The 72089-nt window shown below is 27.2% G+C and overlaps 1 protein-coding gene and 1 long non-coding RNA gene across 2 annotated transcripts; both read right to left on the reverse strand.

Annotated features, from left to right (window-relative positions):
• Positions 1-1501: 1501 nt before the first annotated feature.
• On the reverse strand, positions 1502-2920 carry LOC149520507 (uncharacterized). Its single transcript, XR_016343264.1, has 4 exons — positions 2842-2920; positions 2564-2686; positions 2392-2454; positions 1502-2311 (listed from the first exon to the last, which is right to left on the reverse strand). It is a non-coding gene; the product is annotated as an uncharacterized LOC149520507 (long non-coding RNA).
• A 927-nt stretch (positions 2921-3847) lies between these two features.
• On the reverse strand, positions 3848-9046 carry LOC111312208 (transcription factor VIP1-like). Its single transcript, XM_022912273.2, has 4 exons — positions 8317-9046; positions 7787-7919; positions 4867-4951; positions 3848-4446 (listed from the first exon to the last, which is right to left on the reverse strand). Exons 1-4 carry the CDS (start codon positions 8856-8858, stop codon positions 4199-4201), a joined length of 1008 nt encoding a protein of 335 aa, XP_022768008.1. The 5' UTR covers positions 8859-9046; the 3' UTR covers positions 3848-4198.
• Positions 9047-72089: the final 63043 nt, after the last annotated feature.

The raw sequence follows: 72089 nt of genomic DNA on the forward strand, positions 1-72089 counted from the left end.
TGGTGGTATAACACATCATTCCATAGTGCCATTTGTATGACGCATTTGAAGCTGTTTAGGGTTTTTCACTTTTTACAATTGCTTCATATATTGTTGGTAGCTCTAATATAGCTTCATTTGATGACAGCCTAAGTAAGAGATAGAATTTGTTATCCAGGTTACAAACAAACCTAGAACATGCTCGAAACTCTATGAAAATGCAAGCTAGTCGTAATATAGCTAAACGTGTATTTAAGGAACGGGATGGAGTGTTTGTCAAACTGCAACCTTATTGACAGTGCTTTGTGGTTTGTAGGCTTCATCAGAAACTGGCAAAGAAATATTTTGGTCCATTCCAAATTATCAGAAAGATTGGCCAAGTAGCTTATGAAGTGAAACTTCCACAGTCTACAAAGATACATCATGTTTTTCATCTTTTTTTCCTTAAAGCATTCCATAAATAGCCTCAACTTATTTCTGTTAAGAATAATGACTCAAATCTCATAATAGATTTATTTGGGATTGGTTAGATATTGCTTGATGGATAATAAGACTTGCAGAAAAAGAATTCTAAGAGAAAAAAGATTCTCAAAATGTAAGTTTGACTTGCAGAAGAAGAATTCTAAGAGAAAAATGATTTTTAATAGGCAAGTTTGTATGCTTATAAATAGGTGAAGTCTCTATAGGATTAGGTATGAAAAAAAGATGTAAGAGAGTTGTGGAGTTTTATGGGATAGACACCCCATAAGACTACTAGAGATTTACATCTTATACGTGTGTATGTTTGTATGGTGCATATGAGTGGACTAGAGGAGACTAAGAAGGTCCACATAGGTATGATGAATGGGTACATATGGGTATATGTTTGTTTGCGTTGAAAGAGTGCACGTGGGATGTATTTGTTTAGATTGAAAATATTCCATAGGACTAAAGGAGATTGAGAGAGTCTATGGGTATTAGTTACGAGTGTTTGATTTGATATTTGTTTATAATCTTCTACAACTAATAGATATTGTTTCTCATCTATAGACATAAGTCGATTAGACCGAACCATCTTAAATTGTTATCACTTATGTGTTTAATTCATTGTTTGATTATACTTCCGCTGATATGAATTAGATTGGGGCTTTTGGCCTAACAATTTCATGCCCTTTACCAGAGGATGCGATTAATGATCAACCAGTTCTTGAACTTGATAGGATTATCCAAACCAGACAAGTTCAACACAATGATCAATTTCTTAAACAGCTCGTACAGTGAAAAAATCTACCACCTGATGAAGCCTTCTGGGAGTGGGAACAGGACATTGCCTTGCAATGTCCTCACTTCAACGTTAAGGACAAGGTTGCTGCCGAAGAAGGGAGCAATGATAGAAATCCAAGTCTGAATAATGGGAGTCAGCTGCCAGCCAAGGATCATGGCCCAAGTCGTGTCAGAAAAGCCCCTAGCTGGACCAAGGATTTTATAATGGGATGAGAATAGATTTTGTTAGTATGCATGTAATTCCTATACTAGCTGGTGAAATATTACAAAACAGTTATTGTATACCTGGCAGTAAATATATAAGCTGTTCTGAATGGAAGAAAAATACAGAAAAGTTTTCAATCATTCTTTCTTACTATTTTTTTTCTCTCTCTTTCTCTCTCTCCTTTTCTCTGATCTTTTCCCAAATTTTGTTGGCGCGTATCAGTATCATAACTATATTTCTGCAGGAAATATCAGAAATTGCTGTTAATTTGATACAGTAAAGCTAATAAACCATCAATCTCAAATCCTGGGCATCTTTTCTTGAAAACCATGGCAAAATTGCGGCCTTAGGAGAGTTTCACTAATTACCTGAATTTGTTGTGTGAAAGTATTAGTCCACAGTGAGCCTCCAATATATGCATTAATAATATATATTATATAAGCAAATAAATTTGAGGTTGCTGCTCGCTTTGGTAGTGTAAGGCAAGTTATTAACTTCCAACCATGTACGATAGTTTGATCCTTTTTCTATTTGCTTGAATTTACAGGTGTTCCTCTGCAAAGCCACTCCAGATTCTAGTTTTAAAATGTCAAGTGGAAGAAACTAGAATTAGCTTGAACAACATCAAGCAAACATTACTCTGAGCTGTTCTAGAACTGTTGGATTTTCTCCCAGGAATTTGATGAGCCATGTAAGAGCTGCAGTCCCATGACCTGCAACTAGCGTGAAAGCTGTTCCCGGGATTTTAAAGGTCAAGGAAGCAAATGAAGAATAAATGAGTTTGAAATTGACCCTAAACTTTTCCTGCTCATCACCGCTGGGTTCTATGCTCATTATCATGTTGCCTATTACTTTGAGAGTGAACTGTAAAACGGAAATGATTCAGTCCACTTTCCAGATAAAAATTAACCAGGAAATTTGCTTTACCATATTGAAAACTCAACTGAAGAAGCATCTTCAAGGACTAATACTGTTGACCCAGGCCATTGGTCTAGTGTTTCAATTGCCTGACGGTTGATAAAGTATAAGTATTTTTTCAAACCATCAATAAAATGGGGTTTAGCTATCAGGCGTCTAAATCAGAACATAAAGAATGTTTCATTTGGTTACGCATACCAAAAGCAAATTGTATTTGCCAGAGGAGTTTGAACAACTTTTCGCCTATTATAGGCCAACCCTAGCTACCAGGGATCCCCTCCATTGCTTTTGGTGACAGCCATATATGCATTAAGCGGAAAGCTGAGAATACAAATAGGAACACGAGAATGTACTCTGTCAGCCGAATAAGGAAAAAGGAAAGGTCAGAAAAATAGGAAGAAAACAAATGCTAACTCTCTGTATACAGATTAAAGTTGGGTCAAAACAAGATCATGATAGCTAGAAAAACTACGTACTTGCATAAATAGCCGTTGGCTTAGACATCAACCCGGTTTTGTTTTCTGGTATAAAAGAGAATGCATAAACTGGTCTTTGATTATAATCTGAAAGCAAACATAATTTAAATCATTGAAGACATAATCGGAATAATCTGAAGGAAACTTCAGAAATAAAACTGTTTTCCTTTGTGGTTAGTAAACATTTACTTGCAAATACTCGATGGTTGTATAATTTTGAGCTTTTGACTGTGACATGTATGTTTTTTTATCAGTGGATGGACGAGACTTTAAACAAATTGAAACGCTTTGCTGCGTAATAATAATATAACATGCTGAAAATAACTAACAAAATGTTTCTTCTATCATAGAAAATATACATTCCTTGTTGAGGATCAGATGATCAGGAATCTTTGAAGACGTGTTCCCAGACATAGAGCGTTTTCCAAGGTATGCTCTTCATCTTGAAGATATCATCATATTCCAAGAATTCTTCTCAAGTATCTTGGTCACCGGATTAGGTTTTTTTTTTTTCTTTTCATATAAAAAAAACTCCTGACATCATTTCCATTGCCAGTCCAGCCTGTTCCAGATTTGTTTTAAAACTGTATTATACCAAAAAGATTTTCAATTAAACTCCAGAGTTACATCAGTATGGATAGTCTTGCTCATATAAAAGGGCCTGCTGAATATGAATTCTTAAACTATTAACTATCATACTAATGTAATGTTATACCAATATTTGTATGCAACAATCAGCCAGCCACGCAATTGAATGAATAAAAAAGATAAAATAAAACAAAGGGGCACAGTAACAAAAAAAAAAAAAAAACCGCTGATCCGAGGAAAGTGATTATGGTTAAGGAAAAGAATCTAATTGAAAACTTTACAAGCGCAAATATAATCTAACAAGATTTGCACGCTGGGATACAATTCTTTGATTTTATGTTTGAAGTCGGGACAGTGATTAATTCAAATTCTTTCCCCCTTAGCCTCGGGTCTGCTAATATACCAAAAACACTTGCTGTGCAAAAACCATTAGGGGTTTCCTTTCCTTGGAATACATATTCATACATCAAAGTTATATACCATCTCCAGTGGATAATTATTCTATAGAAATAAAGATTAGTTACAACATCATTTAGCTATCAATTATGCAATAAAATTAGACCCTAATCTCCCTAAACAACACATTGAAATACATTTCTACTCCAATGGTGATAAAGCCATACGTGAAGTGACACTGACACAAAGGGACTGATCCGACTGACACTCTTTCACAACCTTAACCTGCAAGGCATACACATACTTACATGTACAAGATGCTATCTTGAACGAATTTTCTTATGTTTTCCAAGCATTAGCTTCAAACTAGAAACTAAGCCCTCTGGTTAAAATCCAAGTGACGCTGTCCATTGAGAGTTTGGTTGTTGGTGGATGACTGAGGCATCTGTAGCTGCTGCTGCTGTTGGATGGTCTGCTGGACAGCAAAGTGATGTGGAGTGGGTTGGTGGGGTAAAAATTGAGGAGGTAGTCCTCTATTGAAAGGATTTCTATTCATAGCCGACATTTGACCAGCTTGTATCTTAAGCCGTTGCACTTCTTCCCTCAATGCTTCATTCAGAGCTGCAAACCATAGAAAAATCAACACTAAATATCTATAGGAATTGGTTATGCTATAATGACAACATCTATTTGTTAACTCCATGGACCTGATTGATGACCTACTAGGATTGGTTATGGTATTATTATGACAATGTCTATCGGGCAGCTGAAAACCATATGGAAACAAAAATGTGACATTTTTTTACATGCCATATTAACTAAGTCCTTTTCTTTACACTTCTAAATTTATGATTTATTTCATTAAATTATGAAATGCACTGGACCCACATGATGCAATAATGGCAGAGTTTCGATGGTTTTATCAACTCCATCATAACTGATGATGGACTACAAAAATGCAATCACTTTCATTTATGATGCTCCCAGCCACCACCAGTATAATTGCAGTATGTAGTGCAAAAGTGCGAAAAGCATGCATACCATCTCTTAGCTGTGCTTCTTGCTCCATAGCCTGTAGCCGTAGTTTGAGTTCCTTATTCTCAGTGGTCAACCCAGTAGTGTCTCTCTGCATCATAGGAGAAATATATTAGAATTGGTACCCATCCTTCATGTGGGTGCATTAAACAAATATTTGAGCCTCAACGATGCAAGGCAGGTGCTTTCAAGGTTAGCAACTTCAGCAGAAATTAGCGGATAGGACTCTACAAATACAGTCATATCATTAGGTGCATGATAACTAAGCAGTCCCCGTGAGAACCACATCAGGTAAATAGTGCAAACTAGACAAAGCAAATAAGTAAACAGAAATTTAGGCAAGGAATCTGCAGGAGCAACCAGCAAACCGATCATCAATCAACAATTTAGGCAGACATGACTATTGACACGTCAACCAAAGGAAGCCATGTAAAGTACACATGTATGCTATTCCTTCTTCAAAAAGCACATTGATTAGATTAATACTTTATGAATTTACAACTGGATAACTAACAAAGGAGGGCTAAAAATAAGATGATTGAAAAAACAAACTTCTAAGGATTTTATAGTATTACTAGAATTATATTTTATATGATCAACGATAATATTTATATTCAGCATATTTTAAATTGTTTAGGTTATTTTAGACTGATTACCAGGTACTTATCTCATTTCAGTTTCCAGGAGCTTAGGTTCATTGAGAAATTATGAAATGAGATTTTTCACTAGCTATCTCTTTTCCTTCCATTGTTTCTAGATTTCTAGCAGAGTTTCCTCTATTTCTTTCTATCATTTTCCCCCTCTGATTTCCCTCTATTTACTTCTTTCTTCCTCTTTCCTAATCCAGTGCTACATCTGTAACTGATCATCTATGGAATCTTATAAGAAACCACACTGATATGCTTGATAATAACCAGTAATATGTGGAAAATAAAGCGGAAATTTTCAAGTACATGCTTGTAAGAAAATTTAAAGGTTAAAATACCTGTAGCTAGAAAATATCAAAGTAATATCTCTTTGCACTAAATTCATTTAAAGACAACACTAGGTTCCTGAACTAACTATGAGGTTGAAATACTAATAGGGAGGCAGATCAGAAGGAAGATCTGCAAAGGGAAATAGTGTTGTTTTGTTTTAGGAAGCATTTGGATGAACGGTGAAATTAATTTCGGTGAGATTGAAAACAACGATTAAATAAAAGTGAAATTAATTAATGTAATAGTGAGATTGGTTACTATAACAATGAAATTAAAATCAGTAATAAGATATATATTTGGATAGCAAAACAAATGTAGGGGTGAGGTTAAGTCTCATAATTAGAGAAAATGACTATTAAGGATATTATATCAAAGTTTGTATATAATGGAATTTTTACACATTTATAAAGTTAATAAATAATTAAAAATTACTAAATTTTTTATTTTAAATAATAATTTGGTAACAAATAATTGAAAATTAATAAAAATAATTATTTTAAAAAAAGAATGATAGTAATATATTTCATAAATTAATATTCAATTATTTATTTTTTCTTATTTTTCTATATATTTTTAATTTTATTTACATTTTAAAATCTTAAAAATTTTTAGTCACTCAAAATATTGATACATATTATTTCATTTTAAAAATGATCATATATTTTATGATAATTTATTCAATTATTTTTTACTTATTTATGAATTTATTTATATTGTTAGAACTTAAATATAATAGTAGGGTCATTTCCTATCAGCTTAAGCTTTTGAGATAATTGGTTATCCAATTTAACATGGTATTAGAGCTCTTGAATTAGGATCTTAGAAAACAAAACCCTTTTAATATTTCTTCACCTAGTGTTTTGTTGCCCATTGGAGTGGGCAATGCTTCTTTAATTTTTCTTCAATTGGTTACCCAATTTAACATGGTATTAGAGCTCTTGAATTAGGACTTTAGGAAACACAACCCTTTTAATATTTATTCACCTAGTGTTTTGTTGCCTATTGGAGTGTGCCATGCTTCTTTGATCTTTCTTCAGCTAGAAATTTTTTCAATACTTGCGTTCTAGGGCAATCCACACGCACCCTTTTAGAGATGTATGGGGCTGAAGTTAAATCCCAGTCCAACCTACACAGGCATACCCACTTTAATACCAAAAGTGGTGGATATATAGAAATGTACAAATTTAAGCATGGAAAATTACTCCTACTGAATGCAGATAGAAAAGGTACACAACTATTTCACATGCATTTCGATTTTTTCCCCATCTTATTCAAGGATTCATCAATGATTTTTATATAAGGTAACTAAGTGTATCAGAAATAGAATTTGTAAAATAAAATACACAATGGAACTTCTCAAAAGGTGCAAAGTAGCTAGAGATACTGGCAGCATTAATTAGATTAGATGGAAGCAATACAAAGCCTTAATTACATTCCACCCTAGTTCCAATGAAGAGAATTCTATGCATATATACGACAAAGAAGTATCTTGGAAGTTGATTTTTCCCCTTAAATTCAAGTTGGTTTGAGAGGAAGAAATTAAAACTACAACTTATTAGCAGTCAAATAAATAAAGTCCCCAATGAGAAGGATAAGGTCTCCAACAATAATTATGATTATCACATATGCGATCTGACCTATAAATGAATCTGCAAGCATGCGTCTCATGCATATAATAATATTTATATAAAACTTCGAACCGGTGGCTATGCCAAGGTCTAATTAAGATAAAATCAGCGAAGAGCAGACTTTAACAGTGGAAATTGGAAAACCATGTCTAAATGATTGAGGTATTATTGTATTATAACAAGTAAAATAACCAAAAAAAAAAAAAAGTGAACATTTGAATACATGAACCCGGAAAGTTCAAATTCTAGAAAGGAGCAAAAGATAAGATTTTGGAGGTGTGAACTGTAAAGCTAAACCAAAAAGGCATAAGGTGCATTTACCTGTAACATTGTGACCTGTGCGGAGAGATTGGTAGCTTCTGTCTGAAGAGTCTGAACCTTCTTCTCCAGCTCATTCGTGTATCGAATCTTCCTCTCCTTTGAACGCGCAGCCGATTGCCTGTTAGCCAGAATTCTACAACACAAAACAAACTTCATTACATTCATAAGACAACATATTTTCTACTACTGATTTTTTAATTTAAGGAAAGTAATTACTATACTATATTAAAAACAAAAGACAAAAAAAACAAAAAAAAACTGAAAATTAAAAGAAATAAGAAACTAGGGGGAGGATTGACCAAAGAGGCAAAACACAAACTTGACTTCGGTGAATAACAAATCAAAACTCAAAGAGAAAAACAAAATTAAGGAAACAAGAAGAAGAAGAAAAACCATATAATTACCTTTCTTTTTTTAATCAACTAATAATGAATTGTTGAAAAAATTCGACATAATTTAATTTAACTTAAAAGAGAAAAAAAATAGTAGCAAAAAAAAAAAAGAAAAAGACTATCATGGGAAAATTGCACCTTTTAGCTCTCTTGGGATCAATAAGGGCAAGCTCAGCGAGTCTATCAGGAGCCATAGCCTTCTTTACACCATCAACGGTCATCAAAGACTCAACCTCAAACGACGCCGTAGTCGACCCATCCATCGAGTTACTATGTCTATGGTGAACTCTCTTCTCTCCCACCCCTCCTTTCCCGCCAAATTTCTCATCTCCAGCTCCTGCGGAAATAGCGGGTCCAGTCAACCCGAATCCGTCGAAGAAATCAGAGTCAACAGAAAGACTACGGAGGTGGGAAGAGTTATGCCTAGGGTTACTGTGGGAGGAGCGAGGGGGGTGGCCGTTGGACGAGGAGTCGTCGGAGGAATCGGCGGGAACGGGGGTAACGGGTAGCGGAGTGGGATTGGAGGAGGAAGGTGGGAGGTCAAGGGAGGAAAGATCGAGGTCGGAAGGGTCGAAGAGGATAAGATCGTCGAAACGGAAAGTTGTGTCAGAGTGCGCCCGCCTGTGGTGAGCTCCACGTGGAGGCATTTGGTCTATCTCTACACGCAGTTTTTTCTCCATCTTTTTTGAGTAGAAATAGGCGGAAGATACGGCGGCAGCTGTGGTCCGGAGGAGTAGATTAATTTTTTAGTATCAATTATTATTTGAGTTGAAAAGTGCTGAGAAATATAAGCGAGTTGAGAGCATGGGGCGGAGGATAAAGGGTTGTTAGTTGAAAAAAGAGATATACGTACCAACAGGGTTGAACTAATTTAATAATAATAATAATAAGAAAACTTTCTATTTTATTTATTTATTGGAATCTTTTTTCTCTCTCATTTTTCTTTTTTATAAGTGTATTTTGACCTTCATTTAAATTTTTTTTATTTTTAATTTTTTTTAGGACTACTTAACAAAATACTATTAGTATTTTTTAAGAAAAACTCCATTATCGAAAAAAGAAATTTTCATTTTTTTGAGAAAAAATTTATTAAAAAATCAAGGTGCATGCTTATAAAGTAATTATATTTATGTATTCAATTTTTACAAATAAAATTAAGAAAAACTTGAATATACATATAAAATAAATTTTGAGATTTTGAATTCAGAAAGAATTTAAAAAATTTTTAAAAAAAAATTTGTTAATAAAACTCTAAATTTGCAATAAAGATAAATTGGAGAGGTTGCATCCGATAATTAGGGATTTTTGGAGCTCTAAAAGTTTTCGACAAAAACAAGACTACAGAAATAAAGGTGAGATGGAAAGGCAGACTGACATGATGGGTCTACAGAAGTTATGCTCCTTGGACTTTTGTACATTTTTTTTCTTGTCATTGCTCTGAAATTTCTTTCTTTCCCTAACTCTATAGTTTACAGCACAAAGATTCTAAAGATATTGATTTTTGACCAAAACAAACAAAAAATCATAGTAAATTGATTAATATATAATTTAGGTATAATGATTGAGATTAGTAGTATAAAATATGTTAACGTTTGCTTGGGTGCAAAATGGAAGTTAAAGTGAAACAGCAGCGTGTGGGCAGTTGGCCTCTGGCTTACGTTATTCATCCTTACATTGGTAAATGGCCACCGTGTTGTGCACGAGCACCAGCAACAGAGTATCAACTTTGTTTTTTCTTTTCTATAATCGCAAAAAAGCATGGCACGTTAGGATTTAGGAATACATTGCAAAAAAGTGGAAATTGGTTTTTATTTTTCTTTTGTAAAGGTTATTAATGGCATAGATTAAAATCGAAACCGGATAATTGATCAAATCGTTCGAAGCAGTAATTCGGTGTTAGAATCGATCTGATTTTAGTATTGGATTGATTTTATAATTGATTCATGGAGAACCGTCTGGAGTTATCGATTTAATTAAAAAATAAATGAACCAAATATTTTTATTAAATCGGATAAATTTGAAATATGCTTATAAAATTATTTTAAAATTATAATTAAAATTAGTTTTTCAATAAAATGTATAGTTAACTTATTATTTAATTATTTATTAAAAATAACTTATTTTAAATTTTAACAAGTCAAAATTAAAGATAAATTACAAGTTACAAACTTACAAAATACAATTTATTTTCAAATCAAATATTCACAGTGTTCTGAGGGTATATTTTCTTTTTCAATGTTAATTTCTTTTTGCTTATATTATGTCTTATATTTTAATTTTTTAAATATCAAACTATTTGAAATATGATTTTTTTCATTTATCATATTATTGGTTAATCTATTTAAAGTACTTATATTTTTAAAATATTTTTATTGATTTGATAATTAATCTAAATGATCTAACAATAAAATGAATGATATAGTGATTTGGTATCTTAAAGTACGGATCATCGTTGTGTTAAATTCTAATAAATATTTGATGAGTTTTTAGAATCTTATAATACCATAAAAAAAGTGAGTTTTTAATTTCGAGATTTTGAGTATTATTGAGAATTTAACATTTTTCTCCTTAATCAAATTACTTTGAACCAAACATGAGAATCAAATACCCATCATCAAGATTCTGGAGGAAAATTTATAGATTTTTCTAAACCAAATGCACTCTAAAGGTTTTTTTAGTTGCAAATTCTTTTAGTTGGCATTGATCAAATTAACATGAAAACAATTCTACCACTTACCTAAAAAAAAATATTGCTAAAAAAACAATTAAGAAAAATTTGTATTTGCAATAGTCAATAGATCTTGCTTTTAGTTTTGAAGATTGATAAGAATGCAACCTGTCATAACATTAGGTAAGCAAGCAAGACCTACTTCTTAGGCAAAAATGTTAACATAAGCCTACAACCTTATTTGCCTCACCAAACATCTAATTTATCAAAAGATTTGAAATTGCTTAAAATGTAATGCTATATAATATAAACAAAAAATTACAACATGATTTTGGCCAAGAATTCACAAAATTAGTAATGTTGTAACCAAGTTGCCATAGTAAACAGCATTAGAAAATCATAGTGCTTAGCATGATACTAATTTTTCTTCAATTTTGTGAACATAAATATGAGTTAAAATGATGTCAAAAGGTTTTAGAAATCATAAATACAATGTAATTACATTTATCTTAATTTTTAAAATACTTTTGCTTAGCCTTATAGCATTTTTATCTTTCTTTTCGATATTATTATTGTTACCTTTTATACACATAAAAGTAGATTTAACTTAACCAATTATTTAAGGGTTTTTCCTTTTGTGTCGTTTATTTCCATACGTGCTAGAGACATAATGGTGAAAACCATTTAGTTGTCTAAGTAATTAAATAGCCATAAAATTTTCTTAGAAAACCAACCATCAGTAACATTGGCAAGATTGTTTTATTGTAATTAAACTTTTTATTTGTACATAAACAAAATTCATACTCATCTTTTTTTTTTTCCTTAGAAAGTTAGAAAAGAAAACTTATTAATGCTGGAGATGTTTGCTAAATTTGTCTTCAAAATGTTAAAGATTTGTAGAATTTTATTTTTAATATGTATAAAGAAAGTTGCTACATATTTCGACACTCTATCCCTCAATGCAATTCTTCTATAGATGGGGGAGTACATGTTTTAGGTCAAATAAAAATGTGTGACTGAGAGTTACCTTTCTATATATATTGAAAAATCTACCAAAATCCCTCTGAAAGGTAAGTATAGCGGTGCCATAAAAGATAATTCAAATATATATGAATTTTGAAATATTATGCTATTTAGTTTAAAGCTAACATCAGAATCCATTAAGGTAAAATATTATTGATTGCTTAAACTAGTTTATAGACTATCTTCTTTTTCTTCATTACCACCAATCATCTTCTTTCAATTCCAAAATATTATTAAACAAAAAAACTAACCCATATCTTGGGCCTTTTCATCTTATAATCTTTTTTTCATTTTTATACAATACGAGAATTATTGATTTAGATACGAATTAAGCTTTTGTTTTTTAATCTCTTCCATATTGAGAAAATTACTCTCATGTAGATAATTGGCTTTTTTTTTTCATTGCATATAAATAATCACTTGTATTTTAATTTGGAGTTTAGTTCAATTGGTTCATGTAACTACTCTTAAGAGATGACATTTAGCAAGTTTGAAATTCAAATCATAGCACCTACAATCCCTTTTTCTATGCTAAATTACTACCTCTTTTGTAAAAAAGAAATAACCACTTATATTTTACTAAAGTAGTTAGATGGAGTCTATAGCTTATTGATTTAATTGTTAAGAAATCTTAAAAATATATGGAAGATGAAAGTTTGAACCTTATCATCCCAATCCCATATCATGTGGATAAAAAAATAAAAATAGTTAGATGGATGATGGATTGAATATAAATTTTTATACTAGAATTGTTGATCTTTCTATGTTAGAAAAAAAAAATTGTTGGTGAATTCAACCATTTGAAAGTTAAGGTGCATGAACAATAACAAGATTTGTCACTCTCATAACCTAATTAAACAGTTGATTAAGTGATAAACACATACTTACCAAACAATAAAAATTTTAGGAGTTCTTTGGCATTACCTTTATATAATCCATTTATTCTATACAAAGTTGCACTTTCAATCTTTAGCTAGATAATGAGTATATATTTATGTGGTTTTTATTCACTTTTCAAATTATAATTTTAAAATTAAAGCATAAATAAATAGAACTCTTAAAAAAAATTTTCATTTATGAATGATTAAATAATAACACTAGATAAAAATTTAGAGCACCTCAAATTTTCTTAAGATACAAGTAAATTTCAATGTGGTATTTTGATTCAAGAGACTAAGAATTAATTAAGTATTTTATTTTTTAAACCATAGCAATTGAAGTACTTAAAAAGTATGATGAGAATACCAGATAATATGGATAAACTTCATCATTTTATCTGATATTCTCATCAAAGTAAAATGAAATTAGTAATTTTGTTTGTATTTAAAAGTTTAGGTGATAGAAGGCTATCTCATTCCAAGGTCAAATCATGTTGCAAGATTTAGCAAGGATTTACAAATTATCCATTAATAGAAATTACTAACAACAAAAATTATACTTAGATATTATAAGCGAAGTATATGATTTTTACCAATTCAACCAATTTGTTAGAAAAATTAGTAATTTATAATAAAGTATTAATAGTACTAAATGTCAAGTTGTTTGATTATTAACTTGTTTTTTAGTTTGGTAAATTAATTTAAAAGGTTTTTGGGTGAATATAAATAAATTGTTATGTTTTGGGTTATGTGTGTGGTTGAGTTGTTATTTTAGATAGTTGCAAGACATCTTGAAAGAGTTTATGAGAGAGTTATTAGGTGTAATGGGTTTTGGCATTATATAAGATAGTAAAAGAAAAAAGAATTGGTGATTGTAATCTTGAAAGTTTATTAATGAGATTTGTGGAATCTATTTATAAGATCTATGTATTCTTTTGTTTATTTATTTACTTTTACTTTGGTAATTGGTATTTATCATAAAAGTGGAACCAGAGCTCGAATGAAGACAAATGGGGATAAGATACCATAATAATTTGTATCAAAACTTAGTTCAACACATATATGATAATTTGGTGAAGATAAAGATGAAGACACATAAAATAATATCAAACTTTTATTGCAAGTGGAGTCAAATATGTTTAAAAATTGATGATTTAATAAAATTTGAATTAAGATGAAAATTATTGTGAATCATGACTTGAATCCCAAATATTTAGTAAAAGATATTTTAGAGATATTTTTGGATTCATTGGTAATATTGTTTGATGATTAAGTTTTTTTTTATTGGTAAATGTATGCTTATAAATAGAAAGAGTCTTTATAGGATGAGGTATGTGATATAAGATGTAATGAGGGTTATAAGATTTTATGAGATTAAATGTGTAGACATTCCATGTGACTAAAAGAGAATGAAAGTGCCTGTAGATATAATTTTTTTTATTGTTTTAGGTTTGAGTTGAGATTATTTATGTTTATAAGTTGAGGTTGATTTGTTTGTTAGTTTGAGAATGAACTATAAGTTGATTGTTTGAATGAATTGTTGATTTATTTGATATTTTATTTGATATAATTATAATTCTCTATAACTAGTAATTTTTTTTTTATTCATGAATGTAGTTTAGTTGAATATGGAATTAAGGCCTCATTTGGTTTTAACTCGACCTTTAGTATGTTGTGTTTAACTCATTTTTCCCAATCTCACCATTATTCATATTTAAGTAACATCAATTGTGTTGCATTTGAGTGTATGGATCGCACCAACACTAGTTGAAATTTAGATCTTTAGGGGTTAATGGATAATTGGTATCCTAGTAGATTTTTTTATCTCTTTTTTTTTTTATTCTATCATGCCTTTAAATGAGTTTTTATTTAAAAAAAAAAAACTAAAATTTGTTTCTTTTCTTCACTTTTTTTTTCTTTCTTCCTATTTTCTATCACTATCCCAAATTCCTAGCCCTAAATTGGATCATTATCCATATTGTTACCTCTTTTTCTTGTCACTTATTCTATTTTATTGTCTCCTTCAACTTTTGTTGAAGCTGTCGATACTTTGAAGCTATTCAATGAATAGGGTTTTAATCATTTAAAGGTATGATTCTTTTATTTTTTTTATCCAAAATAAAGATTGCTTTAGATTTTTCTATTTTATTCTTATTTGATTTATTTAAAAGTTAAGGTTTAAATGCAAAATACTAATAGTAACTTGGTATTTTTTATTAATATCATAGATTAACAAGTATCAATCTAGTGGGTGGATGTTTAATTGTTCAAGGATTATCTCTTTCAAAAAATTGAAAATCATGAAATTGAGCAAAATTTAAATATAATGAGGTAAGACTTGATGATTTTTACACGATTATAGATGTTGTATTTAGATTGGGTTGTGTTGGTAGTTGAATTGGCTTGTAAGTGATGCATTCTTTCTTTTCATAGAGATGGTCTTGAAAAATGTTCATTTAATTTACAGTAATTATTTAAGTTTTATTGCTAAAGAGTTGTGTTGAAGTTTTATTATGGCCTTTAGCTTTTTAAATGTATGATTTTGTAGACATGTGATCTAGTGTTTTGTAAGAAGAAATGGTGTAACCTTTTTAGTGTTTAGTCTTTTTAGTATCCTTTAGGTGGTGTTTTATTAGTTTTGTTTTGAACTTGCATAGAACTATGTTATTTGCTTTGCTAGCTTTTAGCTAATTTTGTAATCTTTTAGTTAATTAATAAACTTTTTTGACTTAGGGAAAAAAAAAAAAAAAAACAAAAGACCATACCATGTATACTACTAATTTTTAACATAGTGACACCATGGATGGCGATAATAGGTTTTAGCTAAAGCCTAATTTTTTTTTTCATTATTTTTGGTGAAAATGAAATTAATGGTGGAATGTAAACCACATTGGTGTTCCATGAACTGGTGGTTTTGTTAAATTCTAATAACCATTGGATTCTGTTATACAATTAAACATATTTTCTATCAAAGAAAAATGTCTCTTTTATTTATGTATATCATCACCATAACATTCATAACAAATCATGATAATTGGTGCGATAGACAATCATTTCACAGCACAATTTTCTCATCTGTTTTATGGTCCATTTTCCATATTATCTTTATTATATTTAGATTCATGTTTACTATGCAAAAAATTAATAAATAGCTATCAAATAAAGAAAACCTTTAAAAACTTATCACTTTAGTCAAATTTCAATTGGATAAATTGATTGAATTCAAAGGGTTATCTACCAATTGAACTATAAAGAGATTTTTCAATAAATTAAGTTGGATCACCCCAGGGTGAATTAGAATGAACCTATATTTATGAATTATTTCTTTAGTACTTATAAGGAGATTAGAAATTTGGAGACACTAGTTATGTTCTATTATCGAAGCACAATCTAACATGAAGATAGGCCACATTATTTTCTCTATCAAGTTTCATAATTCAAAGTTCTCCTTATGTTGCCTTCGTTTCTATGAATGCATTAAAGAATATTCTCTTACTTAATGAATGTAAACCATTTTATTCCTTGTATGTTACTTTTATCTTTTTTTGTTGAATTATAATATTAGTTTATTTCCTACTAATATGTTATGTTTGAAATAATTTGATAAGTAGTTTATTAAATTTGAAATAATAATAGTTGGTGAAAACAAAAAATACTGTTGAGGGTGATACTACCTTAGCAACCAAATCTACTTGAGATGACAAGCTCATAATGATATTTTGTGAACTTTGTATGAATGAAGTGAATGTTGATAATAAACCGAAAACTCATATGATTTCAAAAGAGTGAAAAAATGTTATTTCCCTTTTTAAAGCTAGGACCAAAGAAGCTATGAAAAATTTCAATTGAAAAATAAATAGGACACATTAAAAAAAGAGTGGAAATTATGGACTGAGTTACTTATGAATTCTATAGATTTATGGTGGTGTTCTTTTAAGAAGACAGTTGATGCAACTAAGGAATGATAAGCTAAAAAAATACTGATTAGTGTTACTTACATCAATGTTATAATATGTTAAGTTAGTTAAAATCCATATTGATAGTCATCTTTGGAATCTTGAAGATAACATTTAGTCATTGAAAATTATGTAGGAAAATAATGATTATAAAGTATTTAAGAAGAAAAAAATTGAGCTACAATTGAATGAGTTATTGTGACAAATGTTTAATGACATTGTGGCGATTAAAAAGCATACATGGGCACATTCATCAAGTGTTCTTTCAAGTAGAGTTTCTAGGGCGGATGCTACACCTATTGAGAGGTCTGGGGATCTAGATGAACATGATAATGAGAATGAGGTTGCACCAAAAGATGAAAATATATGTAAATACCTTTTTGGAGGCATCTAATTGAAGCCAATAGGTTATTGAAATAGTACAAAATAAAGATAAAAAAACCAACTCCAATGAAAAGACTATTAGAAAAGAAATTGATCACTCAAATTGAAAAATTATGTGATGGTATTACTAACTAAAGGAGATTAATAAATGAAATTGTGTTTCTTTGCTCCCTATATTCTATTTCAAATAAAATGGATGCATTGCATATTATGGGAAATGAAATTCCAAGAAAGAGTTATCCGTATTTTTTTACCATCAAATATTTCAAAGTTCTAGTAAAGTGAGAAGTATTCTTGAATTTAAATCTGGATCTTAGGGCTTAGTGGCTTCAGTGTGAGTATGATGAACAAAATGCTACTACATACTTTTTTTCCTTATTAGCAATACCTTCATGTGACTTTAAACCATTCTAACAAACACCTCTACCACCACCTCTATCAGATCCTTGTGGGTCATTGATGTGAGATAAAAGCAAGTAATTATATATTTTGGTTTAAGAACTATCAAAATATGGTATTAAGATATTTTGAATTGTTGTGAATATATATATGTATAGGTATGTTGTATGTTTCTTTTGATGTATGGTTATTTTAACTTGAACCCAAATGAAATGTTGTATTATGCTTTTATTAAGGTACCTTATATTATATCTTAGTGTATATATGTAATGTTATTGGTAATTTATGATGCAATGTCATAAAATGTGAATATGTGTTTTTATTTTTTGTTTAACTTGTCTTTTTTTTTTTTTAACTTATGGATGACTTTAATAATTTGCGTGAAAATTTTGTGATAAATAATGATAATGTTGAATTAAATGAAGATGGTTAATAGAGAATAGCCACAATTGTTGCATAAGTTGAGCATAATAATTATTATGATGTAGAAGATAATGCAATTAGTAGTATAATGGTGTACCATAAAACTTATTTTACTAAACAAGTATGTAGGAATTCAAATTATACTGGAGAAAAGTTGGTGCGAGAGACAATAAATGGGCATGATAGTGAATAGTTTTAGGATACCAAAGAATATGATTTATTGTTTGTTGCATGATTTGCAAATAAGTTATTATTTAAAACATAGGAATGTATCTATATTGGAGAAATTAACATTATCATTGTACAATTTTGGACATAGGCAAATAAATTTTCACACAAGAGAGCAATTTTAACGGTTGGGAAAACTATTAGTTGAACTTTTTTGATATGTTGTATATATATGCTCAAATGGGAATAAACACAATTAAACCAATTAAAGGTCAATTCGTGGAAGTACCATCTCACATTCAAAATGATACAAAATATTAGCCATACTATAAGGTAAAATTTAGAGATATGAAATAAATTTGAGATAAAAGTTATTAATGATTTTAATCTCATTATTTTTATTTGATTGTAGGATTACATTAGAGCTATAAATAGAACTCATATAAAAGCTTGTATTTCTTTGTCCCAACAAATACCTTATATTAGTAGGTAAGGTGTACCAAAACAAAATATTATAGCAGTTTATGGCTTTAATATGTCTTTCATTTTTTCATATCATGGTTGGTAAGGTACGATACATAATAATTGAATTTTTTTTCAAACACTTAGAAGGCAAAACTTGAATATTCCACACTCTCCACCATGTTAAAGATTTTATATTATTTACTAATGACTTAAGATAATTTTATATTATTTTTTAAATAATTTTATGTTCAAAATTATTTTTGTTCAAAATGTAAATAATTTTTGTAATTTCTATTTTTTGTAGGTAAATATTATCTTGTGAATTTAGGATATCTATAAATGGTTGATTTTTTAGGACCATACAAAGGAGAACGATATCATTTGCTTGATTTTCATCGAGATAATCATCGTATATAAAGAAAAAGAAATCTTTGATCATGCATATTCTTCATTGCATTTTGTGATTAAACGAACATTTGGAGTGTAACAATGGTTTTGTATAAGTACTTTCGAGACATGCTAGATCAAGTGATGAAGATTTTAAAGAATTTGAGAATATGATTGACATGCCAACTTTTACAAGCAATTTTGATTAAGGTGAATCCGGTTCTGTTAATTATAGAGAAAGTGATTGCGAAATTACAATGTTAAGAGAAACAATATTGGCTAGTCTAATGTGTTCGTCTTTCCATACACCTTAGTCTATTATATAATTCTAATAAAACTTTGTATGTTTTATAAAGTTAATTGTTTTATTGTATTAGAAAAATTATTCAAGTAAAACACTATAAATATTTTAATGGTTGTACTTTTACAATCATCTTTGTTGTTTTCTATAACTTGCTCTAATTATATAAAAATTCAATATAAATTTTTACTTATACATAAAAATAAAAGGTAGCTTGTTGTAATTTTTTTAAGTATATTTTAGTATTTTATAAATTGAAAATGAGCCTTCACTATGTTGTAAGTCCATTGTTTTATAAATTGGAATTTTAAAATGATGATGCCTAAATTTTTTTCTTCATTTTAGTATTTTATTTCAAATTTTGTAGATAATTATATTAATATAATCAAATTTGTTAGTTGTAGTAATGAATTTGAGAAATATTCTTATTATTATAAATATGATGTTGAAAGTGTATGGAAGTGAATTATTATAAATACATCAACTCAGAGCAAATTTTAGTAATAATTTTAATATTTCTTAGTCTTAATATACAATTTTAATCTAAAAAAATGTCATTATTTATTAAATAAAATTTTTAGATTTTAAGTGTTAAACAACATTAATATATATACATAAAAATAATTCTCAATATGTAATAATAAGAGTATTATTTGATATAAAAATAGCTTTACTACTATTGAACTTATTAACAAAAATATTATTTGATAGTAAATAATTTTAATAATTTTTAATTAATTATGAATTTAAATATATCAAATATATATTATAAATTTATTATATATAAGTTTTAATCTAATGTCTTTAATGATCATCTTTTATTTTCACTATACTTCATCTTTTCGCTACTACTTTTTTTACATCAAATACATATTTCACTATTGATTTTAATCTTACTACTACAGTATCCAATTTTATCACTACAACGACTAATCTTACCACCACCATAGTTTTCAACTTCACCGAAATCAATCTCATTGCCCATCCAAACATATTCTAAATTTTAATTTTTTAATGTTTTATTATTTGATTTTATTTTCACTAATTTAGATTAAATGAGCCCTCTAGCTAACAAAATTAAAAATAATGAAAACATAGTTTAGAATAATAATAAAATTTCTCTATATCTTTTTTTGTTGAGAAAATGTTTATAAGTATACAAGTCTATAAATATCTGTTGGTACATTTTGTACAAGTGTGCGTTTATGTGTCTGAGAATTTCATGTCAGAATACGCATAATATATTAATCATTCTCCTTGTCAAATCATACCACCATGATTTTTTTAAAGTAAATTATTTTTACGATTCTTAAATTTTGAGGTAAATATCGTTTTGATCCTCAAACTTTAAAAAGTAATATATTGATTCTTATATTTTTATGATTATAACAAAATAGTCATTTTGTTAGAAAAACCATTAATGTAGTTGTTAAAATGACTTTAAAAATAAAATTACAAAAAAAAATAATGATAAATTTTTTTTACTTATTACAATTATAATAATATATATTTACTAAGAAAAAAAATAAAAATTTGATAATTATATAAAAAAATAAAATTACTTTTTTACCTTTAATTTTGTTAATAAATATTTTTTGGGTTTGGTTTTAGGAAAAAAAAAGTCAATATCTTAAAAATGAAAATTACCTATTTTTTCAAATTTATTTGTTATTTATTTAAAACATACAATTATACTATACATTATCTTAAAATATTTTATCATGTAGTTTTCATTTATTTACAATTGAAAGATAAATCCATGCAAGATATATATGAACACAATCATATATACTTATTTGTTTAGCGATAACAGAATGAAAGCCTGACTTAAATTATTGGTAGTTGAACAATATCACAATTCAAAAGTTGTTCATTTTCATAGCGTAAGTCCTTAAATACATTGAAGTAAAAATTTCTCTTGAGAGTTGTACAATGCCTGCTCAATAACTTTCTCTCTTTTTTTCAATTTCTTTTCTTTTGTTATGTTATAAATTTTTTTTCTTTTCTTGTTAATGGTCAAATAAAATAATGGGAGAGTTAGGTGGCATTTTTTCTACTTGTTTTGTAAATTGCCAAGGCAGTTTTCATACTCAAATAAGAAAATTGCCTATTAGCAATTGTTTCATGTAAGGATTGGGCCACCTATTATGGGTGGACCTAAATCTTTTACTCTTACATCTCGTACTCACACAAAATGGGTGTCAAACTCTCATGATCTCATAAAGTTTTTTTATATTTTTGCATCAAGTTCATACAAAGAAATAAGTTATGCGACCAACATACTTCGAGAAGTAAGTAGCTATACAACTGTCAAGTGCATATAATAGCTTATAATCACGTCTAATCGCTTATACAACTATTAGGTATGTATAATAACTCTCAAGTACACGTAGAGTAAGTATGCAACGTCCTAAATACATTCAGTCACATTTAAAATTTTACACGATCTCTTTTTTTTCAGATTGCATAATATATTTTTGTATTTTGTCATAACGTATAGATTCGTGGACCTATCACTAGACATAAATTTTAGGAGTCGACATCAATTTTTTTTGTTAAGGTACGATTGGCCACCTGACTGAATTTGTCCCATTTTAAAGAGAAATTTCAAATTTAATTCGAGTATCTTTAAAAGGTACATTCTAGTCTATAAACTAAATTTAGGTTTAGGAGTACAGTTACACATAAAAAATGTTATAACACTTTCACTGTGCCCATCTAAAAAATTGTACCAGTTTGATTTCAAATTATCTAAGCCTTAAAATATGTTTAAAATTTACCAAATAATTTAATATTGAAAATTTTTCTTAAATTATTCAAATATGTGGGTAATAATTTAAGAGTACTTCCTCACCTCAGTAGTATTCAAGGAGACTATTTATTATATTTTAAAGAAGCTCCATCATCGAATTCACTTAATTTTGTTTTCAAAAATAAATATCTATAAACTGGATTTATAGTCAGAAATATCCTCCAATCTATTAGTAAAATTTTTTATTGAAAATTATCCTCCAAAACTTTTTATTGAAAATTATCCTCTAATATATTAATAGGATTTTTAAAAAAAATTTAAAAAATTTATTTAAGTCCTCTAATAGTTTGGTAAGACTTAATTTAAAATTTAAATCTTCCAATAATTTGATAAGACTGAAATTTTTTTAAAACTTTTTTTTTAATTTGCAAAACAACATCAATTAAAAATAAACAAAACTTATCATGCAAATAATATAAAATATCATGCAAAAATATTATTAATCATGCCAATATAATATTATAAATCATGCAATTAATAAATCACACAATTGAATATATTAATAACCATGCAATTAATTAATAATCATGCAATAATAAATAAATATGCAATTAAATCATGCCATATTAAATTATGCAAATATCATAAATCACACAAATACTAAAAAATCCTACACCAAAATCAAATATTAATTAAAAAATAAAATAGAAAAACAAATAAATAAAATAAACAAGAAAAGAGAAAAAAAAAAACCTTCACAGCCCAAATGGACCGGGTTAGAAGCCACTCGAGTCAATCCTAAGGTCACAAATCCTAGAGCAGGTTGAAGCTGTAGATTTGGTTCCTATTTACTACTTAACATGGCACCGTTTTTGTCTTCAGAATATAAAACAAAAAACAGCCTTTTGCTTTCGTTTTCAGTTTTCCTCTCAGAAGCAGACTCTTCCTTCTGTACCAGATGGACAACCTATGGCCCAGCAAAGTCCAGACTCCAATGGAAGCTTGCAGTATCTCATCCACCACCTTATGCCGTTGCTCACCAGTGATAAAAAAGCCAAACAAAAGCCCTTTCCTAAATCTCCTTTTCTTTTCAAACCCATAACGAACTCGAACCCAGAAGTTAGTTATCTTCCTTAGGAACCGGTGTTTGTTGTCCGTTGTTTGTGCCAGAAGCCCACAAACATTCATCTGGTTCTTTCCTTCTTTTTTTCATTGAAATGTTGAAGCCAAAACTCATAACCCAAACCACCTCCTTCACCGTCAATTTCATCGGTAAAAACATTTAAACTCTTCTCATTTTGGTGGCATCGTTTCTGTTGGGACTTTGGGTATAGGTTATTTTGGGGTATTTTGGAGCTGTTGTTGTGGGTTTAGATAGGCTTTCTATTTACAGGCTGATTACTGAAGTTGTGCTACAAAATTGATTGAACATTTCTGTTGAATTCCTATGCTTTACCGTACTTGAAATGCCTGTACCTCCTCGCTGAATTGTTCCATGTTTGCTAAATATGTGTAGGATGTCACTAAGGTGCTAAATTGCTCATTAAAGCCTTAGTATTTTAAATTAAAGAATGATGACTTGGAATTAGCTGTAATAAAAAAATGAGATGATTTAATTTTAGCTGAAGTTGAAAATAAAATGGCTTGGTCTTGGTCAAAGTCGAAAAAAAATGACCTAGATATAACCAAAGTTGAAAATGAAAGTGATCGGATTGAGTCAAGATAAAAAATGACTTGGTTTGAGCTTAAGTCAAATATGGAGATGAACGGACTAAGCAAGATTGAAAAAGAAAGTGATCGGACTAAGCTAAAGTAAAAAATGAAGGTGATAAGACTAAGCAAAGATCGAAAATGACTTAATTTGAGCCTAAGTAAAAAAAAAAAAAGATGACTAGACTAAGCTATAGGTGTCAAACTTGATAGTAAGCTACCTTAGTTTAGTAATTAAAGTTGCATCAAACTTTGCTTTCAGGGCATTCCACATCTCTTTGGCTATCCATGAGGCTAGAACTCGTGCTTAATATCATTTTCCATACTGCTAAGCAACGTAATGCATATAATGAAGTTTTTCTTTTTCCAAGCATCATAAGCCTCTTAATTCTCCTATGCTAGGATGTATTCTCTTCCTTAAGCTCATTAAGGACATTATTCAAAACTTTTGTTCTTCAACTACATACTAGATTTCTTACTCCAAATCTCGTAATTATCCCCATTCAATTTCTCACCCTTATTTAGCTTAACAATAATGTTCTTAGAAGCAAAAGCCATTTAAAAGTATAATTCTATATTCGAGAGACATATGCACTAATTAATGTCTAGCATCGCACACTTTTCATTTTGTCACAATGTCATAATAAAACAATGGCAGTCATTCACGTAAAAATGAAACCAAAATGTTACTATGTTTATAATCAAATTTCATTTTTTAATGTGTTTGATTATCACTAATTTATTTCATTGTGCAAAATCAATTATTCTAAGATAAAATAAATTAATTATTTTAGAACTCTCACTAACCATAAAGTTACCAATATATAATCAATAACATATATATTGATTTCACACAAGCAAGTCTTACATAATTCAAATCCATAAACATGTGCATAATAAAAAAATATATACATATTGAATGTTAATTAAACATGTTCCTAATCATTTATGAATGACTTGTATAAGAACAAACATTGATTTTAAAAACTCCTCTGGTTATTTTGTATTCACATTGCCCATCCATAGATGTCCAAAAATTTTATGTTTCCCATTACGCAGGCTTGGGCAAGCTAAAAAGGTCGCACTCCTCCTTACCCTTATTCTCATGTATTCATTCATAAAATTTTTAATTAATGTTTCATATTTAGGATCATTCTTCAAAAATATCTAGAAATCTTGAAGAAGATTCTTTATATCTAGAAGTCAAAAGTGTATCCCATTACTATTTCATATTTGATCTGGTCATTCTTAATGCACATGTAGCCATGCCAAATCAATTATTGGATCATGCCATTGACTTTGATGATATGCCTATCAATATCATCATTTGAATTTATTAGGTATTATGTCAATTTCACCATTGGCCTTATAACTTTTAGAAATTGTACTTGTATTGTCATAACTATAGGAATCTTCACAAAAACAATAATGATTTTCTATAACAAAATATGAGAAAAATAATGAATTCATGAGTCAATACAAGTAAAAAAAATTATTAAGATTCATTGTAATCATTCTTGTGTGATCTAACATCCTAAAGTCAATCAAGGACAAAGATTTTTTTATTTTCTCAAAAAATTTTTGAAGAAAATTTAAAAAAAAAAAAACAAAGGGAATTCGAATACTTTGGATAGGGTATTTGAAGTCTTTGCTTTTTATTAAAAAAAATTAATATTTTTTTCTTAAATTTTGCCTGGGGCATTCGGATACCTTATCTAAAAATAAAATAAATTTGATCCAAAAATAGCAAAACATCAATAGGATTTTCTTTTTTTTTTTATTCCAATAATTATCACAACAACATGAATTATACTAAGAACACAAAAATTATGTCAACACCTGTGGATGTTAGCAAGCATGCAAGAACATATTATCTCTTCAGTTATGAAAAACATACAAAATGAACCAAATCACAAGCTAATCGGCTCTGATAAAATGAAAGATAAATCCATGCAAGTTATATACAAACATAATCATATATACTTGTTTAGCGAAAGAGAAAGCCAAAACTTGACTTGAATTACTGGTCGTTGAACAAGATCATAGTTTGAAATTATTCATTTCAACAGTGTAAGTACTTCAACATAACAAAATAAGAATTTCTCTTAAGAGTTGTACAATGCCTAGCCGATTACTCTTTCTTTTCTCAATTTCTTTTCTTTTGTTGTGTTAAAAAATTTTTTTCTTCTCTTATTAATGGCCAACTAAAATAATTGGAGTGTTGGGCATCATTTTTTCAACTTGTTTTATAAACTGCCTAAGGCAGTTTTCATACTCAAATAAGAAAATTGCCTATTGGTAGTTGTGTCATTCAATGGCCCCTATTGGCAGTTGTTTCATGTAAGGATTAGGCCACCCATTATGGGCGAACTTAAATTCTTTACTCTTACAACAATATTTCGCCATCATAAATATTTCTTCATAAGCCATGTTCTTTTAGTTACAAAATATTAGTACAAAATTTTTTATGAAATATTATAAATTTTAAATTATCACTTATTAATAGAAAGTGACAAATTTAATCATTTGGATTGCAATTAGAGATTTTCATAAACTAAACCAAACTGGGATAACACTTTTAAAATCTCGCTCAAGATCTAGTTTGACTCATCCATTATAAACTTGAATAGGCCCATGTATTATTAAAAATTACAATATTAAAAAATACTTTTATATTAATATTTTAATATTTTTAAATATATTTGAAAATACAAATTAAATAAAAATATTTTATTAATAGAATAATAATTTGATCGGATCGTGCTTGGGCCTTAAAAATTATGTCTAAAACTCAATTTGATTCGAGTCTTACTTGTGGATTTAGTTAACAGCTCAATTTATGGATAAATCTAATTGTAACTTAACAAATCTTTTCTTGAAAAATAAAAATATTAATTGATTAAAAAATTAGAATTACAAAAATGACAATAAAGATGCATAAGAATTAATATCCCTAAAAAATAAATCAAGAAAATAATTTTTATCAAACTTTTTTTGCCTTCATGATAATTATTTTATCTTTTAATCTTAAACTTATAATATTATTAGTCCATTATTCTATTTTGTAATTTTTTTTATAACGCTCAATAAATATTTTTATTGACAAAAGGATCGTTTTGTTACAACTATAAAAATATAGAGATCAATATATTATTTTTAAAAGTTTAAGGACTAAAACGATATTCACTTCAAAATTTAAAAACCTAAAAGTAATTTACTTGTTTATGTTTGAGACTATTAAAACTTAAACTTCATCATTAAAACTAAGAATTCATCACTTTAACAATAAATACATGATAGTTGACATTCTATATATCATTTTTATTGTTTAGATGATGTAGAAAAACAAATAATTTGAATGTGTATATATAAATGTGAGAGAGTGTGTGTGTGTGTGTGTGTGTGTCCCCTTGAATTCAAACTTAAGACTTAGTGTATATATGTGTTTATGTTTGTGTGTTTGTGTCTCCTTGAATTCAAACTTAAGACCCAGTGTATATATGTGTGTGTATGTGTGTATGTCTTTGAGTTCAGACTTAAGACTTAATAGAATGCTATCCTTCTATTAAAGAGATCAAGCAATTGAGACAAAAGAATCATCAATATCAAACTCTCTTTCCATTTTTAAATATTTAAAATTCGGACCTTTTTGCATTTAAAAATTATTTTTATTTTTTATATTAAAAGTTATGAAATTTTACTTTTATAATTTTTTTTTTAATTTTAATATAAAATACGCTAAAGTTAATATTTTTTATAAACTCAGTAACAATGGCCCTCAAATAATTTAAGACAGATAGAGTATTTTTTTTTTTTGAGAGAGAATAGGTACAAATTTTTTTTAATAAAAATTATATATCAATTATTAAATCAAATATTCAAGTGTAAGTACAACTTAACTAATAATGCCTGCGTGTATGATGATTTTGTTAATTGGAGTTAATATTATAAATAGTCTTTTAATTATAGTGAAATATTTAATATGATATCTAAATTATAAATTTGTTAATTAATTTGATATCATCTCTTATGTGATTAACTCTAAATGATAACATGTGGTGGACAAGCAATCATTTCAGTACTACACTAGTTAATAGATTTATAGGTCATGTTCAAGATTTTTAAAATTCATGTTTCATATTAAATATTTTATTATAATTCAAAAAAATTATTCATAATATTATACCTATTAATTATTTGATTCCAAATTCAAAAGTCAAAATTGGATTTTTAAATATTTTGCTATTATTTATTAGTCATACTAACGATTTCTTGAGATTAAAAAAAGATGAAGATATAAAAATGAGTCATGAAGAATCCGCTTGCAATAGCCTTGGAGTCAAGATTAGAACTAGTAGTTATAGTTGATAATTAGCGTCGGAGTTGGTTTTTTGGTTTTTAGGGTTTTTTTTTCTTTTCAGAAATCACAGAGCAGGCAGCGAAGCTAATCAAAATTCAGAAACTGTTATTGGTTTGGATGTGCATTTGTAATATTAATTAATGGCTGGCAAGTTCATGATTAAAAAATCGTTTGCATGTACCGACTATAATATTAAAGTGGTTTCAACCACAAGGAATGGCTAAACTGATTGGTGTGTTTGGCATAGAATTAAGCCTGTTGCTGCTGTCCTTGCTATTGCTTTGGGAACTTTTGATGAACTATGTCCCTATTATCTGCATGTGACAGGTGAATTAATAGTGCTACGTAAAATTGTTCATAAGTTTGAGCTCGACCTAATTGACATATTAAAATGCTAGACTAAACTTTGGTTCATCGTGGTCAAGAAGGCCTATTTAATTTCATTTTTTAAATTTATTATTAGAATATTAAAATTATATATATATATTATATATTTAAATTAAAATTAATTATTTAATAATAATATACGTTCTAATTTTAGGTCACATTGACTCCGCACTTGCAAATTTATGTTTGAGATTTAGCATGGCTCAAGCGGGCAACCCAATCCATAAATAGTTCTGATGCTGAGGCAACTGACTTTTGATTTTCTTTTATTTAAAAAAAATTCGAATTTAACTTTTCAAACAATAAATAAATAAATAAATGTATTATTGAATCGAACACTTTGTTCTTCTTAGGAAGGAACATTGGCGTCTAACTATAGAAGAATTTCAAACATGATAATATGGTGTTTGATTTGAATTAAATTTCCTCCACGTTCATCATCTCTCCTTGCATGTGTAGCTCCGGTTCATCTGGAAAGCAATAATATTGCATATCAATATATATATATATATATATATATTCATGGAATTCCAAGTAAATGCACTTGTGTTATTGTGGAAAAAGAAGAAGGAAAATTCACAGCGTATTGCATCCTAATTAATCACTCCTTTGATTGTAAATTTCGGGCTGTACATATTGTTCAAAATTTTATGCTAATTGGTAGCTATAATATTTGAATGAAATGGCCAATAGAACAATTAAGTACGGCATCTATAAATTGATAAAGGTTACAAGTAATGCTTGTCACTTCGAAGAAACCAGAGAAAACAACATCACATCTTTCTTGTCATGAAACACGATTTTTTTTTTGGAAAATCATAGATAACTTTTAAGCACCGTTTACAAAAGGAACTAATTAGGAATTTTTTTTTTTTTTTTTTTTGTTGTGATGATTCTTTTACAATTTATAAAGGAGATATTTTTTCGTCTTATGGAAGCTCGAAGTGGTGCACGTAAAATGTTCATGATTAGAAGAACGGTTGGAACATTAAATAAAATCAAAATTATGAATTGAACATTTAAATATGACTTCATTAATGATGCATCGTTGCCGGCCATTAAACTCCTAGTTAAGATATGTGTTGTCCACTTCCTTCGTTGCACATGGTTTGATTATTCTTTGTTAATTTGTTAGAAGAAAAATATATATTCTTTGTTGTAATATATTCAGCATGGACTAGTTTTTCCCTGAAATGATTTTTTGCTTTTTCTTGTTTTTCTTTATGATACTAGTATTTAATTTGCTTTTTCCTTGTGTGATTTTCAAGCAGTTTTTCACTCAATAACAAAGTGAAAATGAAATCAATATTTCAAGGTATCCATATGCGACATTGAATTAATTCAGATTATGATATATAGTTTTCACTTAGAATTGCGAAGCAAGCTTGATAAAATAAAATAAAAAAAATGTACAATCACCTTTAAATCGACTTGCGTGAATGTAACAAAAAAAAAAAAAAGACTTTTTAAGTATAGAACGAAGTCTTCAGAAGCGAATTAAGAATAACACACAATGTCAGATGAGGTGTAATTCCCTAATGGGGTAAACGTTTGACTTCGAAGATCAAGTAAATTTCATGCTATTATGGTCTAGTTTGTTATGAACGAACCATGTGGTGGTTGAAAGAAAATAATCCTAAAATAATTGAGATCAACTTATAAGATGAGAGAGAATTATCTTTCGTTATGTAACTCAAAATCTTTATTTATGGAAAAATTGATTTTTTTTGTGCGAGTGTAATTTAGTTCGCTCCCTCCAAGCAGAAGAAAAGAAAAAAAAAAAAAGATTTAGTCAAAGTGTATTTTAGAATTCATTATGAAGCAAGATTGCAGGTTTTGTCCTCCAATGACTAGTTTTAGATTCAATGTTTCAACCCAAATATATTCAATTTTTGACAAATCATGGAATACTCAAGGTCTGGGAGTTCCATCAAATCTGTTCATCCGTCGTTCTCTCTTTAATTTTGACAAATGGCTAATAATGACCAACATTATTTTCCTTCCCTCTTTCCTGTCCCTATATGAAGTGGAGCATTGTCTAGTTGGTGGTTTATCGAAAAGGGCCAAATCAACTTTTGATAAAAGAGAAATTTAGGTCCTCAACTGTCTTCTCCTCTTCCTACCTCAAAAAATTTTGTGAGAGGGGTCCGTCTCCTGCAATATTCTAAAATCCACACATCATTGCACCAACCACACGAGTAATACTGTTCCATTATATATATATATATATATATTTATTTATTCTAAAGGTACCAAATTATGGAGAAAAAAATAGAATTCAAGTTCTTCACTAGCCATTGAAGTTATTCAATTGTTGCTATTTCTCGGTCAAGGAATATGGTTATGCTACTAGAAATTTGTTCAACACTACTAAAATTTTACTGTTGATAATTATTAATGAATTACTAATGGATCTTAATTATAAAAAAAATCATGAAAAAGTCGATGAAATTCAAATAGAATATCAATAGAATTTGTCTACAAAAAATTTGTTGGCATCCCATAGGTATATATGATGCGGGAGTTTGAAAAATTGACACAAAAATTATCAATGGAATAATCTATTGGTAATCGATCGGTGTCAATGTTCTCGATGAATTACTGATGGAATACTTTGTTAGTAAAAAAATTTCGTAAAAGAATAAAATGGGAATAAATTATGGGGTATAAAAAATAATTAATTAATAAATTTTAGTTACCAATGAAAATTCCATCAATAAATACTATAAAACTAAATTCCAAAATCCTTTTCTTATTTTCTCTTTCCCTTTCAAAATCCTTAAATCCTCCAAATCCTTTTCTCCTCGACCCCTATTGCTCTCCCATTCTTTCCCCTCATCATCATCGTGCTATTGTGAGAACATGATCGGAGAGTTTCGTTAGGTGAAGCTGATTGCCATCCTTCATTCCATTCCCATCATTGGTAGGTATATTTTCTCTTTTCTCTCTTCTCTTTTCTTTTCTCACGTGATCTTGATAATAAAAAATCAAAATTACTTTCTGAAATTGCTCTCAATTTGAGTTAAAAGGTCAAAAGAGTTAAAAGCTTTCTAAAATTGTTTTCAATTTGATTTGTTTTAACATTGGATTGAGATTAACTAGAAATGTTTTAAGGATTTTTATTGGATGATTTGCATTTTTAGAGTTCAACTTATTGTGATTACTTTGATTTAGACTTTTTATGTGTTTTATGATTTCTTGATCTATGTTTTTTTGGAAGTAAAGGTTGGAGTGAACTAATTTTTTATTTTTTGATTCCTGATTTGCATTTTCTTTTGTTAATACTAATCATGGTAAAGTTTTTACAATGGATTTTATTCTTTTAATGAATGATCAATTAATTTTAAATTGGTCTAAAATTCAATTTTCATCACTATTCATTCATTTTCATTTTGGTTTCCTGTGAAAGTTTTCTTCTTTTTTTTTTTTTTTGGCTAGAGATTCAGCAATACTGAAAATTGGCTTCTTCTCTCTTTTTTTTTTAAATGATTGTTTATTTTGTCAAACTATTATTTATTTTGTAAAACCAGTGGTAGCATTTGTTGTGATTTGTTTTGGTTGAATTGCTTTCATTGCTTAATGTAAGTTATAATGATTACTTGATTTGGATGCTAAGCTTGGCTCAAAATCTATTTGTTACAAATTTTCACTTAGAGTTTGATTGAAGAAACTTGTTATTATGAATTTCATGACAATACAAAATGAGAAAATGACTTGTTTTTTTAAAATTTTTATATGGATGTATAAGTAATTGTATATTTGAAGAAATTTCTAGATATTCATTTTTCTTTTTTCTTGAACCAAAAAAAGAAAAAAGATTATGATGCATGATTTTAATGTTCATATTTTTATTTAGTCAACTTGAATTACTTTTTCTGATTATAATGTGTCAAATGGCTAATAGTGCATGCTTGTGTTTGATAATGCATGCGTGTATGTGAAACGACTGATGGTTATGGATGTTATATGTCAAATGGCTGATGGTGCATGCTTGTATATGATGATGCATATGTATATGAGTCAAATGGCTTATGGTTATAAATGCTATGAGTCCAATGGTTAGTGGTACATGCTTATGTCTGATGACACATGTGTATATATCAAATAGTTGATAGTGCATGATTTTGTGTCTGATGCTGTGTGTGTACGTGTCAAATGGCTAATGGTTATATATGTTATGTGTCAAATGATTGATGGTGTGTGTTGTGTCTAACTATGCTTGTGCGCATGTGTTAAATGGTTGATGGTTATGAATGATGGTGTATCAAATGGCTATTAGTGCATGCTTGTGTCTGATGATGTGTGTGTGCATGTTAAATGGTTGATGGTGTGTGCTTGTCTTAAATAGTTGATGGTGCATGCTTGTTTTTAATGATGCATGCATGCATGTTTGTCTAGTGATCTTTATTATTATTAATTATGAAATGACTAGGTGGGATGGGTAGTGTTTAGCATCAGGTTTGGTTATTGCGAGGATAAAAGCTTACTCTCAACATTTTTCTTTGTATATCTATTTATACACATAAAACAAATACTTTTTCTCTTTTATTTTCTCTCTCAAATTGATATATTTAGGAAGACCATGCATGCTTTTCACTCTTTTCTTTTTAATGAACATGTTTTTTTCACGACACTTATTTTTATTATTTTTCATTCTATTGACTTTGAAAGTAGAACAAGTTTTGTAGAAGGGCCTCAGAGTAAATCTCTTACAACATTTCAAACTACATTAAGAAGCCTAGTATCTGAAGTATTCTTCAATCATTTAAATAAAAAAAATATTATTTTTGTGCTGAACATTGGAGTAGTTTGTGAAGGTATTGTTTTGTAGTATGTATGTGAATTTTTTAAGACTTTTTATATCATTGTTGGACTACTTGTTAAAATACACCAATGATTACCTCATGTTTTCCTTTAGATAATTTTGTAAAGTATACTAATAATTGCTCATATGGTCAACCAATAAAAAGGTTGAACACTTTATAGGACTTTAATTACTTATATTTCAATTTAAGATATTAAGAGTTATATTTTTTGGACCTTTATGATAATTCAATTAGGTTGAAAAAATAAATAAAGATCACTCTTGAATGTATTCTCGTTTAGATATAAATAAATACATTAGTCAAAACTTCTATGATGGTGTGGAAGAATTTATTAAATATATTTTTTCTCAACGATACTTTGTAAGTAACAAAAAGATTAGGTGTTCTTGTGCCTAATGTAAGAACAAAAGAATTTTAAAAATGGATGATATATATGAGCACCTTTATTATGAGGAATTTACTCTTAGTTATGCGAGTTGGGTATCACGTGGGGAGTTAAAAGTAGGACAACCATCAACAAACAGAGATACTATTGAACTAATTAGTGAAGTAAGAATACAAAATTCGTATGCTAGAATGGTTATGAATATTGTTTATCCTGATTTTGGGGTGAATGCTTTTCATGCTAATGAGGCAAGGGTTAATGAAGAAAATCTAAATGCAAATGTGGCAAGCTTCTATTATTTGTTGAATGATGTGGATGAATCGTTGTGGTCAGGTTGTACAAAACACACAATCACTTTTACTGTGTCACAACTTTTAAATTATAAATTAAAGTTTAATATGAGTGAGTCATGTTTTGATCGTCTAATGAGCATAGTAAACGATATGTTACCGATGGATAATAAATTAACAAAAAACTTTTATAAAATAAAAAAAAAAAGATGATGAAATTTAGACTTAGTTATAAGAAATTTCATGTATGCAAAAATAATTGCATGTATTATAATGAAGTAGCAAATTTGATATATTGTTCAATATGCGGTAATCCTCGATATTTAAGGAAAAAGTTTGGTGGTTAGATGAAAAAATAATTTTCTTATAAAATGTTACATTATATGCCACTGACATTGAAACTTTAAAGATTTTATATGTCAACTAAAACTGTTAAGTATATGACATAGCTAGTGGTATACAATTTATCGCCATGGTTATCTATGAAGTAAGAATATATCTTGTGAATATGGGTATTCCAAGAAAAAGTAGTCCGAGGCAAAATATAGATATTTTTTTTAAACCTTTAATAAATGAGTTTAAAATATTATTGTTGAATATTATTGTAATGTATGATACTTATAAAAAATAAAATTTCTTTTAGGAGAACTCATTTATGGATAATTAATGATTTTCTTGCATATGATATGTCGTCTAGATGGAGCACTCATGGAAACTTATCATGCCTTTATTGCATGGGACAAAAAAAGTTTTTTTCGATTGGCTCATGGTAAAAAACCTTGATTTTTCGATTATCATGGTTAGTGTTTGCCTCTTGATCATTCTTTTAGAATGCAAAGAGATAAATTTCAAAAAAAAATTAAGTGTGACTCTCCTATTGTTCCATTATCAGGTAAATAAATTTTGGCTTGGTTAGTAGTGTTTGTGATATTACATTTGGCATAAAATGTGGTGATTAGAAGGTAGATAGTTTTGATGAAAGTCATAATTGGGTGAAAAAAAGTATGTTTTGGGAGTTGCCTTATTGGCATATCAATCTTATTCGACATAATTTCGATGTGATGCATATTGAGCATAATGTCTATGACAATGTCTTTAGCATAATGATTGATGTTAAGGACAAAACCAATGACAACATAAAGCCTAGACTAGATTTGAAGGTGTATTGCAAATGACTTAAGTTAGAATTGGTTAAAAGGAAAGGAAAAGTTTCCATACCTAAAGCTTCATACACTTTAAGTAAAGAGCAGAGAAGAGATGTTTGTGCATGAGTTAAATAATTAAGAGTTTCTAATGATTTTGTATCTAATATAGTTCAATATGTAAACATAGTTGATTGCAAGTTTTATAAGATAAAAAGTCATGATAGTCATGTTTTCATGCAATGATTGCTTCAAGTTGCTTTTCATGATTTAATGCCTAACTCTATTTGGGATACAATTTTTGATCTATCTTATTTTTTTAGAGATTTATGTTCTATTGAAATACATATAGATCATATGAAAGTGGTGAAAAAAACATTATGGAAGCAATTTACAAATTAGAAAAGATTTTTCCTCTAAGTTTCTTTGATTTTATGGAACATTTGCTAATTCATTTGCTTAATGAGGCAAAAAATTGGTGGACATGTTCACTATCCACTGATGTATCTATTTGAGAGGCAATATAATTCAATTGTTAGTCTTTAATGTTAATTAATTTAATTTTCCTTAAATAATGTTTCCATTACGCTATGATGATGACTAGGTTTCTTTATCATCTCAAGAAAAAAATGCACCAATTGAGTAATTGTTGAAGCATTTATATGTGAAGCATATGTTATTGAAGAAATATCCACTTTTTGCTCATTCTATTTTGATCCAAATGTATCAACAAGATTGAATCGAGTAACACGTAATAATGATGGGAAAGTTGTGGAATCTAGAGGATGTCTTTTAATTTTCACTCATCTTGGGTCGAGCACTGAGTCCACAAGATACATCTCAATAGCTATCAGTTGATGAGCATACCACATCACACTTATATATTTTATTGAATTACGAAGAGATAAATCCTTATATTGAGTAAGTGTTATATCAACTATACAATGTATGTTGCTAGTAAATTGACAATATTTTCTAATTTGTAATTGACAATGATAGGATATTTGATGATTCGATGAAAAGAAATTTTGTGAATATAAGTGATGCAGAATTGGAGAAAGCACGTGATGCGAGATTTTCATAATGGTTAAGACAATTGTAAGTTTAGAGCATAATACCATATATGAATAGAAATTATATTTTCATATAAATTTAAAGAATATTCAATTTAATGTTTTACAATTGAATAGATTGAAGAGAAAAATAGTGAAATTAATCATTGTCTAGTTAACTCACCTTTATTCCCTTCTTTGTGTTAAACCAATGCCATTTGTTTTTAAATAACTATTGTCTTTATTAACTCTTAAGTTAATTCTCTTATATAACTTATCATTTTTGTCAAAGTTTTAGATTTCATTTCACATTCTCAGTGAAGGGGAAACATAAGGTTAAAGAAAATAAAAAGAGGAAGCTACCGACTGATATCAATTCTTAGACTATCCCTTTTTGCTTTCTTATTGAGGAATAAAGGTTCTTAGTAATTAGATAGCCACCAATCTCCTTCGTCTATGTAGTGGTTGATATCTTCAATTTATGACTAATGTTGTATATAAAATCATGACATTACATTTTAATTGGCCTTGTATTTTGGAACCAAACTTATTGATAATTTTGTTATATTTGGACAAAACAATCCTAAAGGAAAACCCATGATAGGAAAGAAAAATTATTTCCATTTTTTTTTTTTGTAATTTATGTAAATGGAGTTTTAGTTGAAATCGCGTTATTATTATCATCAAATTACACATTGATCGATTTGATTAGCCAACTTGCTTTTGACTTAATAGAAAGTTATCTTTTTTTTTTCACATAAGGTCATGGTTACTACAAAAAAAGAGCTTAATGCCTTCATTCCTTCAATAATGGATGGCTTGTTGAGCATTCATAGACATATTCTCAGCTTAAACTAATTCCATTCATGCCACATTAGGTGTAGGTGGCACAATTATCACACGGCTTCTAGTGGTAGATATTTAGGCATGAAGTTTGATTGGTAGGCAATATAAAGTCTATGCAAGATGTTTCTAATTACACAATTCAAGTTTTTGGAATAAGTGCTTATGAAACATAATGTTGATTGTTTGGCCATTAGATTCTGAGATGTCTTGCTTAATAACTATATTTTATTTTATTAATATATCTGGTTGCACTTTGTTACTCTATGTTGTTAAATGATTTCTTATAGAACACCTGCTAGTTTTTTAATTGAAAGATGATGGTATTGTTAAGATAGAAGGAGAGCTTATAGGTGTACACATAATAGTAAAACTAATCTCAAGCTATCTTTGAAAGTTTTGGTTTACCATAAAATTGTTTGGGTATTTGAAATGCAAGTAAGCTTTTGATCCTAATGTTTTGGTTTACTAATTTTTAGAATCTATTTGGTTTAGAAGTTCTAATATAAAATATTATCCTTTATGTATAAAAGCCATACACATGGTTTTCTAATTAATACTGATGGTAAAGCTCTTACAGGTGTTTATCCATAATATATGCATATCCAATCTCAATTTGATGATTATTATGCACTCGTGATCTAGTTTCATTTGATAGGCATTCCCACTAAGGCATACCATTATTTGGATGGCATGTTTATATGAAAGGTCATTCATCATATATGCAAGCTAAATAGTTAGAGGTGACAAATGCATGATCTTCTTATTTTAACCTCTTTTCTTTTTTCTTTTTTAAGTTATAAATGCTTTAACATTAGTAGCTTTATGGTGCAAACATAATTTGCATCCTTTTATGTTGCTTGAAAATGACTGGTATAGAAGTTTACACTAATTCTTAGCTATTGTAGATTTAAAAAATGTTAAATATTAGTTGATTAACTTATAGAACTGATTTTGAAATCTGTTTAATTTAGAGGTTCTAATATTAAATATTATCCTTTTTGTGTATAAAAGCCATCTACATAGTTTTCTAATTAATGCTAATCGTAAAGCTCATATTGGTGCTTATCCACAATATATGCATACCTATTCTCATTTTGCAGATTATTGTACATTTCATGATCTATTTTCAATTGACAGACATTCCCACTAGGGTCTACCAATGTTTGGAAGGCATGTTTATATGGAAGGTCATTCATCATATGCAAGCTAAGCAGTCAGTAGTGACAAATATGTAATCTACCTGGTTGTAGCTTCAACTTAATTCTACTTGTTATCTCTATTTCTTGATAGTGTATACTATTTACTGCTTTATTATTTCATGTTTTTAAGCTTTTTTGCTTTTATCATTATTTCACTAACAAGTAATCTATATTATATATCCATTTCTTTCACAAACTTTTATAATTCCTTTTACAGGTTACAACCAAATTTGAAATGTATAATTTTTGTGAATAGGATAGTTACTAAAAGATCCTTATCATACACATTGCAAAAGTTAAGTTCCTATTTTCTTGGAAGTGCCATTTTCTTGTAGGAGTCCATTTTGGATTTAAAAGTATGTCATGGAAGATAAAGAAAAACATTTATTTCTTAGCTGACTGGCTCAATTCATGCTTTAGGCATAATTTGTGTTTTTTAGCTTGAACTTACCATTACTATTAATGTTTGCTAAAAAAAGTGAATTTCGTAATTTCTCAAAGTTGTTATAAGATAGAAGCTCCTCCATTTGGTCTTTATTCTTATAGCTTGAACCTGTCATTGTAATTGGTTGTAGTCTTAATAGAATTACAAGATCTTGTTTTAACCTCTTTTCTTTTTTCTTTTTTTAAGGTATAAATACTTTAACATCATTAGTTTTTATAGAGCAAACATAATTTATGTCTTCAATGTTGCTTGAAAATGATCAGGATAGAAGTTTACACTAATTCCTATTTATTGTAGATGTAAAAATATGTTAAATATTAGTTGACTAGCTTGTTTTCAATGTTGATCTTGTAGATATTTAATTTGCCTTAATTTTTTCAATTTATATTCTAACTTCTTTTTATCTAATTTATAAGTATTTTTATTATTGTATATTGGAGGTACTTGTTTATTTGACTTGCGTGTATTACCAAATGTTTGTACAAAATTTGTAACATATATGCATTTTTTATATTTATATTTAATAGAATTCATAAACAATTTTGTAATTTATGCATTTTTTTATAAATAAAATAAAGCATTTTGTTTATTTATTTTTTCTATTTATGTATATTTAGTATTCATGTAATTATTTTAAAAATAAATTAAAAAACTAAAATAAAATTACAAAAATTATAAATAAAATATATTAAATATAACTAAAAAATAAGTATTACTGATGGATTTACCGACGAAAAGCACCATTTATTATCAATCAATTACTAATGAAATACCGACAGATTACCAATAGATTACTGACGGATTACTAATGGATTATCGACACTTTTATTGATGAATTTTTGATTGAATTATCGATAGATTTTTGACTTGATTACCAGTGAAATTATTACTGACGGATTTTACGCATTACTCACAAATTAGTATTGCCGACTTGTTTATCACCAATGAAATTTTTTGTTGGTAAATTCCATCAATAAATGTAAAAATGGAGTTTATAAATTATTGGCAAATTAGTATTACTGACTTGTCTATCAACGACCAAATTCTCTGTCAGTAAATTTCATTGGTAATACTTTTTTTTTTATAATGAAACAAATGCAGTCGATTGAGATGTAATGAGAACACACATTTAAAGAATGGTTCAATCACACTCACAAACATTTAGGAGGATGTAGTAATTTCATCGACAACAAGTCCGAAGTTGTCAGTTTATGTCAATTTGCACTGATTTTGTTAGTGCTTTCAAGTTGCCTTGCTTTATTAAATTAGATAATGTCTTGTATGTATCAAGATACAATGACTTTGTGAAAGGTAAAGTTGTTACACATTTTACTTTATGATTATTGTTGTGTATTGTGCTTGTTGATGAACTACTTTTATAATAATTCAAAGCATAATATTTGATAGAAATTTTTTATTGAATTAGATAGTGTATTGTGTGTATTAAGATGCAATGACTTTGTGAATGGTAAAACTATTGTGTATTTTGTTTTATGATTCTTGTTTTGTATTGTACTTGTTGATAAACTACTTTTATAGTAATTCAAAGCCTAAATTTTGTAGGAAATTCTTTATTAGAGTAGATAGTGTTTTATGCGTATTGAAATGTAATGACTTTATGAATGGTGAAAACTATTGCATACTTAATCATGACTTATCAAGTTTTTTTTTTTTGGTAAATCTTAACATTGTGAATTGTTTAAAGTTATCTTACTATGTTGAACTAGATAGCTTAAGCTATATAGGTAAAATAAAATGATAATTATTTCAAAATTTTTATAAGAGAACAACGTTGTTACATTATCTTAGAAATATGGTAAAGACTCTTCCAATATTTTAAATTTCGATCCACAAGAATGGATTGAAGCTATTGGAGGGGCTAAAGCTACCTACACTCATTTATATGGCTTTGCATCTACACATAGATCTAAGGACTAGTCAATCCAATGCTACAGTAACGTCTAATATAGTTTAGGGCCTATCATCTGTACCTTTTCAACCTTAAATACACAACAAATTGATGAGTAAAGGACTGAGTCAAAGGCTGAACTTAGATTTTTCATGGATAAGATGATGCAATTTATAGGGTCTAGACAATTTCGTCCAACACAATTTGAGGTACCTTTTAAACCTGATGATGATAACGCAGATTCTAGATCAAGAGATATAAAACAATAACATATTTTTTAGGACTTTTATTATGATGATTTGGGGTGTTTTCAAATATTATATTTTGTAGATTTTAAACTTTATAATTTGGATTGTAATAGAATTTCTATGAATTTGAACTTTATGATATGAATTTAACTTCACAATATGTGCATTTGATCTATGTTTTTAATGAATAACATATAAATAATAGACTTTTAAAATAGTTACACATGTTTTATTTTTAATTTAAAGATTTTGAAATAATTGCTGATGAAATTAATCAAATTATTGATGAAATTTAGATTTTATCAACAAATTTTATCGATGGAATTCTCCCTTTTATCAACGAATATTACCAATCAATTACTAACGAACTACTTACAGATTACCTATAAATTATTAATGGATTTTTTATGGATACTTACATATTACCGACAGAAATTAGCCTTTACTGATGGATTACCAACCAATTATCGATGAAGTACTGAAGAAATTATATCTTTTCAATTAAATTTTGTGGTTTTATTTAAATATATTTACCGATAGTATAATTATATTACCGACAAAAATATGCATCGGTAATTATTGATGAAGTTTTAAATTTAGTGATAGAGTTTTATTACTAACTTGTTTGCCATCGATGAAAATTTTCGTCGATAAATGCTTTATTGATGAAAATTAATTTTATACTGATAGAATTTTCCATTGATAATACCCTAATTTCTAGTAGTGTTGAGAGGCTTGAAATAAGAACTTCATGGTCAAAGACCAAAATTAGTGATTCTCGTTTAATTAATTTGATTCATTTAATTATTTTTAAAATATATTATTTACTAAGTTTAAAGTTTAAATCTCAACATCTATAATCTATTTTTTTTATCCCAAGTTATGGCCTTTTTCATATAAAAAAATCAAAATTAGTACCTATATATATATTTTTTAGAATGTATTGACATTTGAACTCTATATTTATTAAATATCACATCTTAAAATTGATTAAATGAATAAAATAAAGTTAAATTCCTTAGGTTCACATATATAGTATATTGAAAGTATATATTTGTCCTTTTAATTGAAGCAAGTATAAGTGTCATTAAAAGTACATTTACTAAGAGCCAAAAAGGTCTCCCAAGATTAGGGTTTTACAATTTTATTGAAATTACTCAAAAAAAATTTTGTTGCTAAATGCAAAATCCCATGGAGTTTAGTAGTGAAATGGCTTAAAGATTGCTATATATCTTTTGGTTAATGGAGAGACTTGAGAGACCATGTTAAAAAATTCAGGAAAATTAGTACTATTTTGCTAACGTCAATCCATTGGTATAATATTATATTTTTTATTTTAGTGATTAAAATTTAAATTCTAATAATTTTAACTAAAAAAATTAATATTCATTTTTTTACAGTTAGAGATTAGTCTGAAGCCAAATTATGATTTACGAAAGCTTGCAATCTCTCTATGCATGAATCAAATATTAATCATTCCAAATCCCTATTGAATTACAAGCTAATTCAGCATGCAAATAAAAAGTTTCTTTTACTGAGAAAGATTTAAATGAAAATTTTTAAATAAAGTTTTTTAAATTTTTTATTACAATTAAATAAAAATTAAAATCGATAAATTAAAATATTTTATTGTATAAATCAACTGTAAAAAATTAATAAAATTTTAATAAATTTTGATTTTTTAAATATATATTTTAAAAAATATTAATAAAACTTTTATCATTGAATAAGTATTAATCAAATTTAAATTATAAAAAATATTTTTAATAATTTTTTACATATTATTAATTTTTACATTAAATTTTATCAATCTATTTATTTAAATTTTTATTAAAATATTTTTAAAAAAATTCAAAAATTTCAAAAAAACTTATGGTAAGTTTTGTGCCTCGCGGTATAATTTAACAAAGTGAATAATTGTAACGGGATGGGATGAATAAGACAAAGGCACAAGAAAAAGGCCTTCTCCCTCGAGTTTTCTTCCTTTTGTATACCTTTTCCCCAACATAAACGCAAGGAAGAGAGGCATTGGGCCTGTCCGATTCTCTGAAACCTTGATCTTCGAGGGCCTTACTAAATGGAGGGTTTAACATTTTAACTCAATTCAATAATGAACTCCAAGACCCTTTTTTATTTTTATTTTTAATGTGCTCCGAGATTATTAAATAAAAAATATTTTGTACAGGTAGCTTTAATACAATGGGTTCTCACCTTGCAGGTTATTTTTATTTTATTTTTTTATCTTTTAAATAAAAACCAGGAGTAAATTAATAAACTTGACAATTTTTAACATGAATTTTTTGTCCCATCTTAGAGCTTGATGTTAATGGGATCCCATGACATGCATGGCGATTGGCGAGAAATGGGCTCATCTTGAAATCCTTTTGGAGTAATGGCCTGCAATTCCGCCTGCATGCACCATTTAGGTGAGAAGTACGCATACAACAAGTGACCAAAATGTTTTTCGTAAATTACAAAAGTTTTGAGAGAATAACTTTCGATATTTTTAACTTAACCTTCGTGAGGGGTTTAACCTGTTGAAGTCATTCACCAGCCCCCCTAGCCTTTATCCCCTAAAATTTGCTCAACCAAGTTCCTTTAAAAAAAAAAAAACCCTAATAGATCCATTTGCATCATATTTTGTACAAGCATCAACTGTTTCATGAGATGTAGTGTGCTCCATAATGGATTATCACAGCAAAAATCCATCAGAAACATCCTACTTTTTTCTTCAAATTTCAATGCTTAAAACCATATTGGAAAGCTACGAGTCTTTTTCAGCTGGGGTTGGCCCGTATGCAATTCTTGATTCGAGGTGGAATCCATTAACATCCAATCCTAGGAGACCCGCAATGACTGTCGGACTTATCCATGTTGTAGGTCCCACAAGAACCAAAGATTTTTCTTAAAGAATGGTAACTATAATTCATATTTTGATTTTAATAAAAATATTAACAAAATTTTTTAATAATAATTATAATATCATTATTTTTCAAACCAAATGAAAGTCACTGTTTATTTAAGTGGATTCATAATTATTAATTAGGAATCACATAAATGTCAACAATAATAATTATCGATAACGTGTTAACCTTCCACTTAAAAGAATTTTTTTTAAAGACAATAAATATGAAATGTTATTAAAATTTATCCTATAATTTTTTAATAATAATAATAATAATAATAATAATAATATTATTATTATTATTATTATTATATTGTTATTAAAATTTATCCTATAATTATTATTATCATTATAAAAAAAATGTTGCATCGATGATGTTTTAGGGAGGCTGAATAAGGAGATTGCGCATATCATGGAGTCGCATGCTTATGTATTTTGGGAAGATGTGATTAAGTTTGTCGTAAAAGTTGAAAAGCAGCTTAAGAGGGGACAAGGTAGATCTAGTGTTTCAAAACCTATTGGAAGCAGGGGGGATGGATCTATGTCTACACTTTCATGGGCTATTTCTAAAGAAACTCCAAGAAAGCTAGAAAAGGAAGTTCGAGCAAGCCACCGGTTTACGTAGATAAAGGGAAAGTCAAAGTCGTTGAGCCTACATCTCCGAGGAGAAATGTTGCATCGATGATGTTTTTAGACTACCTTTGGATAAATAATTTTAAAATTTAAAGATATTTTAAATGAAGATATTATAAAATACATTATTTTAAAATGTTAGCATTTATAATTATTTTGTTTTGATAAATATATATTTAAAAATTTATTTATTAGAGTTTGATGAAATAAAAAATAATAAAATAACAATAATGATATTAAAAATAAAAATATATATGTATAAATAAAATAGGCAATATGGGTATCATTAAATTTATAAAAATATGTAAATATTATTAATAATATAAAAAATAAATATATATTAAAGTTAAACAAAATTATTATTTTTGAAGTTATTATAATTAAATATTAAATTCATATAATTAATTGAATAATCAATTATTATATAATAATCAAGTTATAATAAATGAATAATCAATTAAAAAATAAAATAAATTAAACAATCAAATATACGTATAATGTGATTTAAACATAAAATTTCAAGATTTTAAGATCTCAAGAATCTCTTTTTTACAGTAAATAAAATGATATTTATTTATTTTTTATTTTTTGTGGGCCATGTATAGGAAAAAAAGGTATTTAGAAAAATTTTGAAAGATTATCTATTTTAGGTGGAATTCCAAGAAGGCCCATGTATAGCAAAGAAAAAGTATTTGGAGAAACTTTGAAAAACTAACTATGGCGGGCCACGATTTGTTCCAAGTAGGATCTCAACCAGAAATAGGAGCTTAAACAAGGGCACTAATGTTGCCAAAAAGAACCATGCAGAATTCTATTACTCTCTTTTCCCTGTTTTCTTGTACTATGAAGTGTCGAATGCACCTTCAAGCAATGGTTTTTATCCTGGAAAAGAATCTTTCTCAAAGTATCTTCTGGATAAAGGTTTGAATTTCTTGACTCCTATTAAGTTAGTTACCTTTTGGACAGGCGGATTTTGTCAGAATTGATGTAAAACCATATTTATTTTTGCTCTAGTATGTCTCATATATATATATATATATATATATAAAAGAATGGATTCGGAATTTATATTCAGTGGAGTCAAAAATATATATAATATTAAAAATATATAAGTTAATTAAAATACATAAAAAAATATTTTAGTAGACATAAAAATAACATATTATAATTGTTTTTATGAGTTTTCATATTTTAAAAATATTGTAAAATCTTTTCATTATCAATATTACGAAATATATCTTTCTCTATATATGTAACCAAATAATTATTTATTAAAGAATCTTTCATTCTTTTGCGTAAACGATTTTTCATCAAATGTTGAGCTCTTAAAATTACATATCACTTATTGTATAAAATAACTCAACCCGATAATAATGTAATTTGTCATTGTTAGAGCATTACGTTGAGGTCTTTCATGAGTTACAAATATATCATCCATATTTGGGATGCTGATATTATTTTTCTCACAAAATAAAGAAACCTTTTTATGCAAAGATTCTCTTCTATCATCTTTTATCATTTGTAGTCATTTCTTCGCTATTCTTACTAATGCCATCATATTCACAATATCTTAATCTCGCCTTTGTAATAACAAGGACAATTCATTAGTAATCCCTAAGATATTTTTCATCAAATGCAAGTTGAAAGCAAAGTAAAAAGATTAAATTGAATAGAATAAGACAAAAGCTTCACCTCTTAGCTCCAAGCTATTCCCATCCTTCACAACAATTTTAAGCACATCAATAATGTAACTAAATATAAAGATCAAATTTATCAAAGTCCTATAATGTGAACTTGATCATGTATCCCTCATTGAAAACTTATTTCTTGGTTTAAACCTCTTATTGTAAAAAGTTCACCAACTCATAATATTTCAACAACTTTATCAAGTTGTTTTTCTCAAAGAACAGCTTTTCATTTACATGAAGCCCTAACAATATTCACCATATTTGTCATAATGTTGAAAAGTAATACAAATTGTACATGATTCTTTGCCACAACTACAAGTGTCAATTTAAGTTGATAAGCAAAACAATGAACATAATAAGCAAATGCATTATCTTTTATGATCAAAGTTTTTAATCCATTGAATTCACGTTGCATGTTGCTTGCTCCATCATAACCTTGCCCACAAATCCTTAACATACTTAAATTATGCTTAGAGAATAATGCTTCAATAATTGCTTTAATTGACAAAGTGGTTATATCACTAACATGTATTTTACCTAGAAAATGGTTAATAACATGCTTTTTAGAATCCACATAGCATAAAACAATAGCAGTTTATTCTTTGATTGAAATATCATGAGATTCATCATGTAAAATGGAAAATAATCCATCTCCAAGATTTTCCATGATAGAATTGATAGTCTTAATTACTATAGCATGAACAAAATCATTTTGAATATCATGTATTATCACTTTTGAATTTCTCGGTGGATTCTCCAAGACAACACTGCTGATGGTTTTATTATTATTAACAAGAAATCTAAGAAGCTCAAGAAAATTTTCTTGATTATGAGTATTCTCAATTTCATCTCTACTATGAAATGCCAAACCTTGACATAAAAGAAAGCAAATACAATCATATGTAGCAGTTAAGCAAACTCAATAATCTTTTCGTGCTTGATCGGATTGTTTTGTAAAAGTAAATCGAATATGTTGCTTTTGATTTAGTAAATCTTGATAACACTTTCAAGTTTTGTTATAAGCACTATTAGGACCTCCAACATGAATATCAAATCTTTTTTTTTTTTTTTCAATTTGTGAATCAATTTGAAACAAAACAATCACCACCTATTTGCTCTCAAATATCTATTATATAAAGATAACAATACAAACAAAAAGCGACATCCTTTTTTATACTATATTCTAACCAATTAGCATAATTTTTGAACCACGTAAGAATAAAATGACATAATGCCTTTCCATTTTTTCTTTAAGGAAAACTATATTCATAAGGTTGACATGGACCTTTTTGTAGATAAACTCTTTGAACCTTGTCTCTATTATTAGCGTTGTAGTCCAAAATTTTTTTCGTAACCCATGATCCAAAGAAAGATCATCTAAGTTTAAATCAACACAAACTTTCTTTGTATAATGTTGTATGCCACTAATATTGATTTCGAATGACTTTTAAAAAATTGACTTCCTCTTAATAAGATATTTCTCCGTAACTAATTAAATTAAATAATTTAGTTTATGTAATTTATAAAAATTAAGAAAGCATATTCAAAATATAATTATGCATGTTAATGAAGATCAACTAACCTTATATTTGAAATACATGAGTAGAAATGTAATTCACATATTATAACCATACTATTATGCAAGAAATTGGATAAAACTTCTAACTAATTTTATAATCTCCATATAAAATTAATTTTTACCAAACTTAAAGTTAATTTAGCTGAATGAGTAATAGCTAAAAATCTAAAGAATATAAAACATAAAAAATTCAAACATGATAACAAAACTATAAATGCTATCAATAACATGAATACATGATCAAATTATTTCATCAATATAACAATTTTCAAATAGTAAATAAACACTATATATAAAAATATATAAAAAAAAATCGATTGACTAATTATAAAAATATATAAAAAAATAATTTACTTGAATATCTTATTAGAAGAAAAAGATAACCAACTTGTAATTGGTTTCTTTAGTTTAAAGGCTTTCTTTTCCCTCTTTTTACTTCTTTAATTTCCTTTTCTAGTTCTCTCTGTTCTTGCTTGAAATATTGAAAGCTGCAAGTGAGGGTAGATGGAAGAAAATCGATGATCTTTTTTACAATCAATTCATTAGCTTTTTTTTTTCTTTATTATAACCTTAAATTTTTTTTATTCAAGTATCTATCACTTCAAATTAATGCAACTTTGACTTTTACATATATTATATATTTTTATTTTTATTGTCAATAGGGGGTATTATAAAGCAATTAAACTATTTTAATATTTTTATAATATATTTTTAAAGGATATAAAGATCTGAATGAGGGCAAGTGCCCCCACTGTGCTTCCATCCCTTTCTTTATATATATAAATATTTGAAGTTACAATCATAATTAAATATTATATTTATATAATGAATAGAATAATCAATTATTATATCATAATCAAATTAATATTACTAAATAATTAATTAACAAATTAGAACATAATTAGATAATCAAACCCACATACGTGAAATTTGAACATGTTTTATATATTATCAAAAATATGTTTTTTAAAAGCTTATTAAAATAAAAGCATTGTTTACAATTTTTTGTATGCATGTGTATTGAAAAAAAAAATATTGTTTTGGAAATATAAAAAAAAACTAAAATATTTTTAAATAAAAAAACTCTTGAACTTTACTACTTTTTTTAGATAAATTTACATACTTTTATTGCACCCAAATAAATAATTAACCTTTACTTTACATTGAAATAAGCCTTTAAACTTTAACTTATATCCAAATAAGCTTTTATCCTTTAATTTGCACATAAATAACCTTTTAACATAAATCAATTTTTTGTATGAAATAAAGGCATACTTAGAGGCAAAAAAAAATAATAAATAAATAAGGGTTGATTTTCGTACAATAAAAGTATATGAATTTATCTAAATAAAGTGAAAAAATTTAAAAACTCTTTTAATATTTTAGCTGTGAAAAAATTATTGGAATAAAGTATAAGAATTCAAATACCCTTGAAGGGCAATTGAATGACTTGTTCTGAAATGATAAAAATTGAAGTTAGAAAGCAAGTATTCGAATGCTTAATGTTGGGCATTCGAATACTCACATTCTGGAGAGCAAGCATTTGAATACCATTTGTTGGCATTCGAATACCCACACCTAAAACTTAAAAATAAGTGCGTAGGACATACTCTTCTACTTGGAAAGAGATATTATTTCTTTAAAAACATGTTCTTTCATAGAATGACGTTAGAAGCGACTTTTGAAGTTTATAAATACTTTCTTAAATATTATTTTAAATATAATCTTAAGACTTTTACATTCTTTTTAGGATCAAATTAAGATTTCTTCTCCTTGCATTTTTTTTTCTGATCATAATTCAAGAAAGATCAAAGAAATGTTGAAATGCAATCAATTCTTTTTTTATTGGGTATTGTATCCTAGAGATAACATTTCTAATAACCATTTGCATATAGTGAGGGAACTATTATCCTTAAAAAAGCTTCTTAGAAGTGTCTTGCCCAAAATTCCTCTTTCAAATTTATCTTTTCTAACAAAGTTGCATATTTGTTATTTGTTAATTGATGCACACAAAACAATTTAAAAAGTTTACAAAATTTGCATAAGTTGCTAACCTCAAGTACAGTTGAACTAAAGACTTCAAGATTTTAGAACTTTCTTTTTGTCACTAAAATAATACTTCGTTAGCATATATATATATATATATATATATCATCTATATATAAAAGTGTAAACTCCAAAATTATTAATAGTAATCGACTGAAATACTCCTATAAATTTTTAAATTAATAAATTCATCCTTAAATATATAACTTGTTATTAATTATTTAAATTTAATTTAAATCACAAATAATTAAAAATAAAATTTATGAGAAATAAAACTATTTAAAATTTTAATTTTAAGTGTGAACAGTAATTGACTAAAATATCTTTAATAATTTTTTTTATAAATTTTAATTTAAATGAATTTTTATTATTAGACTTTTTTTATAATTAAACTAAAACAGTACTAAAAGTGATTGACTAAATCCTTAATAAAATTTTAATTTAAAAAATATTTAAAGTGATTGATTAAAATACCATTAGTAATTTTTTATAAATTTTAATTTAAATGATTTTATTTTTATTATTAAACTCTTTTCATAAGTAAAATAATTTTTCACATCATATAAAAATACAAATAGAATAATATAAAAGCTTAATGTGCATAGGAATAAAACAATTTTATGAAATTTGTTTCTTTAGTTGTTGTAAAAATAATTATATATACAATTGATGTTGATAAATAAATTTATTAAAAAATCATAATTAAGTCATTTAAGCATTTTTTTTTCTCTATTTTTTGCCTTTCAATTTTTTTCTTTTAATATATTAACTATATATATATGTAATAATCATCTATCTATCTCTATATATAAAAGTGTGAATTCTAAAACTGTTAATAGTGATCAACCTAAGTATCCCTATAAAATTTTAAATTAACAAATTCATCTTTAAATTTATAACTTTTATTAATTTATTTAAATTTAATTTAAATCAAATATGATTAAAAATAAAGTTTATGAGAAATAAAACTACTTAAAATTTAATTTTAAGAGTTAATAGTTTTTTTATAAATTTTAATTTAAATTATTAGATTTTTTTTAATAATTAAACTAAAAAAGTACTAAAAGTGATTGACTAAACCCTTAATAAAATTTTAATTTCAAAAATATTAAAAGTGATTGATTAAAATACTATTAGAAATTTTTTATAAATTTTACTTTTAAATGATTTTATTTTATTTATTAAACTCTTTTTCAAAAGTAAAATAATTTTTCACATAAAATGAAAATACAAATAGAACAATATAAAAACTTAATATGCATATTAATAAAGCAATTATATGAAGTTTGTTTCTTTAGTTGTTGTAAAAAGAATTGTATATGCAACTTATGTTGATAAATAAATTTATTAAAAATAATTGTAATTAAGTCATTTAAGCATATTTGTTTTTTTTTTTTTTTTTGCCTTTCAATTTTTTGTTTTAATATATTAACTATATATGTATTATAATTATCTATATATAAAAATGTAAACTCCAAAACTATTAATAGTGATTGATTTAAATACCACATAAAATTTTAAATTAACAAATTCATTCTTAAATATATAATTTTTATTAATTTATTTAAATTTAATTTAAATAAAATATAATTAAAAATAAATTTTTTTAGAAATAAAACTACTTAAAATTTTAATTTTAAGTATTAACAGTAATTGACTAAAATATCTTTAGTAAATTTTTTTTATAAATTTTAATTTAAATGAATTTTTTATTATTAGACTTTTTTTTTAATAATTAGACTAAAAAAGTACTAAAAGTGATTGACTAAACACTTAATAAAATTTTAATTTCGAAAATATTAGAAGTGATTAATTAAAATATCATTAGTAATTTTTTTATAAACTTTAATTTAAATGATTTTATTTTATTATTAAACTCTATTTCATAAGTAAAATGATTTTAATATCGGATGAAAATACAAATAGAATTATATAAAAGCTTAATGTGCATAGGAATAAAACAATTATATGAAGTTTGTTTCTTTAGTTGTTGTAAAAATAATTATATATGCAATTTATGTTAATAAATAAATTTATTAAAAATAATCATAATTAAGTCATTTAAGTATATATATATATATTTTTTTTTCTCTATTTTTTGCCTTTCAATTTTTTGTTTTAATATATTAACTATATATATTTATATGTTTTATGAGTTGATCATGTGATCATTAATAACATAACTAAATCTTTTTAGTCTTTGAAATAACTTTTTAATATATCATTCTTACATTTTAGTATGACCTTTATAGTTAATTTCATTTTTGCTTTTTTTTCTTTAAAATTTTATAATTGTTATTCTCGTGAACAAAACTAATATCAAATCAAATACAAATGAATTGTTCCTCCTTCACTAACAATTAGTACTATAAGATTCATTGAACATTTTAATTGAATTTTTCACCTATAGAAATAGATAATCAAGAGATGATTTAATTTTCATAAGAATTACCGATAGCTCAAGATTGGGTCTCATCAAATTGTCATAAAAATTGATCACCTTGATTGATACAATAATTGATTTAATTTTCTCTAAATTGTTATCTTAATATGCTTATTTATGAATAATTTATATCTTAAGATTATTTAAGCTTTCTAAATTATATTAAATTGCTTTTTTTTTTATCATCTACATGGTTGAATGACCTAGCGTGAATTATTTTAAGTAAAAAATTATTAAGTAAAATAAAATTAATTATTTTTGATGAATTCTTCTAAGATGTGACAAAATTTATTAGAACTATCTTTTAAATGTTTTTATGCCAAAATTACATTCATTCATGAAAATTTATTTGTTAATGCTAAAAGTGAAACATTATAAATTGTATAGGTATTACATAACAAGCTTGTTATTCATAGAATTGAAATTTTCTTAATAAAACATGACAATTATCAAGATTAAGAATTTATTTTATTTTATTTCCTAAAATTTTATATTTTTATATTTTTATATAATAAAAATTTGTATAATAAAATTTTTTTAAATAAAAAAAATTAAAATTTCAATTGATAGAACATACAATTGTGTTCAATTGATGGAAATATCAATGGAAGATCACCCTAAGTAAAAAAATATACAAAAAAATTGATTAGTTATATATAACTTTATCTTTTCCATATGATAAAAAAGGTTATTGTTATATGATGTTCAATGAAAAATATGCAAATATATTGGTTTCAAATTTTTTTAGGACTAATATGAAACTCTTTTATTTGGAAAAAAAGTTGTATAATCCTTCATTTTCTTTTTTATGTTAGTTAAAAAATATTCATTGTTGTATAAAAAATTTTAAAGTTGCCATATTGGATAATATTTATTCAAAAGAATTGAAATTCATCAAATTAATTATAGCTATTACATTTAATATAAAAATATTATTATAAATTATAATTTAACTAAACTTAAAAGTGACTTAAAAGCATTCATTAACAAAATTCATTTGATAATTTTTTATTTGATTGTGTATTTAGTATTTCAATCATTTTAAATTTTGAGTTTCATAATTTCAAGTTGGATTTTAGACTTTTGAATTAGCGACCAATTAGGGTGAGTTAAGTTTTATCATTTACTTCTATTCATAGTGTACTCAATTATTTACTTATGTAATTGAGCAAATTTGACTTAATAATTGATGCATTTTTTTTATTTAAAAGGCTGGATTCAAATTATTTTAAATTCAAATAAAAAAGTATACTCAATTACTTATAATTACAATTTCGTTTTAGAAATACTTTTAAAATTAATTATCTAATTTAACCACAAAACAATAAAAAAGAGACATTGAAAATTAAGGGAAAAAAACCTAAATAAGGACTTTTAAATTGTTATGAAAAATGAATAAGAAATATTACATTTTAATTGGATTACTATTTCAATTCGGATTTTGGTTATGTTCAATCATTTCGGGTTCTAAAAATTTACTAAGTTGTTGACTTTTAAAATCAATTGAAATTGAGTCAAGTTATTTGATTTTTATAATTATGTATATTATATTATTTTTAACTAAATTAAAATTTAAAATGAGTAAAAATTTTATTTATTCTCAATTTGAGTTTTGAATTGTTTTAAGTTTGAGTTTAATTAATCCATGTTATTTTAACTATACTTTTATGACTTCAATATAAAATTTCAAAATTGAATGAGAATAAAACACAATGAAAATTTAAGTACAAAAATATGGAGATACTAATAATAATTAAAGAAGAAAATTCTTATATCCAAGTCTTGCTAAGATTAAAGGATAAATCTTATTTTAAGGATTTTGAAATTTGTATTGTAGAAATGTTAATTTAGATCAACAAGTTTATAATCATTCTTTTGTTAATTAAGTTACTATTATATGGGTTGAGGGGAACAATAACATTTCATTTGAAAGAGATATTATAGTTAATACTCATTTAAGAAAACAAAATATAGTTAAACATTATTTGAGTTATTATGACCTCTTACAATAGTCTTTATTCTTTTCAAATGGAGAAGTTGATTGGTATAAAAATATATAAAAAAAAGTCATTGTGAATGATGGTAACAACAATAGAACAATAATTAAAAATATACTATTTTTTTATAAAAAAAAGTCATTGTGAATGATGGTAACAACAATAAAACAATAATTTAAAATATACTATCTTTTTGTTTAGTAAAAGAAAAATTTTATGCCGAATGCAAAAGTAATTTTTGTGAATTTAATATATATTTTTTGTTTAAATTATGGTTTGTTAAATTTTTATAAATCTTATTTAGTAAATTTGTTGTCATTACTTTTATCATATATATATATAAAAAATTATTGAAAATTATATACTTAAAGATAGAAATATAAGGCAAAATTTATTACTTCCATTGGTGATAGAATACCTCAAAAATTTTAATTTTTTATATACAATTGTATTTCACTAACAAGTATGAAAATATTTAAACTAATAATCCAATCAAATTATTAATAATGCTTATCTTAATATGTATTATTTTATCACAAACTAAAAGTTTTGAAGAGCGTTTTAGAAATGTTGACTTAATATATATTGTATATATTTATTTAATTTAGTTTTGATACTTGCATTAGTACAAAAAGTAATGATTTTAATTTATTATTATGTGTTAAATTACTAATAATAAATTAAAATCATTTACTCATTTTTTAAAATCATTTACACTTGAACTTTTTTTTCTTTATTTTTTTATATTATGAATTGCATCATATACATTGTGATTATTTCTTCTGAATATATATAAATTAGTGATAATATAGCTAATTAATTATTGAAAACTTAAATATAATCAGTATTAACTTAGTGGTAATTACTAATAACTTAATAATAAATTAATAATAACTTAATAGTAAATAAATGATAATTTAGTAGTTAATAGTCGATAACCTTTTAGTGAATCAATAGTAATACAATAATAAATGCATAATACTTTAATAGTAAATCAATTATAATATAATTATAAATTCATAACAGTATAGTACTAAATTAAGATACGTAACATAAAATAAGTAACAACTTAATAATTAACTATTAATAACTTGGTAAGAAATCAATGATAATTTAATAGTAACTTAGTGATAATTTATTAGTAAATCAGCTTAAGTTGAATAGTAATTAATTGATAGTAGTTATCCATAGAAAACTTAAAAGTAAATCAATATAATTTAGTAATAAATCATCGATAACATAAGAGTTAATTAATGATAACTGAATAGTGAATTATGAATAATTTAATATAAAACAGTAATAACTTGGTAGTAAATCATAAATAATTTAGTGATAAATCAATAGTAATTTTGTGATAAATAATTAAAAATTAAATAGTAAATCAATGATAACATAATAGTAAATATATAAAAATATATTGATAATTAAGTAATAAATTGATAACTTAGTAGTAGTAACTAATAATGTAATAGTAAATTACTAATAACTTAGTTGTAAATCTGTAATAATTTAGTAATAAATTAGTTAATCATTCATAACTTTTTAATAAATCATCAATAAATCAGTAGTAAATCAGTTATAACTTTATAATAAATCATCAATTACTTAATGGTAAATCACCAACAATGATTGGTAAATCATTTATAACTTAACGGCAAATCTTTCATAAATTAATAGCAAATCCTTCATAAATTAGTAGTATATTATTGATAACTTAGTAGTAAATAACTGATAACTTAATTGTCAATAATTGATAACTTTTATTATACTTAAAGTTACAAGGGATTAAACCCCGAGTTCTAGTAGAAATGCAGTCAAAACTTTCATTTTAGAGATTAGGATAAATTTACCATAAACATAATTAATAAAAAATTAATGAAAAAAATTATAAATTTGAATAAAATAATAATATTATTGTATAAAAAAAATTTATCTTATACTATAATTGAACCCGTGCTTTCCTATAAAAATCTATTGTTAAATATATGATGACACAAATTCTATCAATAATCATAAAAAATATATCATAAGTTATCAAAAGATTATTAAAATTATATCAATAGGTTACAAAAATTTTATAAAAAATTATCAAAATTATATCAATGACTACTAAACTTATATCATAAATTACCAAAATTATACAAAAGGTTATAAAAATTTATCAAAAGTTATCAAAACCAAAATTATATAAAAAGTTATCAAATTTTAGTTATATTATATCAACATCAAAATTAAATTAGTAGTATTTATCATTATTATCATAGTATAAAAAAATTATTTTTTACAATAAATTTTTAGAGATAAGAACGTGCAAAAAACTAGTGTATATATATATATATATATCAAATAATGAAGAATATTATAATAACTTTGGAGTTTAGGCAAACCATCTTGTATTCATTCATTTATATTTATATACAACTTCATTAAATATTGTATAGAGATTAGATAAATACAACCTATTAGAACTGATGATAACTAATATTTTAACACAAGGTGGTGAATGAATACATTCCTGACTGCGGCATCATATATCAATGGTACATTCCTAAGTCAGCCTAGCCAGATAGGAAAACAGTACAAAGCTTTGATAGCAATTCTGCAATGCAACGACACTATAGGAAAATGGCATATTAGCGGTAGTTTTGTAGCGGCCTTTCACTTACAAACGTCGCTAGCTTCCATGTTTTTATAAAATTTCAGGCGTTTATTATCCAAATGGCACTAAATATTCAAATTGCGGTGTTGTTACTTATAAACGTTATCCAAGACTTGATATTAGAGGCGTTTCTTGACTAAAACACATTGAATATTTTTTATTAAAAGTTTTGGTGAATAGTTAAGGCGTATTTTTGGCAAGCAACGCCTTCAATAATCACGTCATAAAAAATTGTATGAGATTAATGAAGGCGTTGTCTACAAGAAACACTTTCAATATTTAGATCGAAAATTTTTGGCTTATTAAATTTATTTTCTTCAAAAATTCATTCAATATTAAGCTTATCAAATCCTTTGGATCGTACAGATGTTTACCATAAGTTTGTTGGTTCGATTCATCATTTAGCCTTTTTTTGGGTTTAGGCATAGATTATTTGTTATTGATTATTCTAGGCATTTTCTTGGCAAAAATGCATTTACCAATTGCTTTAAAAAATTTTTCATAGAATATTGAAGGCATTTTTCATGGAGAGACGCCCTTAATAATCAATAGGAAAAATATGGAGTTGATTCTTGAAGGTATTTTTGGCCAAACTCGCCTTCTATATTCCAATCAGTAAATTTTTATTTTGGATTTTTAAAGGCGATTTTGTAAGAAACGCCTTTAATATTCCATAGACAAAACTTGGATGGGATGGTTGAAGGCATTTTTGGCTCGAAACACCTTTAATGTCCCCAACGATAAATTTTAATGATCGGATTATTGAAGGTAGCTATATCTAAAAAAGCCTTCATAAACATTTTGTTGTGATTATTGAAGGCCTTACCCGTAAGAAAACGCCCTTCATAATCCATTTGATTAATTTTTAGTTAGTATTATTAAAGGCATTTTTTGCCCAAAATGCCTTTAATATTCTAGACAATAATTTCATAGAGGGATTATTGAAGGCGATTTTGGTAAAAAACACCTTCAATATTTTTTGTTAGGGGTGGTTGAGGGCATTTTCTTGCTAAAAACACCTTCATTAATCGCATAAAAAAATAATACTTTATATGTGAAGTCAATTGTAGGTTTATACCCAGAAAAACATTTGCTATCAGTTGTATATTTATGCCCAAAAAATATTTGGTTTATATATCTGATACTATGAATTACATTTTGGATTTTGCATAATAAACATTGTTGTATTTCAAAAAATTGACCACACATCCAAAATTAAAACTGATAACGTTGCTATATTAATATACTTTTCTGAAATAATCGTACTCAGTATTACGCATAAGTACATATAGTGTATTCATATTAAGTATAACAATAATATTAAACCAATACCCCCAATGTACAAACTTAAAGTTTCCATTCAACATGGTATGTTAAAAACATTATAACAATTTGTTCCATATATATTTACATTCAACCAACAAAGTCTAACTTGAAGGTTTATCAACATTGATAAATGACAATACATAATCACACCATTCTTTATGGACTTCATCCAGCTTCTCTTCCGGGAAGCTTTCTTTACCCTTCCACTAAAAAAAAAAAATCAGAAGCAAATGTTAAGAAATGAGAACATAATGTACCATTTTATTTTTTTGAATATATAATGAGTTTATGAAATTTATACTAACCTTGAATGGTGTGGTCATAAAATCATGTAACATTATCTCCCGCACAAAACAAAGGGCATAATATCCACATTCAGTATTACCAAGTTGACGAGGTACCTGAAAAGTAAATTGAGTCGGTTTAGAAAATATTTATTTACACAAACTCAGCATTAAAAGAATAAATTTGATATTTACCGATAATGACACCCTTTTTAGTTTTTTTATCTTTTTATTGAATGTAGATATTACCCTAAATTGAAAAGAAAAAAAATTAGTGGGAACATAAATAAATTTTCTTATGAAGAAACATAACATATATAATATAATAAAGTATTGTAATACCTCTTTATAAAAGTTTGAATATTGGGGTTAGGCATCGCCATTGGATTAACTAAATTAAGAAAGTATGGCGTTAAGGATTTGGTGTTAATCACAATAAACACCCAATGACGACTGTAAAATAATAATGATGATATGTTCAGAATACATATAAGATCATAGAATGGAGCAGGTTGGAGTAATTAAGGTTGGAATATAGCTTACTGCGCATTATACGAGAGCAAATAATAATCAACCGATCTTTTCTTGCATAGGATCACATGATTAGCATGATACATGACTGTGCCATTCTACTCACTAATGAAGTTGGGGTCAATGAATCTAAATATGTTCGTAAACTGTTTCCCTTTCAACTCTTTATATAGGAAGTTACACAATAACAATCAACATTGCTGGTTAGTATTACACCTTAATACTAACTTACTACATATTGAATGTGCATATTTGTATCTATAAGCTAACCTCATATAAGTCACCATTTCAGCAGCTGATAATTCATTCATTTCACAAAATTCTTTCACTTCATCCACACCAATAAAAGAAAATGATTATTTATCAAATAGTCTTCTTCAGACTTAATGGATATGAAGTTTTCACCGGTATAATTCTTCAGCTAATATTTTGTTAACTCATCTATAGAAGCCTGGACAAGGGTTAGATTTTGAGTCTGAACATCCTCTTACAATATTTAATGAAATATAAGTATTAAAACCAAATTAATCAATATAATAAACAAATTAATATTCAAATTATAAACAATATCATACTTTTTGGGTGGTAATAGATGATGGGATATCTTCCTTACTTGCAACGAAAGCTTCTCGTATGGGGAAGATGTTATCAAGCTGGGGTACTGGCATAACCTACTGCATTGCTGCCAATATGGACTCCAAAACAGCGAGTCTTTGTTGTTGGTTATTGAGGTGTTGCTCCTGGTCATTAATTTGTTGTTGTTGTTGCTCAATTATTGCTTCATATTGTGCATTTCTCATTCATGGGATTTTTGGTTGTTTACCAAAATACGTTGATGGCAAGACAAATTTACCAACCCCATTAACCTGACCGGGCATTTCTTTAGTGCCTAATGCTAAAGATAAATGATCTTCGTCATACTAGGTTACTATTCACCAGATTTTACTTTGACAGCATAATCATCCTGAAAGATAATAATAAGTTGGGCTGTTAAAACAAATCTACACAAGCTAGTATACACTCATACATACAACCACAATGCCAATCATACATTATATAAAAAAAATAGTTATGTATACAATTTTTTTTGCCATTTCCTTGGTTACTTCATCTACGAAAGATCCATTCTTTTATAGATGTCCTTGTTTCCAGACATACCATATGAAAACTTTTATGTTTGAGCTCACTGATTCCTATTAAATACCATAATAAAAGAATCAGAATGTATGAAATGAATGTTCATAAATATTCATTAATGAGTATAAAACAAATGTGCGAATATATATAAGCTCATACTTCACAGTTGCATATCTTTTTCTTGCTGTTCGATGGTGATATTGCTGTTTGCCCCGAATGTTCCGATGTTGTTCTTTGATGTTCTACAAAATCAAAAAATTACGTTAATCACATATGAAGATCAAAGGTTATTTTGCATAAAGACTTATAAACTTTGACTAATTTGGTAATGGGTTTACGTACCGAGAAATTTTTTGAAAGTTGAAATTGAACAAAAATTTTCCAATCTTTAACACTTATGACATCTACATATGTCGCAAGTAGAACAGTTAAAACATCACCTTCACCAACCAGTGATAAAATATATTAGGATGTCAATCTGCTTTTAAAGTCTCTAAAAGCTTTCCTAGTAGATTGTAACACAATCTTTTTACATTCAATTGGGACTTCGAACCGTTCTTAAATAAGTTAACACAAATAGTATCAACACATTGAATTTCAATTAAATGATCAAATAACAAATTTTACGAAATAGTTGAATAAACATACCATAACGGACTTTCATATCTCATCATTTATATCATCAGGAACTCATCGCCAATCGGTGTACGTAATTAAAATCTTCCGACGGACGATGGCTCCAATATGAGTAGCCATCTTGGCAGCTTCTTCTGACACAGGCTGCCCATTTTAATTGAATTCAAAATGAATTTTTGTGTCAGTCACTTTGATTTATTTATTTGAACCTCTTTCTTTTCTTTTGTTGGCCTACACTTCTTTCTTCTGCATGTTCATTAGAAGGAGAATGATATTGTTTGGAGTCTATGTTACTTATAATATTGATCATAATTATACGAATTACATAATATGACCCTATAAATTGATCATTGTACTTAATTTATTACAACCAATACCATACTTTGTACAAAAATAGCATTTAGCACACCATTCAGCAATGTTGTCATACACACCTTTCAGTAAACCACTTAGAAATACCATTCAACCCCCATTCAAACCCATTCAGCTAAATAATTAGATAACAAGGTTCAGCAAATCATTCAGCATGAAATATTATTCAGGCTTTCAATATCATATAATACCATTCAGTAATACAATATCAGTCAACAAGGTTCAGCAAATTATAATATTTAATACGTACTACATAGAAATAGCATACTTGCAATATGAATAGAATCTTGGATGACTAGGCTAATGATGATGTTAATGAAAATATATAAACGTATATGTCAATATTAAGGAACTAAAAAAATAAAAATTCTCTATTAAAGGCATAAATAATACAGTAAACTAAAAAAAAAGACTTACCAATTAAAACAGAGGTTCGCAACAGTGATTTGTTAAAGGTCGGTGGTGAGGATTGGGAGAAAGAAAGCAATGGTCTGCTAGAAATGTTTTTAAGGGTTTGGTTTATTTGGTTGAAAAGCATAGCTTTTAATTATTTTGTGTACCAACCCTCTGTAAATTCCTATGTTAAAGGCAGGGAAATGAATATAAAATTAATTATTAAAGGTATTTTCATGGAACAATGCCTTCAATAATCACTTGAAAATTTTATTGGAAATGCCTTTAATTATAAGCCTTTAAAATTATCCAACCAACTTATTAAATGCATTTCCTTTTTAGAAAAAAACACATATTCTAATTCTTAAAATTATAAAAAGAATTTTCAATAAAAAACTATCTTCAATAATTATGGATTTCCAAAGTTTATAACAAATTATTGAAGGTGGTTTATAATAAAAAATGCCTTTACTAATCCAAAATTTTTTTTTAAAGAAAATTATTGAAGGCGTTGTTTTCTGCAACTGCTTTCAGTAATTATCTACAAACTGTGATAAGAATTATTAAATGTGTCTTTTTTGGATATACGTCTTTAATAACAGTGTTAAAATTTATGTGATGGTATATAAAAGGTATTTTACAGTAGAAGACACCTTTAATAATTTTTAAAATATTAAGTGGGAAAATTTTGAAGGCGTCTGTTATTAACAAACACCTTTAGTAATGGATTACTAAGTTTAAAAGGATATTGAAGGTGCCTTTTCTAATAAATGCCTTCTATTACCATCGTCGTATATTGAAGGTGTGTTATAATAAAAGACGCCTTTAAGAATCCGATAAAAATTTTTTAGGAAAATTATTGAAGGCATTGTTTTCTGTAACCACCTTCAGTAATTATCTACAAACTATGGTAGAAATTATTAAAGGCGTCTTTCTTGGATATATGCATTCAATAGTGTTAGAATTTGTGTGGCGATATATAGAAGACATTTTACAATAGAAGATGCCTTTAATAATTCCTAAAATTTTTAGTCGAAAAATTTTATTGAAGATTATTGAAAGTGTTTTTTACAAAAAAGACGCATTTAATTATAAGCCTTTAAAATTGTCCAACCAACTTATTAAAGGTGTATTTTATAAAAAAATACCTTTTCTAATTCTAAAAAATTATAAAAGGCGTTCTCACTAAAAAATCGCCTTCAATAATTATGGATTTCCAAAGTTTATAACAAATTATTGAAGGTATTTTATAATTAAAGACACCTTAAATAATTCGAGAATATATTTTTTTGGAAGATTATTGAAGGCATTATTATCTGCAACCGCATTCATTAATTATATACAAACTGTGATAAGAATTATTAAAGGCATTTATTTTAAATATATGCCTTCAATAACAGTGTTATAATTTGTGTGGCAGTATATAGAAAGATTTTATAGTAAAAGACACCTTTAATAATTCTCAAAATATTTAGTGGAAAAATTTTGAAGGCGTTTGTTATTAACAAACGCCTTCAGTAAAGGATTACTAAGTTTAAAGGTATATTGAAGGCACATTTTCTAATAAATGCCTTCTATTACCATCGTGGTATATTGAAGGCTTTTTATAATAAAAGACGCATTTAATAATCCAAAAAATTTTTTTTAGGAAAATTATTGAAGGCGTTTTCTGAAATCGCCTTCAGTAATTATATAGAAACTGTGATAGGAATTATTAAAGGTGTCTATCTTAAATATATGCCTTCAATAACAGTGTTAGAATTTGTGTGGCAGTATATAGAAAGCATTTTATAATAGGAGACGCCTTTAATAATTCTCAAAATATTAAGTGAAAAAATTTTGAAGGCGTCTGTTATTAACAAACGCATTCAGTAATGGATTACTAAGTTTAAAGATATATTGAATGTCCTTTTTTAATAAACGCCTTCTATTACCATTGTGGTATATTGAAGGTGTGTAATAATAAAAGACGCCTTTAATAATTCGAGAAAAGTTTTTGTATTGGATTTTATTGAAGGCGTTGTTTTCTGCAACCGCCTTCAGTAATTAACTACAAACTATGATAGAAATTATTAAAGGTGTATTTCTTGGATATACGCCTTCAATAATAGTGTTAGAATTTGTGTGGTGATATATTCAATGTGCCTATAATATATTCCAAAAATATTTAGAAGGGAATTATTATTGGTATTTTTTGTTAGTAAACGCCTTCAATAATCCTGTCCAATAAAAATTTTTCCAAACTTAGCGCATCCAATCACCAACTTTAAGCTTCATCTTCATTATTATGCTATTTTTCTTTTCAGACTAAGTACAATTTACTTTCCCTTTCCTTTCACTTTTAGTATTCAAGCATTGTCTTTTAGAACCCTATTTTGACTATTCATAACTTATTGACTTTAGCTTTTACTTCATTAAACTATTCCTTCAGCTTTTGCAATTCACGATTTTCTTTTTGGTGAAAAAAATTTTCTATAAAACCCACCTTATTTCACCTTATGTCAACCTCAACTACAAATACTCTTGGGTACTGTCTATGTTAGCAGCAGAGTTTTAACAATCATAATATTTGGTGGTTGATAAATTACTTCACAACAAGGAGTTCTTATTTTGTGTAAGTACTGGTCTTGTTATTATCTTTTGTTTAAAATATAGTAAACTATGCAATTGTACATGTTCGTTTTCATATTAATTATTTATATACATTTGGTTTGATAGTGTAGCAACTAATAAATGGATAAAAGTTGGATGCAAAAGTCAAGATTTAGTCAAGAGTACAGAGATGGAGTGGAAAATTTTTTTAATTTTGCATTTGAGAATACAAGTAAAGATAATATGATATTATGCCCATGTGTGAAATGTGCTAATATCGAATGGAAAATGCATCAAGTTGTTTTTGAGCATTTAATTTGTATTGGATTTCTATCAAGATATGTTAATTAATATTTTCATGGAGAGTCTTTATCGTTAAGGTCTTTCATTATAGTTCCTTCAACATCAAAGGTTCTCAATCACCAATATGATCCCTTTATAGCAGATGACATTAAAGGCATATTGCGAGATGCTTTTAACATTCATAACCAAAATTTTTGTAATCTTTTTCCCCAAAATGAATGATTTAATCAGTCCAATGTTGAAATGCATGAATTTGGTAAACCTGGATAAGTGTACGTAACTAACAACCTAGAAGAGAAGCATTAAAGTTTTATAGGTTGCTTGAAGAGATGAATGAAAAACTTTTTGAGGGATCGAAGCATTTAAGGTTGTCTTTCTGTGTTCATTTTTTTCACTTGAAATGCTTATGTGGATGGTCGAAAAACTCTCTAACTTTATTATTACAGTTTATGAAAGAAATGTTTCCTTTTGTAAAAATTCTTGAATCTTGTAAGGAATCAAAGAAGATGATCAAGGATTTAGGTCTCGGATATGAAAAAATTCATAGTTGTCCCAATGATTGTATGTTGTATTAGGGGGATAGAAAAAATCAAGAATCTTGTCATTTGTGTGGCATTTCTCGTTGGTTCGATAAAAACCTCGATGAAAGGTTGAATGATGATGGTGATGAGGTATGTGTTAAAAAGAAGCCTGTTAAGATTTTACGCTATTTTTCATTAATACCAAGACTTCAACAACTCTACATATCTTTCAAAATTACAGATTCAATGAGGTGGCATCATGAGAAGTGTATGAATGATGGATCATTGAGGCATCCTGTAGATTTTTTAGCATGGAAGTCATTTCATTCTAGATTTTCAAACTTTGCATCTGATCCTCAAAATGTTATGCTTGGATTGGCATCTGATGGATTCGACCTGTTTTAAATGATGAGTACTTCTTATAGTACTTGGTCGGTTGTATTGATTCCTTACAATTTGTCACCATGGATTGCTATGAAGCAACAATCATTTATATTGTCTATGATAATTCTCGAGAAAAAAAAGTTTAAGTAATGATATAGACATCTACTTACAACCTCTTATTAAAGAGTTAAAGCAATTATGGGAAGAAGTTGAGACCTATGATGCATAAAAAATAAAAAACTTCAATATGCATGCTGTTTTATTATGGACTATCAACGATTTTCTTGCTTATGCCAATTTATCTGGTTAGAGTACAAAAGGTTGTTATGCTTGTCTATGTTGTGCTACTCAGACATGTTCGACGTGGTTACGTAATGGTAGAAAATTTTGTTATATAGGACATCATTGATGGTTAGATGATAATCATTGATTTAGATTTCAAAAACATCTTTTTGATGGAATTGAAGAGTTAAGCAGCTCGTCTTTACCCATTAGTAGGTCTAATATCTTGTCAAAGTTAAAAGATATCAATTTCACATATAAAAAAATGACTCCATTAAGGAAAAGAGTGAGAGACATCTTTGAAGGTGTCTGGCCTCGTATTACACAAGTTGGTGGTCGTCATACAGAAATTGGTGATCTTGATATTCAAGGTGATGAAGAAGATGATGAAGTAGATGACACCAATGAGTATGAGTTATGAAAAAAAAAATATTTTTTGAGTTGCCTTATTGATAATATAATTTATTACGTCATACCTTGATTTGATGCACATAGAGAAGAATATTTGTAAAAATTTTATTGGGATAATTTTTAATGTGAATGGAAGATCCAAGGATGACTTAAAGAGTCGGCTTGACCTAGTTGATATCAGGATTCACCTAGACCTTCATCTGATGTTGCTTTCTAATGGTAAATATCGATTATCTGCTGCTTGTTTTGAGATTTCTAAAGCCGAAAAAGATGTGTTCTGCAAGGTTTTAAAAAATATCAAAGTTTCGGATGGCTATACGTCAAATATATCAAGATGTGTAAATATGAAGGAGTGAAAACTTTCTTCATTGAAGTCACATGATTATCATATTTTGACACAAGACTTACTTCCAATTGCTTTACACTCATCAATGTCAAAGCAAGTGACTTTTGTGGTAATTGAATTGAGTAACATATTTAAATCTCTATGTCAAAAATGTATAAATATGAAAGAGCTTAACAAAGTTCAAGATCGAGTTGCAATTATTTTATGCCATTTAGAGAAGATCTTTCCTCCAAACTTTTTTACTATTATGATACATTTGGTTATCCACTTTCCATATGAAGCAAAGGTCGGTGGGCCGATTTATTATCGATGGATGTATCCTATTGAAAGGTATTATTTGTTAATAGATTGATTACATTTTTATTGATTATCAAGCCAATCTACTTAAAATAACGTATGACTAATGTTTTATGCTATAGGTTTTTGGAAGGTTAAAGTTTTATTGTTGCAACAAACTCTATCTGAAATATTTTATTACTGAAGGATATTTAGCAAAAGAGTGTATGACATTTTGTTCTTGTTATTTGGAAGATGTTGAAATGAGATTTAATAGACCTTCGAGAAATGTTGGTATGCAGCATACAGACTCGACCTATAATTATCTTTTTCAAAATTTTGGACAACCCATAGGCAAAGTTGAATTGATGGAGTTAGATGATAAATCTTGGACACAAGCACATCGATATGTTCTTTTTCATCATGAATCAATTGAATAGTTTTGCACAAAAGTTGTTTACAAGGAAATTATTAATTACATTAGGCATAATTTATTGTATTTTTTTTTAGTGTTAATACTTTATCATGATGCTTTATAGTGAGTATAGAAATAATTTGAGAGATCTTGCACATTATTGATGATCAAACCTTCGAGAGGTTGATAAGTTATTCGCTGAAAACTTTCATGAATGGTTAGGAGCAATTGTAAGTAATGCCATACTTCCTATTATTGTTTATCTACATAGAATGCTTACAGTAAAAATAATATTAATAACATATATATATTCAACTTTTATAAGTTTGGAATGGAAGGCTTATTAGTAAATAGGTGAAGTGTCTTTCACACGGTCTGAACTGGATTGTGAAACAATACAAAGGTTTCATCATCAATAGATTTAGATTTCACACAAAATCTTATGAGAGATTTAAAAGCACACAAAATTCAGGAGTTATTGTGACTTCATCAACTACTAGCTATGTTAGTGCTAGGAACACAAACCTTTTAGAGGAAAATATTGACTATTATGGCATGATTAATGACATCATTGAGTTGGATTATTATGGTAAGTGAAAAGTTATCTTATTTAAATGTGATTGCATAGATATGAATAGTACGAAGGATCATAAGAAAGATCGGTACGAATTTACACTTGTGAATTTTTTTCGATTAATTCACACTGGACAACAACTCATCAATGAACCTCATGTATTTTCATTTCAAGTCAAACAAGTATTTTACTCTGAAGATCCGAAAGAATTGGGTTAATTTGTTGTTCTTCGAAACATACCTAGAGACTTATTTGATATGGGGTTAGATACCAAAGATGATGCTGAACATGGAATTAAATGTTATCCTTTTACTGAACAAAACTTAGATGAGAATATCTCAAATACTTACACTTAGTGGGTCCACGAAAATGTTACTGAAGACATTTACGAACCATGATTTCATGCACCTATAATTTGTAATTCGAGTGTTTAAGACATAATGTAGTAAATAATAGTTTGTAAATAATGTCACATTCGCTATTGTATAATTATTGTCTTATAAATCATACATTATATTTTGATTTAATTAAATCGATATGTTCTTTATATATTGTAGGTTTTGATTTCTTAAATTGAAAATATCTTTATATATCTTCTGAACTAACATTTTTTCTATATTCGCTTTTATGATGTAGGTAAACTACAATACGGAGAAGTAGATTGAAAGAAAAACATATAAGAGAAATTTGTTCAGAACCGTCTGTGGCACCTGTAGATATTGGCTATGGACTGAATCCTTTGAAGGAAAATGAATGTACTGTCGGATCTAACTTCGTCATTTCTAACCCTTTAACTGATATTAGATCTGACAATACGGAGGTCCAGGTTTATATAGCACCTCATCAATTGATTATGTTTTAAATTTGAATGCAGGTATGATATACTCAAATTTTAGAATTCGAGTATAATGATAAAAGTATTACGATATTACAAATATATTTTATATTTGTTACAGTTGATAACAATGGTCAACAGAGGACTAGAGGTCGGATAACTTTGAAGGAATTGTTTGCACTACCTTTTAACGATCTTATTGTAGTGTCTGCAAATTCTGATAGGCAACCAATTGGTGAAAAGGCTTAACTATTGGCTGAATTTCTAGGCATGCTAGCTCGTAATGGAATGAAATTGCCTATTCATTATGAAACATGGCATAATATTCCATAAGAAGTTAAGGTCGATGCATTAAAATTTATTGAGGTATTAGTATAATTAATTAGATATATTCAAATTTTTTATTTTATATTTTGTTTACTTATTCAAACTTTTCTTATTGTATTATTACAGTCAAGATTTGTACTTGAAATACGAACTTCATTTGTGCTTAAGTCATTGGGAAAGAAATGGAAAGATTATAAGCATAGTTTGAAGAATAAGTATTTCGATCGAAATACTATTGTAGATGTGATGATGCAAAATCTACCTCGTAATGTGATTAGGTGGCAATATGAACAACTGGTTAGATTTTGATTCTCAAGAAAAGGAGAGGTACTAGTTTATAACTTTGTATAATATAATGAAATGATGAAAGTGTTTGATGGTTTTAGTTGGTAATATTTGTATTTCTATCATATACGTAATTACATTTTATAATAGGAAAGAGAACATATTGGGATTGGTAGTAGAAAGCAACAGAAATATAGCCACACAAGTGGATAAAAAAGTTTTACAAGAAAGCAAAAAGAAATCGTAAGTTTATAATAATTAACTTATTCCAATAAATGAACTTTTTTTGCCGTTAAAAGGTAAATATGTAAATTAACATTTATTGTTCTATTTTAATAGATTTGATTATTTCCATACATGATATTAAACTTATCGAAAGTTTTGAACTTAGTTACATGAATGATATGTATGAAAAGTTACTATTTACGTATATTTATGCCTTTATTATCTGGTTGTTGTTATTGTTATATTTTAACAGTTTTGATAGCTTCAATATTTGATATTAAGCTAGTCTAATTGATTGAACTTGATTTCTATGGTTGATATGAGAGAAAAAGTTGTCAAATATGTCTGTTTGGGAATATTTTTGCATATAAAAGGTAAATATACAAATAAATTTTGGATGCCTTTCAACATATTGAATGGTTTCAATCCTTCATATTAAATTGAGAAAAAATAATTGAATTTGGTTTCCATGATCGATATATGTGAAAGCCCAAAATGTTTTTATTCTTTATGTATATTTAAGACTATTGTGTTGTTACAGGGCTAAAATATAAATAAAGGATATTAAAGTTATTCAGAATTTTAATAATTGATTGACAGGATTGATATGCATAAATAAGTTACGGTTGATATGTATCCTATCAAATAACATATGTTTTTGTATAGGAGAATGAGATGGGTGGTACAATTAGACGTATGAAACTTTTTCACGTAACACAAAAAAAAAGATGGATCTTACATGAATGTCAAAACACAAGAAATTATGGTAATTTGTATTATCTATTTTAACATAAAGTAAATATTAACTCTTTTTAACATATAATCAATTAATCTATATGACAAATTCACAGGAGAAAGTGAAAGAAAAAATGATTACTGAGATTGAAGTAGCATCTGAAGGTTTTCTCAACATGCAAGAAATGAAAAATTGGATATTCATAGAAGTTGCTGGAAAAGAAAGGCATGGACGGGTTCGAGGCCTTGGATTGGATCTAACACTATCTGCCTACTATGGACATAACTCTCCATAATTTACACTCTCAGTAAGTCAGTCTTCGCGAGACATTTCAATATTGAAAGGGGAGTTACAAACTATGCAACAACGTTTTTAGCAAATGAAAGCAGAAAGAGAACAGGAGCGTGCCAAAATTGAAGAAGAACATGCTAGAATGGAGCTAGAGCGTGCAAAATTTAAGTAGTTGCATGATAGATTCGATCATCTTATGAATTTTGTGCAACAACAATTTTTAGAAAATGATCTTGGTGCTCAATCAACTCAGGTATTATATTTAGTAAATATTAAAATTTTTAAATAAAAAATAAGCATACAATGAAGTGTTAAAAATTGTATGATATTATTCAGTAGGTTGTTGAGCACACTAGTGACCAAGGTAAAAAATTTTCTTCATCAATTGGCAGCCAGCAAAATGTATGTAGTCATCCATTTCATACATTTTAATTTTTTATTTGGTTAATGTATTTACAATATTTGAATGTTATTACTAATTATTAAACTTTGTATTAATTAGATGTATATTTAAACGTGAATGAAGTTAATATTAATTTCAGTTTTTGAATATAAGCTCTTTACTAAAAATAAAATTTATTATAAGAAATTAAAAAAAATATTTTTACATAATGGTGGCGTTTGCGTTGGGCAATGCCGCTAAATGAATAATTTAGTGGCGTTTATAGCATAAAATGCCACTATAAGTAGTGACGCTCTTTTCAGCAAACGCCGTTAGTTAGGTGATGTTTTTATAAAAACGTCACTAAAGCAACGGCGTTTTTCTTATAACAATGCCACTGAATTAGAGGCGCTTAAAAGATATAAATGCTGCAAATATTGAGGCATTTTCAGATTCAAACACCTCTAAAGTAACAGCGTTTTCTGTTACAAATGCCGTCAATGCAAGGGCATTTTTCTCATAAAAATGTCACTGAAATAGCGATGACTAAAAGATACAAACGTCGCTAATATTGAGCTATTTTCAGATTCAAACGCCTCTAACGTAGTGGCATCTCAAAGATATAAATGCTGCTAAAATGGCGACACTTTAGATATAAATGCTACTAATATTGAAGTTTTTTTTTTAAAATACTGCTATTTATCGTAATGCGTGTATAGGCGACACTTTGCGTGACTTTTTTTTGCAAACGCCGTAACTTTATAGTGATGTTAATAAACGTCGCTAAACGATAAAAAAAATGTCGCTAAAAATCAAAACCCCTGTAGTGCGGGTGATATATCATGTAAGTATGGTGAAACATACAATTGTCATAAGCCATAAAGGCAAATAATCAGCTGGGACTCCGCTAATTCACCAGACTAAATTACTGAAGAAAACCAAAGATAGAAGATAGAGAAGAAAATCATAATCATAGTGTCTGAGTGGAAAGTTGAAAATGAAAGGGCAATAAAAAATTATCCCGGCATTTTTTATTTTTATTCTTTCAATTGCTAAATCTAATGGGCTGTGGGTGGTAGTCGTGTGGATAGCACACTCCTTTCGTTTATTTAACATTATCTATTTCCCACAACTAAGTGCTCTCCGATTCAGCAATCCATTAATTTTGGGGTTGTCATTTTGAGTGGGTTGTAGGCCCTCTATCTATGCAGAAGATCTTTGGGTTTCAATACTTAGATAATTACTTATATAGTCTAATTGGATTTTCCTACAGACAGCACAAAAAAAGAACATTTTAGATAATCAAAGTGTTTTGTATTGTCAAAGGTGCTTTGGTTATACGTAAAGTAACGAGCTTAAATTTTTATATGATAAATGGAGTTGAAGAACATTGACAAACTGGTGGTTTTCAAAAAAAAAAAAAATGAAAGGAAAAGAAAAGAAAGAAAGAAAGATGGTTCCATACGATTTGGAAATATTTATTACTTATTCTCA

This window comes from Durio zibethinus, chromosome 1 (assembly GCF_047325235.1).
Source record: "Durio zibethinus cultivar Kanyao isolate XHJ-2024 chromosome 1, ASM4732523v1, whole genome shotgun sequence".
Classification (NCBI taxonomy): domain Eukaryota; kingdom Viridiplantae; phylum Streptophyta; class Magnoliopsida; order Malvales; family Malvaceae; genus Durio; species Durio zibethinus.

Coding starts and splice junctions, on each gene's coding strand:
- LOC111312208 (XM_022912273.2), bottom strand. CDS start 8,858: ATGGAGAAAAAACTGCGTGTAGAGATAGACCAAATGCCTCCACGTGGA. Junction 4,952..7,786: donor CACAGGTCACAATGTTACAG/GTAAATGCACCT, acceptor CCTATGATGCAG/AGAGACACTACTGGGTTGAC. Junction 4,447..4,866: donor AGAAGCACAGCTAAGAGATG/GTATGCATGCTT, acceptor TATGGTTTGCAG/CTCTGAATGAAGCATTGAGG.